The sequence below is a fragment of the Zosterops lateralis genome, assembly GCF_965231275.1.
Source record: "Zosterops lateralis genome assembly, chromosome: 1".
NCBI classification, from domain to species: Eukaryota; Metazoa; Chordata; class Aves; order Passeriformes; family Zosteropidae; genus Zosterops; species Zosterops lateralis.
Genome location: NC_139762.1, coordinates 2579368 through 2651456, shown reverse-complemented (window position 1 = coordinate 2651456; position 72089 = coordinate 2579368).

Below are 72089 nucleotides of genomic sequence, written 5' to 3'. Positions count from 1 at the left end.
GGGATCATCCCTGATCCAGCTCCTGACCATGCACAGGGATCATCCCTGATCCAGCTCCTGACCCTGCACAGGGGTCATCCAGTCCTGATCCTGACCCTGCACAGGGATCATCCAGCCCTGACCCTGCACTGGGATCATCCAGTCCTGACCCTGCACAGGGATCATCCAGTCCTGACCCTGCACAGGGATCATCCCTGATCCAGCTCCTGACCATGCACAGGGATCATCCAGTCCTGACCCTGCACAGGGATCATCCAGTCCTGACCCTGCACAGGGATCATCCCTGATCCAGCTCCTGACCATGCACTGGGATCATCCAGTCCTGACCCTGCACAGGGATCATCCAGTCCTGACCCTGCACAGGGATCATCCCTGATCCAGCTCCTGACCATGCACTGGGATCATCCAGTCCTGACTCTGCACAGGGATCATCCAGTCCTGACCCTGACCCTGCACTGGGATCATCCAGTCCTGACCCTGCACTGGGATCATCCAGTCCAACCCTGACCCTGCACTGGGATCATCCAGTCCTGACCCTGCACAGGGATCATCCAGTCCTGACCCTGCACTGGGATCATCCAGTCCTGACCCTGACCCTGCACAGGGATCATCCAGTCCTGACCCTGACCCTGCACTGGGATCATCCTGACCCTGCACTGGGATCATCCAGTCCTGACCCTGACCCTGCACTGGGATCATCCAGTCCTGACCCTGCACTGGGATCATCCAGTCCTGACCCTGACCCTGCACTGGGATCATCCAGTCCTGACCCTGACCCTGCACTGGGATCATCCAGTCCTGACCCTGCACAGGGATCATCCAGTCCTGACCCTGCACTGGGATCATCCAGTCCTGACCCTGACCCTGCACAGGGACCATCCAGTCCTGACCCTGCACAGGGATCATCCAGTCCTGACCCTGCACAGGGATCATCCAGTCCTGACCCTGCACAGGGATCATCCAGTCCTGATCCTGACCCTGCACCGGGATCATCCAGCCCTGACCCTGCACTGGGATCATCCAGTCCTGACCCTGCACAGGGATCATCGCTGATCCAGCTCCTGACCCTGCACTGGGATCATTCAGTCCAACCCTGACCCTGCACTGGATCATCCAGTCCTGACCCTGCACAGGGATCATCCAGTCCAGCTCCTGACCCTGCACAGGGATCATCCAGTCCTGACCCTGCACTGGATCATCCAGTCCCGACCCTGCACAGGGATCATCCAGTCCCGACCCTGCACTGGGATCATCCAGTCCTGACCCTGCACTGGGATCATCCAGCCCTGACCCTGCACTGGGATCATCCAGTCCTGACCCTGCACTAGAGGATCCCAGAAATCCCATCCTGTTCCTGGCAGCGTTGTCCAAACACTTCTGGAGCTCTGGCAGCTTTGGGAACGCTCCCAAAGCCCCTTCCCTGCAGACCGGGATATTTAGGCTTTATGTTTTGCGTTGAGCATCACCATCCCAAAACGCCACCCCCTCGTGCCAAACCCAAGACACCATAAATGATTTTTTTTTTCCTTTCCCCGATTTACTTCTATTTGGTGACGCGCCGATGGCTGAGCAGCACCACCCCCTCCCTCCTCCCCTCTCGGATGTCCCGGGGCTGAAGGGGCTAATCCTTTACATTAACCAGCCCATTAACCATTGTGCCTGTAAAAACACCCAGCCTGTCACAATGACTCCTGGCTCTGCTCCCTCCTGTCCGTCAACTTGATGGAAGATAATGTGTAAGGGGATAGCTCGGCCCGCTGCGTGCTGTTGACACCGGGAAGAAAGATGCCGGGGCTGAAAGTGCCACTCAGGTTACAGATGAGCTGGAAAATCCTCCCCCCACGGCTCCCGAGAGTGGTGACAGCTTTGTACACAAACTCCTGCTGCAGCCGGGGCTGCGGCTCTGCAGGGCTGGGGCAGGGCTGGGGGATGATGCTGGAGGGCAGCTGGGTCAGCTCCTTATCAACCCTGGTGTGGGAGCTTGAGGTATCAGCTGAGGAGAAAACAAACATGGGGATCTGCTGAAGGGACATCAAACAGGGGGATCTGCTGAAGAGAAATCAAACAGGGGGATCTGCTGAAGAGAAATGAAACACGGAGATCTGCTGAAGAGACATCAAACAGAGGGATCTGCTGAAGGGAAATCAAACAGGGGGATCTGCTGAAGGGACATCAAACATGAGGATCTGCTGAAGGACATCAAATAGGGGGATCTGCTGAAGAGAAATGAAACACGGAGATCTGCTGAAGAGACATCAAACAGAGGGATCTGCTGAAGGGAAATCAAACAGGGGGATCTGCTGAAGGGAAATCAAACAGAGGGATCTGCTGAAGGGACATCAAACATGAGGATCTGCTGAAGGACATCAAACATGGGGATCTGCTGAAGGACATCAAACAGGCGAATCTGCTGAAGGCAAATCAAACAGGGGGATCTGCTGAAGGGAAATCAAACATGGGGATCTGCTGAAGGGAAATCAAACATGGGGATCTGCTGAAGGACATCAAACATGGGGATCTGCTGAAGGACATCAAACAGGGGGATCTGCTGAAGGGACATCAAACAGGGGGATCTGCTGAAGGGAAATCAAACAGGGGGATCTGCTGAAGGGACATCAAACATGAGGATCTGCTGAAGGACATCAAACAGGCGAATCTGCTGAAGGCAAATCAAACAGGGGGATCTGCTGAAGGGAAATCAAACATGGGGATCTGCTGAAGGACATCAAACATGGGGATCTGCTGAAGGACATCAAACATGGGGATCTGCTGAAGGGACATCAAACAGGGGGATCTGCTGAAGGGACATCAAACAGGGGGATCTGCTGACTTTCCTTTCTGGGCTGGGCAGAACAAGGGGCAATGGAGGAGTTGGATGCACAAGGTTGTGGTGGCTGTGAGTTGTCCTTGCAAACACTCTGTGCTGGATAATTCCTAACAGCCATCTCTGGGATGTGTGGCACTCTGCTGCCAGAATTTTGGCATCCAACCCAAGGCATCAGGACCATCATTGTCCTTCCCTGGGACAAGCCCTGCCTTGTGCTCTCACTCTGACACCAACACTCCACACTCCACTGCTTCATCTCACACCAGGAGTTTTATAAATGCTTCAAGGCAAGAGTTCAATATTGACTTTGTTTTCAACATTGCCAGCTGAGTCACCCCTTTTTAAACCTTGATGTTGGAGCTGGAGTGGAACAAGTTATCAGCTGAAGAGAAACCAAACAGGGAGATCTGCTCACTTTCCTTTTTGGGTTGGGCAGCACAAGGAGCAATGCACAACGCTGTGGTGGCCATGAGTGGCTCTTGCAAACTCTCTGTGGTGGATAATCCCTAAAAGTCATCCTAGTCTGCTGCCAGAATTTTGGCATCCCAACCAAAGCATCAGGACCATCATTGTCCCTCCCTGGGACAAGCCCTGCCTTGTCCTCTCACTCTGACACCAACACTCCACAATCCACTGCTTCATCTCACACCAGGAGTTTTATAAATGCTTCAAGGCAAGAGTTCAGTATTGACTTTTATTTTAACTTTGCTATCTATGTCAGCTGGCTCCTCTCCTTTTAAATCTTGATGTTGGAGCTTGAGTGGAACATGTTATCAACTGAAATCAAATGTGAATCTGTTCACTTTCCTTTCTGGGCTGGGCAGCACAAGGGGCAATGCAGGAATTGGATGCACAGGGTTGTGGTGGCTGTGAGTTGCTCTTGCAAACTCTCTGTGGTGGATAATTCTTAAAAGTCATCCCAATCTGCTGCCAGAATTTTGGCATCCCAGCCAAGGCACCAGGACCAGCAGTGTCCCATCCAGGACACCAGCACTCCACAACTTCATCTCACAGCAAGAGTTTTATAAATACTTCAAGACAAGGCTTCAATATTAACTTTTTTTTTTTTTTTTTTTAACTTTGCCAGCTGGGTCATCTCTTTTTAAACCTTGATGTTGGAGCATGGGTGGAATAAATTATCACCTGAAGAGAAATCAAACAGAGGGATATCCTCACCCTCCTTTTTGGGCTGGGCAGACAGAGGAGTTGGATGCACAAGAGCCTCGTGGTGGCCATGGATTGTCCTTGCAAACACTCTGTGCTGGATAATTCCTAAAAGCCATCTCTGGGATGTGTGGCACTCTGCTGCCAGAATTTTGGCATTCAAGGCATCAGGACCAGCATTGTCCCTCCCTGGGACAAGCCCTGCCTTGTCCTCTCACTCTGACACCAACACTCCACTGCTTCTCCTCACACCAGGAGTTCTATAAATGCTTCAAGGCAAGGCTTCGATATTAACTTTTTTTTTTTTTAACTTTGCCCCCCAAAAGTGTGTTTTTCTGATTTTTTTCCCCTTTTTTTTCTCCATGGGAAAAGGTTAAAAAGTCAGCTTCCAACCTGGGGTGGCTCAGCCCGAAGCAGAACATTTCAGTTTTATCAGCTGGCACGAAGGGATCTGTTTCAAATCATTTTTGACAGCATATTAAGCTGCATTTCTATCCCAGCTTGAAACTGGCCCGCCCATTGTCATTCCCTTTCTCTGGAAACAACTCGCTTTTCTCCCTCTGAAACCCAGGTGAAAGAGCTGAGTTGGGGGGAATCATTGGGACATGAACTTGGCTCAGAGGAGAAAAAAAAAAAAAAAAAAAAAAAAGAGGGGTTTGGGTTTTCAGAATGTGGATCCAACAAAGGAGCAGTTTGATTTTTTTTTTTTTTTTTTTTCACTTGATCTGGGAACAGCCCGTGCAGCCAGGTCGGATAAAATTGAAATACAACACTGCAGAAATCCTGCGTGTCCCTCATTCACCAGCAGGCTCGGCCAGACTTCGCTGCTGGCTGTGACATTCCATGAAACAGCAAGAATATGGAATAAAGGACTCTGAGGACTCCAGGGTTTCCTAGGAAGGATGCAATGTGTTGGGATTTGGTGCAGTTTTTAGAATGGAAGCTGATGGAGAAGGATTATCCATCAAAATATTGGAAAAAATATTGTAATGGAAAAAAAATTGACCAAAAATGTCTTTACATATTTTTTTTTAATGCACAGTAATTCACTGCTGATATAACAGCTCCTCTTACAGAGGCAGAGAATGGATTAATAGAAAATTACCACTGGTTTTCCTAGAGAAGCTGTGGCTGCCACAGCCCTGGAAATGCTCAAGGCCAGGTTGGACAGGGCTTGGAGCAACCTGGAGCAATGGAAGCTGTCCCTGCTCTGGGCAGGGGCTGGAACAAGAGTTTTAAGGTCCCTTTCAATCCAAACCACTCCATGATCCCGATTCTAAGACTTAGGGAGTCTGGGGACTGTTGTGGGAGATGGGGGCAGAATTTGAGCTCTAAACTTTCTCCAAGGAAATAGCTCTGTATAACGAATTCTCCCCTCAATAATTATGTTAAATTTTTTTTCCAGTGGTTCAATGTAGAAATAAAAGGGAGTGCTGGTAGATCTCAGATAACCCAAGCCAGGATGTTTCTGTTTAGCTCCTCCTGACTTTATTTCAGGAGCAGGAGGGATGTTTCCCTGCTCCTGCCCCATCACCCACGAGGAGTTAATGGGTTGTGATGTGATGCCAAACACTTCAGCAGCTGGGATGAGAACCAGCAGCCTCAAGTCAAGAGCACTTTAGAAACCAAGCTCAAACTTGCTGGTCCTGTTCTGCCCCCAAAGAAAAGCTGGTTTTAGTGTTTCCTCTGGGTGTTCAGTCTAATAAAACCCTGCCTCTCCCTGCCTGTGTCTGCTGGTTGCAATGAGATTGTCTCTCCCCAAAGGGCAGAGATACTGCAAACCCCATGAGGAAATGTCTGGAAGGTGGTCAGCAACCAGAGCAAGGTGCACTCAGCTGATTTCAGCACCTTGTTCCCCTCTACAATGGGCTCTGATGGGATTTAATTTCCTAGAATGAACTTCCTCAAGCCAGAATTTCCAGTGATCTCTGCCCTTATCAGTGGAAATAATAAAGGAAGGGATGCCAGGGCACCATCAGTGCTCAATTCCTTTACCTGGAGATGCACTTTTGGGGAGTGAAGTGCTGATGAATCTCTTTTCTTGCCCTAGGGAGGAGAACAGGTGCTGGTCAGTCTGTCGATATTTGTTTTATCCTTTTAATAATTCCCTTCATTGAGGACACTGGGCATTCAATGGACAGGCAAAAACAGCAATTCAGCTTTTGAGATCTCAGTGAGAAAGGTCAGGATGAGGCAGATTGAGAGAGAGAGAGAGATTTAGAAGGATAAAACAACACAGAAAGAGGCAGCATTGCATTACAAGCCCTTCACCCTGGAATCTGGAAAAACACGCAGACTTTCGTTTTATAGATGCAGGAATTCGACTTTATTTTTGTTCCCTTCTCTCCCCTTAGCAAGGAATCCTGAGTTGAACTCCTTGCCTGCTCACAGCGCTCTGCCTTTGGCTGGCTCCCCCCAGGCTTTTCCCCTGCAAGCCCTGGAGTGAATTGTTTAATCCCCTGGATGGGATTTTAGGGAAGCTCTGGAGCAGCTCCCTCATTCCCTGGCGGTGCCGGGGCCAGCCCACGCATGTTCCCAACTCCATCAGGATCCATTTCCCCCCCTGGCAGGGTCCAGCCGTGTGCTTCTGCATTCCTTTGGTCACAGGGGCTGTAGGAAACCATCCCCTTGCTCCTCTTACATAAGGAAACACCCCAGGCAGAGCTCAGCCTTGATTTTGTCACTGGGCTTTGATGCCTTCTCTCTCCTCCTCCTCTTTTTCTGCTGCTCCTCGTAAAAGGAGCCACGGGGCCACCACAGGAGTCATTAATCCAGCGAGGTGGGGAGGTCTGTGTATAAATGTTGCTGAGTTGGGCTTTCAGCAGAGGTTTTCAGGGCTTTTCTAGCCCGGGCTGTCCCCTCCAGGCCTTGGGGCTCGGGGCTGGTGGACACGGGAGAGGACTTGGCCCGACGAAATGCAGGAATTGGTGGTTCCAGTAACCACTGGCTCCAAGGGAGGACAGAGAGCCAGGCATCGGGGTGAGGGAGGAATTTCCACCACAGTGTGATGTTGGCTTTGTGATTCAATACAATCAACGTGTGGGGATTTTATTTCTCCTTTTCCTTCTCTTTCTTCTTCCTCTCCTTCTCTTTCTTCTCTTTCTTCTTTTGCTTCTCTTGCTTCTCTTTCTTCTCTTTCTCTTCCTTCTTCACCTTCTTCTCTTTCTCCTTCTCCTTCTCCTTCTCCTTCTCCTTCTTCTCCTTCTTCTCTTTCTTCTCCTTCTCTTTCTTCTCTTTCTTCTCTTTCTTCTCTTTTTCTTCTTTCTTCACCTTCCTCTCTTTCCTTTCCTTCCTCTCCTCCTTCTCCTTCTCTTTCTTCTCTTTCTTCTCGTTCTTCTCTTCCTCCTTCTCCTTCTCCTTCTCCTCCTCCTTCTCCTCCTCCTCCCTCCCCAACTCCTCCTTTTCTTGTCTTGGTTGGAAGCGGGTTTGGTTTCCCTACACCAAGATCCCCCCAAAGATCCAAGGCCAAACCTGCCACAGCAGGGAAAACACCAGGAACATCCATTGTGGTGCTTCTGAGCTCAGGATGGCTCAAAAAACGTATCCAACTTGCACATTAGAGCAAAAAATCATGAGTTTGAGGAACAGGTGGAATAATTTTCCTCCAAAGCCAAGGTGCTGGTGGTGGATGTGTCTAGAAAAGCTGTGGAGAAGCTGCAGCCCCACACATTCCATTAATTTTCCACATTTACTCCGAGTACCTGGAGCTCTGGAGTAATTTACACCATCCAAAATGTTTATAAATAAATTAAATAAATAAAATACTTCATGGTATGGTGCCTTTACAGAACAACCAGGTTTGCTTTTCTACCACTGTCTTTCCTCATGGCTGGCACTTCCTGGAGGTCTGATGAAAATAGAGTTGGTATTTTGAAATACTTTTTTTTTTTTCACTTACAGAAAAAAAAAAAAAAAAGCTGTGTCTGGAGCAGGCTGCATTTTGCAAACATATGTGCGTGTCTGAGCATATGCAAATGTAGCATTTTGTGGGATGGAAACATTCTGGGTTAACCTTTGTCAGAAAACAGAAATACCAATTTTCACGTTGTCGTGACTTTCCGTTTTGAGGACTGTTTTCTATGCTGCAAGAGCTGACATAATGCCTTAAATTATTATGATAGGCCTTATCTGTTTCATACATGTGAGAGCTTTTTATTTCAATCTACATATTTTTGTTGTGTCCTCTTCCCTCAAAAAAAAAAAAAAAAATCGTTTTCAGGTTATTTTTGTATTGCGAACGGTGATTTTCTCCTGGAATATTTTTGACTATTTCAGAAGAGAAAAGTTCACTTTTTTATGCCGAGCTGGAAATGTCTCAGAGGCAGACAAGGAAGAGAAATTACCATGGATGTCAAGATTGTGGAGCTGTGACTGGAAGTGTCTGGTGGGTACAGGGAGGGCGTCAGGAATGTGGTGGGTGTTGGAGTCCAGGGCATCCCTCTGGGCACCCTGAGAAGTCACAGACCTCGGTAGAGAGGCCTGGGACCCGAGAAAGAGGGTCTGGGGTCTGTGCAGGGGGGTTTGCCTGGCACAGAGCCCAGGAGGACACAGGCTTTGATTTTGGTCCATGAGAAAAACATCCAACAGAGAGAAGAATTGCAAGTCACAAATGTATAAAAGTCAGTAGTGCAGTTTATCACTGTGTAGAAGATTTTGTAGTTTTGGGATTTTTAGAATGTAGGTGCAAGGGGACAAGGTGGAGATTTTAGGGCAGTGCCCTGGGTTCTTCTTCTTCTCCCTTGGCATCCAAATTCTGCAGTGACGTGGGCACAAAGTAGTTTCAGTGGATTGGGTCAAAGTAGAAATGACCCTTCTTGTATTGGTGTAGGGCATTGGCACAGAATTATAAATAATAACCATGTAGTTATCTGAATAAAAGCAGAGTGACCTCCCATCACAGGGGGAGTCACATCATGTCCGAGCTGCTGTGAACACCTTGGCCAAGCACAGAGAATTGTAAAATAAGAATTAATAAACAACGCGAGAAACCAAGAAAACCAAGATCTTGAGACTCCTCATCCTTCTCGCGCCGCACTGAGCACAGAGACACAGAATCAGATTCAAATCCTTCAGAGGTCAGGAGGGAAAAACACTCCCTCGGACCCACACGAACCACCAGCCTTGAAATCTTGGGTGAGAGAAAGAACCATAAAACCCAAGAGGTGGGAAGGCAACAAAGGATTCTCAAAGCATGAGGATGCTGGAAGGGAGGTAAAGACCATCTACAATGTAGATGTGCAGGTCCGGGCAGGACGCCCCATTTATAATAAAACATGTTCATGATGGTCAGGGAATGAGTGAGCACAAGAGGGAATATCCAGAGTGAAATTCATCCCCCAAAATAATGGCAATAAAGATGGATGAACTCCAGAAAGAACAGGGAATCTGAGGTTGGAGTCTGTCATGCATTTGGAACCATCTCACGGGGAGGATTCCCTGGGCTCACCTGTCCTTAAGCTTCTCCTTGTAGAAATTCCACATCCCTTATGCTCTCCTGAGACACTGCAGAAAATAAATCCTTTATCCAGCAGCTGCAGGAAAACAGTCCTCAATAACATCACTGATGGTGGAATTCTAGGGCTTGGGTTGGGAGGTGAAGTTAACTAATAAGTCAGTATCTAAAAATGGTTTCTGATGGGCTGTTGTTCCTTCTGAAACAATTCTAAGGTTCTGACAAGGAACTGTTTCCACTTTAGCAAAAAACTTTTCTGTGTTAACCCATAACAGAAGGGACCATAAAACTCAGCTTGTTCCACCCAGGAACACCTTCCACCATCCCAGGTTGCTCCAAATCCCATCCAGCCTGGCCTTGGACACTTTCAGGGATGGGGAATGATGACTGAGGAATCAGTTACTCATTTCACCGACAATTTCTCTCTGAGACATTTTTGCAAGGGCTTTGCCAACAAATAAAATCCCATCCAACGTCTTCTATTACTCCTCACTACTCATGAGAAGACATTTTGACTGTGAAAGCCATAAAAAGTGACATGATGGGCCAGACTGGTGACTGGTGTCAGCTGGAATCTCCAGGGAGATGCTGATTCACGCAAAGCTGGGGACACACACACGACTCTATTTTCCGTTTGGAAAACCAGACGAGCCGCGTACGGGAAGGCTCGGTCTGGAATTTCCCGTCTGGAAACACCATCTGGGAAAGGTGTGGTGGCACCTAATCCACTGGGTAATCCCAGCCACACGGTGATGAGCACAGGGAAAAAAAGATGTCCATTCCCTTTTCCAAGGGACATTCTGACAATTCTCCTCTCGTTCCTGAGGCTGCTGCTGTCTCGAGAAGAAAACGACTGTGGAAGGAAACATTCCCGGATCCATCTGTTTCATCAGGTAAATAAAGTTCTCCCCATTTCTCATCTGCAGCACAGCTCCAAAACCCGTTCCAAGCGGTGCAAACCCTCCTTGTTTTCCTGCCCCCTCTCCCCAGCAGCACTCGCAAATCCCCATTTCCCAAAGTGCCAGGGCCGTGATCCTGGATTGCAGCCCTGCTAAGCCTCCTGTTGGTCTCAGCACCTGACTGGGAGCCTCAACAGCCAGAGAGAGCTTTGCCAGGGTTCTCCAGAGCCCAGCACAGCCCCAGCTGGGGCTCAGCAGTGACAGGGCCCTCCAAGCATCCCCTTCCCTACCCTCTGAGCCCAAGGATTTGCCTCTCTCCCTGCCTGCAGCAATTGTACAGGCTTGCACCGCCCTGCCGTGAGCTACCCCGTAAACAACAACAAAATGAGCTTATAACTTTAAGCCTCCCCGATGAAATAAGAAGCTAATTTGCCCCCATTGCAGTGCTTGCCATCTGTAAGAATTAGTCCCAGGGGGAAATGAATAGAGCCATTATTCCTACCGGGCTCTTGGCCGTGTAATTCCTCCAGTGGTGAAACAGGAGACAGCGAGAGGAAAAACATAATACTTGTGTGACCAGGCTGCCATTGGCTAAAGGAGTTAAAAGTGTGTGTCTTGTTCGTGAAATGAAGAGTCAGGCAGGCGGCTTAAAGGGTGACAGACCTCGCTGTCCCAAATGCTTCTTAGGCACCAAGTAATTAAAGTCCCGTGTGGAGGGGATAACAGGGCTGGGAGGAAAGGTAAAGGTGCATTTATTGATGATGGCTGAGGCTTGGGAGGAAAAGGTTTACGAGGATTTTCCAGCCTTGAGGAAAAGTTACTTTATCTGAGAGGAATGAACAAGGAGCAGGAGAGCAGAGGGAGATCCTTGAGCAGGAATGAATAAGGAGCAGTGGGGGAATCCTGGCCAGGGGATAAAAAGGTGTTGGGAAAAAATGGATACTGTCCCTGAACACAACAAAAATAATTAAAGCACCATGAGGAGGAGATAATAGGGCCAGGAGGAAAGGTAAAGATGCATTTATTGATGATGGCTGAGGCTTGGGAGGAAAAGGTTTACGAGGATTTTCCAGCCTTAAGTAAAAGTTACTTTATCTGAGAGGAATGAATAAGGAGAAGGAGAGAAGAGGGAGACTCCTGGGCAGGAATGAACAAGGAGCAGTGGGGGAATCCTGGCCAGGGGATAAAAAGGTGTTGGGAAAAAAAATGGATGCTGTCCTTGAACACAACCAAATAACTGCTGTTCTCATAGAACAATCAGTTTTACATCCAGGAGAGCATCTGGGGACTCACCTGAGCTCAAATCTTGCTGTCCAAACAGATGGAAATGCCTTTATTTCTGATGTCTGTGTCGAGGAGTGACTCCTGACATGTGCAAGAGACCTGCCCAATGCCACACAAGAATTCCCAGCTCTGGAACTTTCCCCCCAAAACCACTTGGTTTCCCTTTGTCCCATTAATTCTGATGCTTTTTGTGCTTTTGTGCCAGTGAAGAAATAAATGACTCTGCTCATGACAGGACCTCCCTGACTGGGATTTGATGCACCCATTTTTCACCCAAAATGGAGAATCTTGGAGTCTTTAGGGCAGAAAAAAAGCATCATGGGACTGTCACCCCTGCAGCTGAGGGAAAGGCTGCTCTAATAGGAGGGAGGGAGTCAAATTTGAGGACTTAGTAAGTGATTCCACATGATAAGCAGCTTTTCTTGTGCAGCCCAGCACCACTCCGTGCAGGCACTGGCTCCTGCCAACTTTTTGCTGCTGACACGACTTTCATAATTTTTGATTTGTTTTTCTGCCTAGAGGCAGAATAATGGAGGAAATAATGTCTCCATTGATGCTGCTGACCTGCCCTAATACTTTTGTTTGCTCTTTTCCCTGATGTTCCGTGTGGCTTTTTTGTTTATTCAGTGCTACAGCAGAAATTGTCCCTTCCCTTCCCTTCCCTTCCCTTCCCTTCCCTTCCCTTCCCTTCCCTTCCCTTCCCTTCCCTTCCCTTCCCTTCCCTTCCCTTCCCTTCCCTTCCCTTCCCTTCCCTTCCCTTCCCTTCCCTTCCCCATGTCCCAAATTTATGATGGAATTTGAGAATCATTTGAAGACTGACCACCTGAATTAAAGACAAGTGCAGCAGCTGCACTGAGGACATGGAACAGGAACACCAGGAGGGAAATCAGTAACTTTTTCTGTGTTTTCACAGAATCCTGGAATCTCAGCCTGGTCTGGGTTGGGAGGGACCTTAAAGCTCATCCCATCCCACCCCTGCCACAGGCTGAGACACCTCCCACTATCCCAGGGTGCTCCAAGCCCCATCCAACCTGGCCTTGAACACTTCCAGGAATCCAGGGACAGCCACAGCTTCTCTGGGAATTCCATCCCAGGGCTTCACCACCTTCACTAGGAATATCCCACCTCTCTTCCCAAATCTCGTCCATCTCTGTCCTCCGGCAGTGGGAAGCCATTCCCCTTTGTCCTGTCCCTCCATCCCTGATCCAAAGCGATGTCCAAAGTCCCTCTCTAGCTCTCTTGGAGGTCCTTTAAGCTCTGGAAGGGGCTCCAAGATCTCTCTGGAGCCTTCCTTTCTCCAGGCTGAGCAATCCCAGCTCTCCCAGCCTGGTGCTGTCTCAGGGCACCTTGATGGCCTTCAAATTTCTGACTCCCAGCACATTCTGACAATTCCTTTTCCACCTTTGCTTATGAAATTGTTATTTTGAGTCTCGGTGCAAACATCCGCAGACTTAGAGCTTCCAAGAAAAAAGTTTTGTAGGTTTGGATCTAAATGATCAGAGGATCCAAATTTTTTCCTGCTGTAAGGATCAGGAGTAGAAATTTCTTGGGAGCAGAAAAGGCATGGCAGGTTCCAGAGGCTTTTCATGCCCAACAGCTGCCTTGGCTCTCCATGTCCAGGAGGTTGAGGTGGTGGAGTTCTGCATGAACGCTCTGGATTGGGGAAAGAGCAGATTTCACATCTCCTCCAAGACCAGCAACTCCCACAGCTTCAGCTCCTAAAAAAAGAAGCCTTAACCAAACTAATTGCTTATCACATCAGGAGCTGGCAAAGGGCTGTTTGGGGGTGAGGCGAGTTTTTGGTGTGGAGAGAGAGAAAAGTTATTGTGTTACTGACTCAAGAAAAACACGTTGCAGCCAATTTGCACAGTTTGAGCTCGTTTCCATGGAGTTCCTGCAGGAGTGGGAGTAGATAGGAACTTGCTATGGGATTTGCAAGTGCTGGAGCCCTGAGGTCTCTTTCCCCATCCACCCCACCAGCTTGTCCAGCTCCAAATTCACAGGCACAGCTTGGAAGAGCCACTAACAGTGAGCCAAGAGTTTATTGGGAAGGGCCCAGGACAAAGCAGGGATTTCAGGAGGCACCAGACACACAGATAGGAACTTGCCATGGGATTTGCAAGTACTGAAGCCCTGAGGTCTCTTTCTCCATCCACCCCACCAGCTCATCCAGCTCTGAATTTCACAGGCACAGCTCAGCAGAGCCCCTCACAATGAGCCAAGGGTTTATTGGGAAGGGCCCAGGACAAAGTGGGGATTTCAGGCGGGGCAGCACCAGGAACGTAGACAGGAACTCGCCATGAGATTTGCAAGTGCTGAAGCCCCGAGGTCTCTTTCCCCACCCACCCCACAAACTTGTCCAGCTCCAAACTCACAGGCACAGCTTGGAAGAACCACTAACAGTGAGCCAAGGGTTTATTGGGAAAGGCCCAGGACAAAGTGGGGATTTCAGAAGGCACCAGACACACAGATAGGAACTTGCTATGGGATTTGAAGGTGCTGGAGCCCTGAGGTCTCTTTCCCCATCCACCCCACAAACTCATTCAGCTCTGAATTGCACAGGCACAGCTCAGCAGAGCCCCTCACAACGAGCCAAGAGTTTTTACTGGGAAGGGCCCAGGACAAAGTGGGGATTTCAGGAGGCACTGGACACATAGATAAGAACTCGCTATCAGGTTTGCAGGTGCTGGAGCTCTGAGGTCTCTTTCCCCATCCACCCCACGAGCTCATCCAGCTCTGAATTTCACAGGCACAGCTTTGCAGAGCCCCTCACAATGAGCTGAGCCAAGGGTTTTTACTGGGAAGGGCCCAGGGCAAAGCAGGGATTTCAGGAGGCACCAGGCACGTTGATTCCGTGCTCGCAGGCAAAACCCCGCGGACTCACACACACACACACACAGAGTGGAAAACACAGTGGAAAAACGGAGGCTGGATGGCTCCAAGCTGCCATGACGTTCACAAGATGGCTCCCTGCAAACCCCTGACCCCGGCTCAGATGTTCCTGCTGGGAATATCCCGGCACAGAGCATTACATCAGCCCCACGCAGTTCCCCGAGAGCGGCTCTGCCTTTCTGCATGTTCACCGCCTTTCATCTCCTGGAGAGCTCCCAGCACTGCCTGTTCTAGGCATGGAAATCTGCCTCGGGAATCCCAAAGCCAGTTCACACATCCCACAGGACGCTCCTCCTGCTCACAGGGGTGGACAGCATCATAGGTCAAGGGAGTGTGGGCTTGTGTCACCTTCTCTGTGCCAACCTGGTGAGGTGATGGTGACCTTCTCCTGTCCCTGGGCCGGGTCCAAGGGTGTGAGAAGGTCACCAAGGTAATGGGATGAACAGGGGGCTGAGGCAAATGAAAGCTTGGTGTGGAGAAAACTTCCTACAGCAGAAATGTCCCCAGAGATGCGACGCAGGCAGGGGTGTATTGCTGGTTTTATTTAAAATTGGGTTGGTCTCAGTGTGCAGAATCCCAGGGTTGGCGGGGTCAGAGGAAGGGAAGCTTGTTCCAGCCCTTTGGAGGGATGAGGTCCACGCTGGAGAAGGTCTCAGCCTGCTCTGGAGGAGATTCCAGATGGGTGGGTGGGTGCATCCACCCCAAATGTCTGAGGACCAGTGTCCAGGGTTACGTCACTGTGGAGTGACGGCAGATTTGTCTCATCTCAGATCCAAATTTGACAAGCCGCTGCCAAACAATACGACCCTGCAGCCACATTTAGGTTCAAAATGTGGCATAAAATATTTGGCTGAACCAAGACCTGGATCTCTGGATCAACATTCATGTGCTGCTTGTGGTGGCTGTTAGGTCTGGATGCAAACATTGGGAATACCTGTTTACAACTGATGCTCTTGACACCTGCCCTAGCTGGAAGTGTTCAAACCCAGCTTGGAAGGGCTTGGAACAACCTGGTCTAGTGGGAGGTGTCCCTGCCCATGGCACAGTGTTGGAACTGGATAATTTTTAAAGGTTCTTTCCAAGCTGAGCCCTCCTGTGACTCCATAAATCCCTGTGTCTTTCCATGGGAGACGTCTGGATCTCATGCAGGGAGAGTGGATTGTATTTATCTCACCTGTTAAAGTGCACGAAGAGGACGAAGATGCTCCAGATGGGATTTCATGGTGTGACAGGGATGAATCACTCCAACCACCTACTCTGCAGAGCTCCTGGGTGCCATCCCCATGTCTGTGCAATGAAACAGTCACGACAGAAGAACTCGGCTCCATGAGTAGGTGGTCAAGAGAGTCCCATCTCCCTCCATTCCCTGGGAAAGGAGCCAGATTCTGATGGCCCTGACTGATGGATAGTTTGTGTTCTTATCAGACTTTTCATTACCAGAAAATATTGTCTGTAGGAAAAAAAGGAACCACAGCCCCCTTCTCAGACACAGACTCATCATCCTTGCAAGAAACTTCTCCCCCACGTCCAAGTTTCCCTCTTGGATTGATGAGGGAGGTGCAGCTTTTTACCCAGCCCAGATAGAAAACCAGCCACCACCCAGCCCATGATTAGGGCCCCTCTCATTATTTTAATTTTGGGTTTGCAGCGAGACGAGCTGGCAGCCCTGAGCCGCGCTTGGCACTGCAGAAGAGTTTAATAATCACCTAATAAAACTTTTCATCTGGCTTCCCACATCTCTCCCTTTCCCAGCTCCGTGCCCTTCCCTGCACTCCCTATCAGGGATTTAACATAACACACATCACTGCTGTAGCAACCAGCTTCTCTCCCTTGCTGCTGCTGCTGCTGCTGCTGCTGCTGCTGCCACAGGTATTTGCAGGTACCAGAATTTCACTGGTCTCTAATCCAATCCCAGAAATTCCAGCCAAAATTGCCACTGGTGATCTGTCTCTGTGAGTTTGGTCATGCCTATTTCGTGGGGCTCCTCGCTGTCTCTGAGGATAAAGGAAAGTAAGGAAAGTTTGGATCTTTGTTTTATATTTGTTTTTTGACAGCACTTGGGGGTGGTTCAGGACTGAGATGGCTCAAGGAGGTCTTCAGAATCCCAAAGTTTCCAATGAAACTTTGAACTTCCCAGCCTGGATTCTTCCAAGAATTCTGGGCTTGAGGCAAATGATGGATCTGGAGTTTAAAATCCTGATCAGTGTCAGTCTGGGCTGACCCAAGGTGACTGCAATCCTGTCCCTTAGGGGCTACAGGTTCCTTTCTCTCCTTTCCACTGTTAATGTAAATTTTAAGGCAAAAGCCTTAAAATAAATCCATGAAAGGGAACAAGACAGCTGGAAAATGAACTTTTTTATTTAAAAAAAAAAGGAGGGAGAAATGGAACTATAGATGTGCTATAATTGACAGTTCTTCACAAAAAAAATTGCAACTGAGCAGCAGGAGACAACTCTGCTTGTTTGTCTTGTATCGGATGCTCCCCTTTGGGCCAAGGAGAGGAAATGGAAATTACAACCCTCCCAAAAGCAGCAAAGCATTCCTAGGGAAAAAGAAAAAAAAAAAAAAAAAAAAAAAAAAAGCCATTTATGGAGAGCAGGGAGAGAATGAGATACAGACAAAGCCAGAAAGAGCCTGGAGGACGAGCAGGGAGCTGGCTGGGAGCACTGGGGAGCTCTCCCTGGCCCTGCAGGGTCCCAGTGTGACAAAGACAAATCCCCCAGGGGGCCAGAGGGGACTGTGTGGAATAATTTTTAATCCAGGATGCTGCTGACAGTTCCTGGAATGAAAACAAGCCTCTGCAGAGAGGCTCCTCAGGCCACTGGGAACCAGAGGGGGCAGGTGGAGAGTCCTGTTTGCAGCTATTTGTGGTTCTGGTCCTGTGTGGTTTGAGTTTTCCCTGCTAAAACCCCAAATGAGGAGTTAATTCCTTTTCAGGTTCCGAGTTTTCGGTGACTTTGGGGAGAGAATCAATGGCAAAGGACTGAGGAAAATAGGATTGATTCCTTCATGATGGTTTAAAATGTTCATCATCAGCAGCCTGAGGGCTGGAGAACATGCTAAAATTCATTTCAGGGCTCCTAAAAATGCTACAGAGTCCCAAAAATAGATGTAGTGAATTTATTGAGCCATTTTTCTTGACCAGTGGATGGAACAGCACCATTTTCTTCACTTTTAAGTGACTGCACTTTTAAGTGACCCAGGTCTTGTCTTTTACATCCAAAGATCTCTTTTATTGACCCCAAGCAGAGCTGAGTGTCACAAGCTCAGGTAGATTTTCACACCATAAACATCCCTATTTTTGCTACTCAAGTCTCACTCAGCACAGTTTAACTCCTGAAATATCTCTGTGGGCCTTGCCTGGGGCAAATTCTGGGCTGAGTTTGACAGCACTGAAGGAGGGAAAGTGTGCAAGGATTCCCCTGGAAGAGGGAAATCACTAACAGCGGATACCTTGTGCGGCATTTTATTTATCAGGAGTCTTGCAGAGCGTGGAATGCAAGTTAAAAATGACTTTGACTGGAATATTTGCCCTTTTTGGGTGAATATTTCAGTGTTGTGCCAAGTCTTCAACAGAGTCAGGAGGACACATGGCTGTGACCCACCATCCAGAAGAACAACTCCAGCTGTTCCCAGCTCTGGAATAATCCTGGACTGAAGCAAAGCTCACTGCCAAAGGATGGAACAGCAGAATTTCTGATGGACAGTGGGGGTTTCTCTGCGAGGAATCTCACCCAACCCCTGCCCTGGGCTGACCTTGCTGGGTCTGTGAAACCCGAGAGGATCCCGGCCCTCGGTGGCCCAGCGTGTGTCCAAGTGCACTTGAGGAATGCCAGCAGGCAGAGGAGCTGGGTAAATGCCTGAGGAGGCAAAGTTTCCTGCTCTGTTATTGTTCAAAACACTCCTATAGGAGCCTTTCTCCAAGAGGTCGTTTTGATTTGTTTCCCTGTGTGTGTTTTATTTTATTTTATTTTTTTTTAACAAAAAGTCACTTTGGCATCTGATACCTCGTGCAATGTATAATCCCAAAGAGCTTGGGAGAGCCAGGAAAACCCAGAATTTTGGCGTGGCCGTGGGGCCAGCTCTCATAACTCTGGGTTATGCCTGATTTCTCTGTGTTTGTGAGCTCTTTGTGGCACCAGGGTGGGTGGTGAGCTCAGGGATCAGCTGTGGGATCTACCCCAGAGACCCTGGCAGGGAATCCCCCACCCCTCCCACCTGCTGCAACCTGCACAAAGAGAGTTTGTCCTTTCCAAATGAATAAATGAGGGCTGGAAGGAATAAAACACTGAGTCTTACCCTCTTTGAAGGGAGGGGAAGAGGGATGGTGGCCAAAGGGGTGATGGATTGATTGATGAGAGCACTTTGAGTCCTAAAAACATCCCTGCAGTGGGAGAATAAACTGGGGATGGGCAGTCCTGTGCAGGTTGTGGATCCGTGGATAAATTACATTTATTTTTCCATCTCACCTCCATGAGCTCAATAATTCATCTCTGGACTGACAGCACCTCAGACTCTGAGCAGCCTGTGAATTCCTAATTGAAATTATTAAAGTTCCTGTTTTCCCCTATAAAATGGTCTCCCTGTTTTCCTCTCCAGAGGGACCTGAGGCTCAGGATGGGATGCAAATAACAATCCAATAATAATCCAATAATAATAATAATAATAATAATAATAATAATCCATGTGAAAAGGCTGCAGCACTGAGAAGGATTATTTTGCTTCATGGCATACAGACATTTTGATGGTATTAAAATCATTTCAATTGACTGAGTTGAATTTGATATTCAATTGAATTTGATGTATTCAATCCAATACTTAAAATAAAATTATTCAATTTTATTCTTTCTTTGTGGAGAGGATAAAACATTGCAAAGACTCAAAGAAACGTTTTCTCCTGTTTTGAAGCAGTGATGAGGTCAACTGGCAAAATTCAGGGATAAAATCCACTGGCAAAATTCAAAATCCTCTATCAATCTTTAGTGATAAAATCCGCTGTCAATACTCAGTGATAAAATAAACTGTCAGTCTTCAGTGATAAAATCCACTGTCACTATTCAGGGATAAAATCCATTGTCAATATTCAGTGATAAAATCCGCTGTCGATACTCAGGGATAAAATCCACTGTCAATATTCAGTGATAAAATCCACTGTCACTATTCAGGGATAAAATCCACTGTCAATAATCAGTGATAAAATGCTCTGCCAATCTTGCAGTGATCTGGTAGGAGCAGATGATGTAAATTGGGATTTGGAATAGCTGGAAGAACTTCTGGTTCCCATCAGTTGAGGATCTGATCCCTGGGAGTTTCTCCTGAAGGAATCAACCTCAGCTCTGTGTGTACCACTGTGAGTCCACAAATATACCCTTGGTGGACCTAGAACCTCCCCCTTCTTCCTTCAGGAGTCTTACAGAGCTGGAATTCCACGCTTGAGAGACTTCCTTTCCCCAGGCAAATTATAGCAATTAAAAGAAAAATTCAAATTATTAATTGTAGCCATGCATGGAGAACACTCACAGGAGCAATGCAGTTGAAAAAAGCAAAATATTGATGCACATGGAGAAGACTCAGATTGATGGTTCCTAATTAATCAGAAGTTTAGGATGAATTTTTTTATCTCTTTCTCTCTCTATATATAACCAGAATTAGAGAGAAGGAGCTTTTACAGGACAGGCCTGATGTTAAATAAAGCTGAGACTGGCAACTTCCAGTCCTGACTAGAAACTGATAATTGATCAGAAATCAAATCAGCGAATGAGAAATGATTATTCTTCACTAATCAGTTAAAAGTGGCAACTCAGGAAGAAATATAAATCTAAATTCTCTCCAATTCTGGGAGAATCAAGAAGTTATTCCAGCATGATGAAACTCATTTTTCTTCAGCTAGAAAATGGTCAAAAGCAAATATTTCTACAAACGTGCAGCGTGTGACGCTGAAAATGAAACACGTCCTCGATTTCTGTTGGGAAATGGATCCTAAATGTCAAATTCATCTCGTCTGACTTCATTATTCATCCCACCAAGGTTTTTTTGATAGCACATGGAGTGGGAGATGCATCCCCAAAGGTGATTCCTCCTTTCTGGAGAAAAGAGAAAGCCTGGTTTTCTGGGGAAAGCCTGGTTGGTTTGGGTTTTTTCCCCCAGAATAAAAATAAAGCCAAGAGTGACCAGCTGAGACCTAAAAGTCCCATCCAGATTCTGTGGTAAATGGTCAAAGTGACTCTCAACAGAAAGGGCAGGAAAAGAGTCTTTATGCAAAGAAAATGGGAGAATCTGGTGTGTAGGAAAGGCAGGGATTTTCACCAAGAGAAGTGAAATAACCACAATTAATCCCTCTCATTCCAGTTTTGTTGTTTTACCCATTCAGGAGAGCTGAGTCCCCTGTCCCACAGCTCAACACGCTGAGATAAGGAGAGAAAAAAGTGGAATGATCCCATATTTCAGACAGGGATATGAGCTTGGCTTCCAGGCTGTGCATGAGCAGTGAATCCAGGGTGATGCAGGACCATGATTTTATGTCCCTGTGCTGAGAGTTTTAAGTCTGAGCGTAAAACTAATGGGACTTTTAGGTCTCAGCTGGTCACTCTTGGCTTTATTTTATTCTGGGGGAAAAAACAGGTTTTTTTCCAGAAAACCAGACTTTCTCTTTTCTCCAGAAAGGAGGAATCACCCTTTGAGGATGCATCTCCCACTCCATGGGCTATCAAAAAAACCTTGGTGAGATGAATAACAAAGTCAGACGAGATGAATTTGACATTTAGGATCCATTTCCCAACAGAAATCGAGGACGTGTTTCATTTTCAGCATCACATGCTGCATGTTTGTAGAAATATTTGCTTTTGACCATTTTCTAGGTGAAGAAAAATGAGTTTCATCATGCTGGAATAACTTCTTGATTCTCCCAGAACTGGAGAGAATTTAGATTGATATTTCTCCCTCTCCAAGTTTTAGTTTTCTGCTTGATGCAATTCTGAAGAAGACATTTAATGGAAAGTGGGGCTGTCATTACAAAACCGATTTTTTGGGAGATAAGGAGTGGAATGGACAAGACAGGGAGTAAATCTTCTGTAAAACTGCTACAAGGGAGTGAGAGTGGTGGCTTTTGACCCACCTTCATCCCTGGATCCTCTTTCCAAGATACCCATGGGCCTCACTTTGCCTTTCCATCACGAGCCAAGATCACCTGGGGCTTTAAAACACTCCAGGATTCAAATCCCCACATTTCCAGGCGTCCCAAGGGGACCTGCAGCACGGAATTTCTGCCGTGCTGAAGCCTAACAAAGAGAAAAATGGGTCAGCCTTGACCTGCTCATCTCAGGGAAGAGCTGGGAAATCTTTGGAGCTCAATTCCATGATTCATGGGGATATGAATCTCCCCGTGCCTGCGAGCCCCAGGCAGCTCTGTCAGCAGCAGCAGAATTAGGAGGAGTTGCAGGAAGAAGGGATAAATGTGCCTTAGCTCGACCACAAGCCATGGGTTGCATTCCTGCAGGGGGAACACAGGAACCAGCCCGTGGCATCACCGGGAATCTGATCCCCATCATCAGTTTATTAAAGCTGCGCCTTAGAAATGCACGCACATAGTGGGGATAATTCCTCCCATTCCAGGAATCACTGGGTAAAGTTTCGAGGCTGAGTTAAGAAAGGTCAGGGGAGGGGGGGATGATCATAGGGTGTCTGCTGGCTTCCACGTCTCCAAAATCTCTGCAGGGATTTAGAAGGAGCCAACACATTTTCACTTGGAAGTTGGGATTTAAATAGAGATTTGGTAACGTGCTCCCCTCTCTCTTTCTGTCTCTCTTCCCTCTGCCTATCAGCTAATCAGCATCAGCGCAGAAATATTTCTTGTCTTTCCCTTCAGATTGCCCCACTCCTCATTTCTCCTCGCTCTGTCTTTCAGAGCTGTGACAGCAAAAAAAAAAACCCCACAAAACTAAACCCCGGTCCCAGCAGGGAAAGCAATTCAATCCCACACCCCCTCTGCCTCCCTCTCTGCCCCAAATCCGCTCCTGACTCCGACTGCACATGAAATATTCCATTATTCAGCAAAAAAAAAAGCAGACAAGCTGAATATTTATTAGTGTTTCCAAGCTCAGCCTGCACAGCACCACTATCCCAAGGATTAGAGGAGCCATGGAAAAGCTGGGCAAGGCCGGGGAGTGATGCCACCTCTTTTCCTGTTGCCTTCATGAAAGAAGGGCCTTGAAGGTGCTCTGCTGTTTCCCCTCTCTCTGGAAAAATGGCACCTGGCTGTGGAAAATGAGGATAAACTTTCTGTTAACTTCAATTAACGAAGAGCTGAGAGGTTCTCGGGTACCTGCAGGGCTGGGGGAAGGCAAAGCCGTGCAATTTGTGCTGCTCAGCAAAGTCACAAATTTTGGGATATCGTTAAGGCTGGTGGAGTTCTCAGCCATAGGATAAATCCTAAGCTGTCCCTGCTGCAAACCAAGAGCCTGTAAAGGAGTTTTTAAATTTTTTTCCCCCCTGAAATAATCCACATTTGTGGCTCATGCTCACATCGGGGAAAGAACTTTACAGCTCGGGTTTGATGCCAGTGACGGTATTGAGCAACTTGGCAAAGACCCCTGGAAAAAAGCCAAACCCTTTAAAAATAACGGCACCAACAACAAAAATAATGCAAGGTTCCACTCAAACTGCTGGGCCACCACATGGGAGTGATCCATTGGCCCTGGGCTACTGGGAATTTAAGGAGCAACTGGTTGGTGTGCTCTGATTTATTCAGCAGATCAGCTGCAGCCACTCTGGGACTGAACACCAAGTTCTTTGCTTGCCCTCAAGTGAAATTATTATTGAGGTCAGCAGAGGTATAGAGATCCAGGCCAAGTGGGAATCTGGCACAGCAGTTCCCAGTACTACAGCTACATTTTCCATGACTTTTTAATTTTAATTCTTTTTTTTTTTCAAGAGAGAGTGCAAGTTTCAAGGAGAAAACACCGCTTTCTGTGAAAAAAAAAAGGAATGATTCAGCACATCGGAGGCAGACAGATAGAAAAGACAGATAATAATGGGGGAAATCAGGTGTGCCCAGCTTTGGCTGACAGAGATTGGAATGTTTCTCTGCCCTAAATCAGTCAAATTTTTTTATTTGTCAGTTTGAAACAAACACGATGAGCTGACACTGATGAGCTGTTTTTTGTGAAAGCCAAGGACTCTCCTCAGCTCTGGATTTTCAGGTGAATTCTCTCAGCATTCCATTAAAGCTTCTGCCTCTTTTTATTTCCCCTGCCTTTCCTTCTTTTCTTTCCCCAGCTGTATCCCAAAAATAAAGGGACAAAGAATTAATTTGTTCCTGTGCCTTTAGTCCAGGCCTGGTGTAGGACTGCAGCTCCAAATCCTCAAGACTGGGGTGGGAATTGAAGCCAGTTCTGCTTTTTTTTTTGGTGACACATCAAAAAATTATTCCCTGGTGTATCAGGATCATCTCCTCCCTTGAATGCAGCAGTCTCTGCTCTTAAATTCAGTTTATCAGTCAGGAGCAAATTCTCCAAGGGGTTTGTTCAGAAGAACAGCAACACTCCAGCCATCAGATGAGCCAAGATGTGACTCCCAGGTCAGCAGGGAAGATGTTTGTGGAAGTAGGAAACACTGGGAAATAAATTTTAATACTTTAAAGGTGGTTGTGGTGTTTTGTTTGGGTTTTTTTTTTTTTTTTTTTTTTTTTTTTTTTTTTTTTTTTTTTTTTTTTGGAGGGTTGGGTTTTTTTCTTTTTGGGGGGGATTTTTGGGAGGTTTTTTTGTTTTTTTTTTTGTTTTTACATGGGTATTTAAAAACATTTGAACCCAATCAAGGGTAAGTTTTTAATTTAGTTCTTCATGTGCTGGAGCTAAATATGGGGTATAATTCAATTTTGGGCTGTGGTTCCCTAGAGGTAAAACTGAATTTTTTGGGTTGTTGGGGATGGAGGAACAGATGATGCTAAAACACCCAAATTTTGGGGTTCCCCTTCTTTAACTCTCCTATTCTCTCTAAACCTCTACAACCAGTGAAGGTGAATCTCCCAAAATCGAATTTCTGGGAAAATAAAAATGGGGCAGTTGAATCCCAACCCGTATATCCAATATATGTATGGGATTAGCAAATAATGAAATGTGCCATCTGCTTTTTGTCTTTGGCCCCGATGTTTTTTATCCCTGGGTGATTTTGCAACTCGTATTTGGAACTATTGGCAGGAGGAAGGTGGATGAGGGATGGCAGGAAAAATTCATCTCTGTAAAACTTTTATAACCTTGTTAGCAACGCTATTAAAAACCTCCTCCAAGTAGTTATCAAGGTGTTTCGCTTCCTGAAATTTGGATTTATTGAAACTTCGTGACAAAAATAGTTTGGAGAAGTGAAATTAATCACCGCGTTTATTAAAAAGAAAAACAGACCCCCCTCCCAGAAAAAACAAAGAGGAGAATTGTGTGAAAATATAGAAAAGAATTAAAAATAATCTATATTGAGGCCTGGGAAATGTGGGTGTTTCTTCAAGAATCATTTTAAAAACCTCCTTACAACACAAACAAGGTTTTGCTAAATGTTTAACTAAAACACCTTTTGATTTTAGGCTTCTGAAAGCTTTCAGGAGGTTTTTCTGGGGGATCTGGAACCAGGACAATTCCGCGGGAGGGACTGTTTTTATAATATATTTGGGCTTGGGAAATCCAAATCTCCAAATAACGTGAGCTCATGTGGATTTCTCCCGTGGATTCCTGACCCACCTTCCAGCGCAACTCTAAGCCAACTTTTCATCTGGTCTGTATCAATGTCACAGAGGCACCTCCTGCTTCTACCTGAACCAAAATATCCCCCCTCTAAAATGCAGATTAATCACGGGGAGGTGCATTAGTTGGCTACTGGTGCTTCCCAAGGAGTTTTGTGCATTTAAAAGCTCAGCCACGAGGATTTATTGCCTTATTTTCCAAGGCCCTCTTTCTTTTCCATTATCTCAGCGCCTTGCCCAAGTGACCCTCCGATGGGTGATACACGTAAATACAGCCCAGACATGCCCAGCCCGTGATTAAATACCCTGATAATTTTGAGGCCCTCCAAGATATAGGGTTTCACACTATCACAAATCCTGCTGCAGTCAACCAGTAGCCACAATCAATTTACTCGGGGCGGCCGCGCTCGCGTTCCTCCTCCGGAGTTTTCTTGATCGGGTGCCAAACGGCGCTCAAGGCCCGCTGCTTTCCAAAGGCAGGGAAAAAAGAAAACTCCCACAGGGGTGTCCTCAAAAAACAGACAGAACAGAAAGAGACAGAAAGAAAATGTAACCTCTGACCAAGGGTTCCTAATAAAGAGTTAACCCCCAAACTCATCCCGCGTCGCGCAGACAGGGAATGAGGGAACGAACTCGGATAAAGCGCCTCAAGTGACTGGGAGCCACCACCAGTTCCAAGAAGGCTCCGGGACCAGAGAGCTTTGGCTGGGTAGGGTTTCAAGGTCCTGTCCACAAGGATCCACAATTAAAATTTCTCGTGCTAAAGTTTCAGGGTGAAATAAAAACCCCTGAGATTCCAGCGCTTCCCCGCTCTCCCCCTCCCACCCACCCCTTCCAAACACCACTCGGTGGAAGGAAAAGAAAACCTCCAGCATTTTGGCAATTGCCTCTGCCCTCTTTTACATATTTCAGTTCCTTCTTTTGGAAGAGCTGTAAATCTTTCCTCCTGTTTTTTCCCCCCCCCCTTCTCCTTGTTCTGTCCTCAGCCTGCTTGGCCGTGTAATTGCAGCGTTCGTGTTACTCGTGTGCGTAGGAAATGATGTTTAAAGGGAAGGGAACTAAAGGTCTTTCTCCTCCTCTGTCCCCTCGGCTTTAGGGATTCACTGATAAGGGCTGGGAAGTGATAACGGGCTTGTAGCAGCAATAGGGTGGATAACAGGGGGAGGAAAGGGATCATTCCCCCTGTGCTGGGCTCTGCTGAGGTCACACCTCAAATCTTGGGGTCAGTTTGGGACCTCTCATGACCAGAAGGACATTGAGGGGCTGGAGCATGTCCAGGGAAGGGAACAGAGCTGGGAAGGGGCTGGAGAATTCCTGAAGGAGCTGGGAAAAGGGGCTCAGCCTGGAGAAAAGGAGGCTCAGGGAGGACCTTGTGGCTCTGCACAACTCCCTGACAGGAGGGGACAGCCAGGAGGGTCAGGCTCCACTCCCAGGGAACAGGGACAGGAGGAGAGGGAATGACCTCAAGCTGTACCAGGAGAGGTTTAGATTGGAAATTAGGAAAGTTTTTATGTCAAACATTAGAGGAAGCTGCCCATGTCCAGCAGAAAGAAAAAAGGACATGATGGTTGTCATTTATTCACAACACACATCATAATTCCAGAGGCATTGGGAGCACTTTGGGAGCATCATCTGTGGTAGAGCAGCCAGTGCATCGTGGCTCTGCAGGTGGGAAAATCAAATTATGGACCACAAATCAAGGCTGCAAATGGCTCATGGCTGGGAATTCAAAAGGTGAAGGTTTCAGTTCTCCCTACAAGGTGACCTTAATCTTTGTCCCTTATTTGTCAGTTTATTTAAAATATTCCTTTCCCTTCCTTGGAGATGCACAGGTGGACTCTACAGGAAAACCCTGTGCAGGTTGTGAGTATCAAGCAATGTTTTTAAAGTTCTGTGGCTATTCATATTCAGGATCTGTGGGCATAAAAAATCAGGAAAAAACCTCACACAGTGTTTTCAGAATAAAATATTTTTTTCCTTCCCATTTATCAGGTGAACAAATTTGAATCCTCTCAAAACATGGTGGGATTTAAAGCTGATTTTGGTCCTTCCGTGTAGGACATTTAGACAAGAACTACTGATCAAATTTCTTGTTTTGCTTCATTTAAATGTTCAAAAAGGAAGATTTTAATTTTTTTTTCCCCTTCAGAAATGTTCCAGTCTCCATGAAATCTTCAGTGGGAAACTCTTCTGCAGTGGAGAACGAAGTGACCAAAGAGAGAGAATGAGTCACGTCCCCTCTAATGCACAAACCGGGGTCAACACAATCCCATGGGAAGTAGAAAAACCAACTTCAAACCCCTCATTGGCACAGCTTGGATTTGTTCCCCCTAAAAAAATCCCTTTCTGCACCCCCAGAGTAGTGAATTCCTGGCAGTTTCAGTGTAAATATTCCCCAAACCCTCCTCAACCTGCCGCGGTGGCACTGCTGTGCTTTGGGGAAAGGTTCAAACAGGTCCTTTCGTAAGCGGCTGCACTCCCACATTCTCCATCTGTGGGAAGCTCATTCCATGGCCTCATCCCTCTCTGGCAAGTCCGGGGAGGTTTCTGGGCCAGCTCCGTGATGAAGTGGCGGATCCAAGGTGTTTGGATTTGCCCTTGGCCTCGGCTTCCCTGTGACGTCCTCTCCGCTTCCAAATTAATGTGCAATTTGGGAGGGTGAGAGTGCCTCCAGCTGCCAGGGGCTGTGGGGATGGGATAATTATCCTAAAGAAACTCCTGACAAGCCAGAGCTGGAAACTGTGGCCTGGATGGAAAGGAAAATCATTGTAGCCGTGTAAACATGTGCTTGATGCCCTTCAGGACTGGCCCTGTTTTTTAACCTGTTTTTAACCTTGTTTAGCTTTGAGATTTGCTTTGGATTTTTTGGGGGGGGACAGAAGCTCGGGGTGTAGCAGAGGGGGAAACCTGTCTGTGTGTTTTGTTGAATGAAACATCAAATAAATGGAATAATAAGGTAGGAGAAATCAGATAATGATGGGTTGGATCACGGTAAAACAGCACTTTATCTGTGACAATCTGATTAATTGGGGAAATTAATGGGACTTTTTTGATTGCAGCATTGCTGTAACTCCCTGTTAATATATGGAATAAGGAGGGAATGATAAGAGAAATCAGATAATGATGGGTTGGATCACGGTAAAACAACACTTTATGTGTGACAATCTGATTAATTGGGGAAATTAATGGGACTTTTTGATTGTACAAGGTCTGATGAGTTTAAGAGCCAGATCTATTTTGAGTCTGTTTCTGGACAATGGAATTGGAATTCTTGATGTCAGATATGCAAATAAACAATCATCTCTTTCCTCTTGTTCTGAATTAAAAGGTCCATAACACCCAAGATTAATTAAGGGGTGGAAAACACGATGCTATTGAGCACCTAGAAACTGGATGAAATCCAGCAGTTTGGAAGAGGAGGGAATTTTCCTGTTGATCTCTCCACTGAGGCAAAAGCTGCAGTTTGATTTCAACCTTTTATTGAGATCAGAAAATTCAAATGTGGTGGCAAAAGGGCAGGAAGGGTCTTTGTAGTCCCAGATGGAGCAAAAAAAAAAAATCAATTTCAAAAAAAACCAAACCAGCTTCATCCTCAAAATCAACCAACCTGATCCTTGCACACTTTGAAAAACAAGTGGGATTTGTCTGACCTGATGATCCTGGTGGGTCCCTTCCAACCCAGGATATTTCAGGATATAATTCCAGGGCCTGAGATCTTCATTTCAGGCTCTCTTTGAAGTCCCCAAAGGCCTTTAGCACAGAATTAATCTCATCTTTTTGCAGAATCCTGCAACAGATCCACAGATTTATCTTCAAAAAAAAAAAAACCTGGTGGGGATGAAGGGAATGTAAAGGGAGCTGAGGGCAGAAATTACAGGATTTTAACGTGACATGAGATAAATTTCTTCTTGTGCTAAGGATGAACCAGTTTCTCCTTCCATTTCATCTTTCCCATCCTCCAAGAAAGGTTTCCAGAGCTCCAGAGCTAAAGGGAAGAGCTGATGTTAAAAAACCTTGTCCTTTGCATTGGACCGAATTCCACGCCAGTCACAGCAGAGCTTTACCTAATCTGGATTCCTCTCGCATCAGCCACATCTGGTGTTTTCCATCCTGCTTCCCTCTGGGTGGGGTTTATTCCCAGAGGAGGATAGTCAACACTTTCCAGCCTCGTTTTCCAGCTGCATTTTGGCCTTTCAGTTCAGAAGGGCTCAAAATTCTTTCCAGAGTCTTCATTGGAGCTTCCTCTTGTTTACTGCCACGGTCCAAGGTGGCAGGTCTTTCGAGTCACCCTAAATTTTGGATTTGGCTTCCCAAAAATTCCTGCTGCCTTTCCCATAATCCCTCTCTCTTTATTCCTGGTGATCATTTGGGCTGAATTTGATTTTTTTGGCTGATGCCAAGTGCAAGAATCGTTCACCACACACACAAGGGAAAACCATGAATCCTCTGCAGGGTGAAGGTGCAGATCCACTGATGTCCTTCCCTTAAATCTTAATTTTCCTTGATTATTATAACTCCTTAACAAACTGTTGATGAGCCCACTCAACGAAACAAAGAGATTAAATATGGTAAAAAAAAATGTAAGTATTTTCAAAATCCAACCCACACACGCAGGCAGAAATTAGGTTGCAGTGTTTTAGTGGGGGGGAATGTGTCTCTCTGGTGTAAAAATGTGCTTTTTATAAGCATTTTTTGCTCATTTTACTCATTTATTCAGACTCCCAGGACGGGGGGAGGGAGCCCAGAATTTTCAACATTACAATTCTGCCCAAAATCAAATGTCAGGGTGTATCTGTCAACCTTCATTTCGCACGGACTCAAGGAAAGATTTCTGCTCAGGGTTTGTGGCTTGGCTGCTTTTCAGCCCATCAGGAGCGATGAGAAACTCTCAGCACTGGTCTCAAACTGGATTTAAACTCCCTTAGGGACCCCAATTCTGCCACTGTCCCCCCAGGTGACAGAGAAACCCTCCTGTGTGGTCACAGCTGTGAGGTTGAGGGCACTTTCTGGAGGCTGAGGAAAGCCAAGCTGCCTTTTGGGCAGGGTTTGTATTCCCAGCAGAGCTGATTTCTTAATCCCCTTCTCCAGTTATGCCATTCCGGGGCTCCTGAGCTTTACCTGGGGAGGCAGCTACACCTGAGCCAGGTCTAAGTGTGCTGCAAGCCCAGTCCAAGGCAGAAATCACATCTCCCTTCTAAGGTTTCACTCTTTGTATGGCTGGCACGGAGAACCCCTCAGGAACGGAGCCAATTGTCGTATTACATGCGCTGTTTGTCCAGGAGGAATTTTTCTTTGCTTTCTCCTCTTTCTCTAGGAAGTAGCCACAAATGTCCAGTGTTGGGTTACTGGGCCCACGCAAAAAAAAAAAAAAAAATTATCAGATTTTAGCAGCTATTCCTGGAATTACAATATTGTTTTGTCTTTTTTTTTATTATTTTTTTTTTTAACTAAATGACAGTGGCTCAGGTGTCAATTTTCACATCAGGGGCTGGGGGTGTTTTAGGTTTTTGTGGGGGTTTTTTTGGGGGTTTTTTTTGGTTTTTGGTTTGTATTTTTGGGGTTTTTTTGTGGTTTTTTTGTTTTGTTTTTTTGTTTGTTTGTTTTTTGGTTGGTTGGTTGGTTGGTTGGGGTTTTTTTGTTGTTTTTTTTTTTTTTGTTGTTGTTGTTGGTTTGGTTTGGTTTTTTTGTTTTGTTTTGTTTTTGTTTTTTGTTTCTGTTTTTTTGTCCCTAGGAGTTCAAATTTTACAAAGATGACAAAATTACAGGGAGAGGAGGTTTGGATGGTGGGAGGATCCATTTTTGTTTCTTGGGGATAGAGATGAATATTTCTTTCTAAAAATCAAAGTTCAGTAATGATTATGATTCTTTTGGGAAAAAAAAAAAAAAAAAAAAAAAAAAAAAAAAAAAAAAAAAAAAAAAAAAAAAGTAGATTTTCCTACAAGTCTTTGCTGGAGGGAGATGAGGACAGACTGAGGACATTGTCAGTGTCTGAGGTGTTTCACGGAGGGGCTCTCAGCAGAGTGAAGCCTCAGGGCAGATGGGCCATAGTTTTTATCCTCACCACTTCAGGAAAAGGAAAGTTTATAGAGACCCCAAAGACCCCAAAGACCCCTCTCACTGATGTGCCATTTCTTGTCTCTTGAGGCATTTCAAGGGTGGCGTTTCTGGCTGATTCTGGGATTCTACACGACCCCAGAAAACCAAATCAAAGCCTCCTCTGCTTTACCCATCTTTGTAAAGAACGTGAAATATGAGATATTGGACTCATTGTGCCTTGCCCTCACATTTCAGATTGAATGAAGGTGACACGGTTCACTTTTTGGAATGAGTTCAGGGCAGACCACGGGGATGGTCTGAGGGCTGGGAGAGCTGGGAATGTTCTCCTGGAGAGGAAAAGGCTCCAGGGAGAGCTCAGGGCCCCTTGCAGGACCTAAAGGGGCTCCAGGAGAGCTGGAGAGGGACTGGGACAAGGGATGGAGGGACAGGACATAGGGAATGGCTTTAAACTGAAGGAGAGTAGGTTTAGATTAAATATTAGGGATTCTTCCCTGTGAGGGTGGGCAGACCCTGGCACAGGGTGCCCAGAGAAGTTGTGGCTGCCCCTGGATCTCTGGAATTGACCAAGGCCAGGGCTGGGATCACCCTGGGATAGTGGAAGGTGTCTCTTCCCATGGCAGGGATGGAGGAGTGTCCCACTGCTGTGGCACCTCTGATTCTCCCATAGATTTCAATGTCAGTTTGGGAAAGTGCCCTAGTGAGGAGGTGGCTTTATACATGTGGATTAAAACTCCCCTAAGACAACTCAGGAATGTTCCTGAGGTGCAGTTTTTGCTTTTGGCTTGATGCCTCTGCCTCTGGCATTCTCAGTTGGTTTTGTCACACGAGTGTCACTTGAATTCATCCCTTCACCTCCTGTCCCAAAGCTGAGACGTCCCCGTGAGGAGGGCGTTGGCTTTCACTTTGCTGTGTCCTCAGCAAACAAAGCAGGAGAAAAGTGACCACCTCACACAGAGGGGTCACAGGTTGTGACGTGGGTGCAGACCCACACAGGGGACAGCAGGCAGCAGCAGGTCAGACATGGAAAAGCTTCTTCTTCTGACTCCATCAACTTATATTCACTTTTTACTTTATATTTCACTTTGGGCCAGGATTGGCCAAAGAAGGTTACAACCTCATGATCCATTGGTCACTCTGACCATCAATCAAGTTCTCCTCTCAGAGAAGAACTATGCAAAACACAAGATAATTTCTAAAAATACATGTAGTTACATCAAGCAGTGTGAGAATCAGGCTACAAAGATTCAAACACTTGAAAGCAAAAAAAATCAGGGCAACAGAGAAACACCTCCAACACAGGTGAGAGTTGCCTCTGCTGGGGCCTCTCCCTCTCCAAAGGGGTCAGGACAGGAGCTGAGGATGGCAAAGCTCCCAATGGATCACCCCAGGTTAAACCAGGATCAAGCTGGCCCGTTTGGCACAGAGCAGTCCTCACTTTGGGAAATGTGGGTGAGCACGGACACAAACAATGCCCTTTGGTTTAGGGAATAATCTCAGTGCTCTGGGGCTGGCACAGGCTCCAGCTGTGTGAGCTGCCCTGGTTTGTTCATTGCTGGGTTCAGGTTTTTTTCCTCTCTTGAGCTTTTCCCCCTTCTTTCCCTTCCCTCTCCGAGTGAATCTCAGCAGATCTGACAACCCCAGCACACCCCACCCTCACTGCCCCTCCTGATCTGATTTAAATGCCTGCCACTGCTGCTGGTACCAGCACTGAAAAAAGAACTGGCTCCTGTTCAAGCCCTTCTCCTTTCCAAATGTTTGGGGATTTGGAGCCCATACGTACAATTACTGTGTGTTTCTCGGGAAGAGAAAATAGCCAGCAGCTGTTCAGTGTCTGATCAATTATGAGTTGAGGAAGAGGAGTGGAAGAGAGGGGGGCTGTTGGTCAGAAATCTGCACACAATTAGGAAACAATGCTGGGAATGGGTGCTTGGGAGGTGTGGGAAGGGCAAACACCCTGGAAGCGAGTCCTTGGGCTGACAGGTCTGCAGTGGTCTCCTCAACACAGAGAGAAAATTGCCCGTCACGGGGTGTAGGGGAATTTTCTGAGGAATTGGCAAGATGAAGGAGGAAGAGGAGGCAGCCTGAGTCTGGGAACATGGACAATGGAGAGGGAGGTTGGTAAGAGAAATCTTGGAGCAGATCTCCTGCCCCAGCCAGGCATTGTCTCTGATTGCAGCTTAGCTACCCAACCCCATGCTGGAGACACAAATAAATGTTCACATCTTGGTTTGCAGGACAATTCCTGCCTCAGAGCAGATCTCAGAGAAGATCATCCAGCCAAGCACTGTCTTTGATGGCATCTTAACCACCCAACCCTATGTTGGAGACACAAATAAATGTGGATGTCTTGGTCAGCAGGACAATTCCTGCCTCAGAGCAGATCCCAGAGCAGATCATCCAGCCAAGCACTGTCTTTGATGGCATCTTCACCACCCAACTCCACGTTGGAGACACAAATAAATGTGGACATTTGGTTTGCAGGACAATTCCTGCCTCAGAGCAGATCTCCTGCCCCAGCCAGGCACTGTCTCTGATGGCAGCTCAACCACCCAACCCCACACTGGACACACAAATAAATGTGCACATCTTGGTCTTCAAGACAATTTTTGTCTCAGCCAGGCACTGTCTCTGATGGCAGCTTAGCCACCCAACTCCACACTGAAGACACAAATAAATGTGCACATCTTGGTCTGCAAGACAATTCCTGCCTCAGAGGCTCTGTCCAGTTGCCCCCACACAGGTGCTGAGTGTCATATGGGAAGGGAAAGGCACACAGGGCTGTAAAATGTTGTAAAGTACCTTGAAATATGTGCTCCTTAGAAGTTTTGAAAGGGACTTGGAAAGAGAGTTAAATCCAGAGACTGGAAGGTTTTCCAAAGAGCAATGGATTCCCATCTTTGTGCAAAGGAATTCAGCCCAAAATCTCCACTTCGTTTGGGATGAAGAAAATGTTTTGTCTCATATTTTACCTGAGCTGACTTGAGATGATAATGGGGTGATGGATCCTTTGTTTGTTAGCACCACATAATGGAATCAGGAATGGTTTGGGAACTTAAAGATCATCCAGTGCCACCCCCTGCCATGGGCAGGGACACCTTCCACTATCCCAGGGTGATCCAAGCCCTGTCCAGCCTGGCCTTGGACACTTCCAGGGATCCAGAGGCAGCCACAGCTTCCCTGGGACAACCTGTTCCAATATATTCTCTTTAACTCACAAGGAAATGAGCAGCCTCCACTGACTCAGATCACGACTGAATGTGAGTTTGGATGATGCTCACGGTTACCTGAGATCCAGGGGGCACCTCTTCCATGGATAATCCATGTCTGAGAGCCAAAGGATTGTTGAACATTATCTTATATCACAGATATTTGGGATGAAACTGGAAGGATCTGTTTGTTGGTGACTAAATGAACCCGTAAACAAAATTTTTACAGAGAATGTGGGCTCATCTTGAGAATGTCCAAAATTGTGATGTATTCTCGAGTGTATCCTGTCCACTCTTGACTGAATCTCAGCAATGTCAAAGAAACGAAAGCTGTTTCCCCAGAATCCCAATCCCAGAATGGTTGGGATTGGAAGGGACCTTTGGAGAACACCCAGGCCAACCCTCATCCTAAAGCAAATTCACCTGGAGTAGGTTCCACAGGATCCTGTCCAGTTGTATTTTGACTCTCCAGAGGAATCTCCACAGCGTCTCTGTCCCAGTGCTCTGTCACCCTTCCAGTAAAACGTTTTCCCTCATACTCAGATCAGACTTTCCCTCCAAGCCTGTGCAGCAATCAGTGACAAAACGAGCACAGGAGTTTGCACCCAGCCCCAGTGAACGAGCACAAATGGAAACCATCGGTACCTTAGGGCAAAAAACAAAAACTTTTTCGAAATTAGTCATTTCTTTGGGAAAAGGCTGGGTAAAAACCCGACGGTTGAAAATGTGTCAGCGTGTGGTTACGGGGACTGAGATCTTTACAGCTGATGGATTTAATTGCATCCAGCATCCAGAAACGTGATTCCACAGTCGCATGAAGCTGCATGTCCCTCCTTCCCACAGCCGCAGAAGCGTTTGGTGAGTTCTGCTCAGCAGTGTCATCACCATGGATACATTAAATGTTTGTGTTGTGGCACGTGGAATTTTACCTGAAGTCTCCATTCCCTTGCAATTACATAAGATTATTTATCTTCATTAAGATTATTCGTCTTAATTATATATAAAGTGCTTTTGATCAGGAACACCTGAAAACGTGACCAAAAAACACTTTCACCATTTCAGAAAAGAGAGTTTTGTGTTGCCCTAAAATAGATTTATTATCTCACCTAGCTACAGTAATATAAAATCTAGATGTTTAGTCAACAGAGATCTCTGCATCACACATATTCAGTGGAAAAAGCTAAAAAGGATAAATCTCAACCTCAAATCTGTGGGAAGAACCTTCCTGTGGACATTCCAGTCTTACCATGGTCTGGAGACTTGCAGATGGTTGGTTTTGAGCAGACATCCAACCCTTGGATGGATCGGGTTAGGTGAGAATCCATCTTAATTCCAATCTTATTTCTTCCCAGGCTCTTTATGATGGAATTCATCCCCGAGATGAGGGAGGAAATCTGCTGAACCAGATGTCTCCTCGGGCTACGTGAGAGCTCCAACGCATTTTTCCCCGGGAGCCCCAGACTGGTGCTGAGCTCAGGGCAATAAAACGGGTCAGGCACGGGTTTTATAGATTAGGGCTGCAATTGGATTCAAGCTGATTTCCCAGAACACTGATAGCCCTCCTGGCTCTGCCAAGTCAAAGTCAAAGGTCGTGGCTCTTTGGTTGCCACTCAGACTAAACCCACTCAGGATCCCCAAACACTCAGGGAGCTCCAGCCATTTATGGAATTATATCCCGATTCCATTGCGATGATGCAAAGGAGAGTTGAAGATGAAAAACTGCCTTCTCAGAAATCCCAGATTAGATTTTTTATTTTTTCCGTGGTGCTGCTGGAGTTTCCACTCTCCCCAGCTGATTTGACACCACCTCTGCCATTCCTCTTCCCTGTCTCAGCTCCCAGAGTTCTTCATTCCACCTGGAAAGGGACCTGAGTCTCCCTCCACTCCTGGAAAATGACTTTGGCTTCTTCCCTCTGCTGCCCTGAACACCCCACAGACCTTCTGGTTTCCAAATTTTTCCTTCAGGTCTCCAAATTTTTTTTTTTCTGGTCTCCAAACTTTTCCATCTTGTCCTCCAGCTTCTCAACCCAACAAGAGCCATGGGGCTCAGGGAAAGATTGGAACGTTCTCCTCGTCCATCCTCAACTCAAGAATGTGTTTTTCATGACTCATGGACTTTGTCAGCTGGACATGGGAAGTGTGGCTGTTTTCTGACCTCCAGGATTAGCACGGCCTGGAGATCCCCAACCAAGCACTTCTACAGCCAATAAAATTATTGTCAGTTGAGCTACCAAAGATTCCAAGACATCTATGATGGGTTTTTCCTGTAATTTTGTGAGATTTGGGCCTAAATGTGTCTGTCAGAGATTTGTTTCAAAATGCATTTTTTTTTTTTAGCAAACAGAGATCAAAACTTTTTTAAACTAGATTATGAAATGTTTTGGATGAAGATGTGCTGGTAGACTCAGTCAAGTTGACGACTAAAAATCTACTTTATTTCATGTTTCTTGGGAAAATAACGTTGGGTTTTGGGGAAAGGCAAGGGAGTTAATTTCTTAACTTTTGCTATTGAAGTTGCAAATTAATTATTTTAGCAAATTTATTCAGAAACTTTCAGTGACCATTTCTTCTACTCCTTTTTTTTTTTTTCCCATTAATGAATAAAAGATTTCTCTGCCAATGTTTTTGGAGCTGATATCCTCTGATTGTTTCCTTATGAAAATCATTTAAAAAATGCCAAACCTTCTCTGGTTGGTCAGATCCCAGATTTTCATCCTAGGCATCTTCTGCTTAAATTACTTCCTTGGGATATGTGAACCTTGGACAGAGGACATCTTCTCACTGGAACATGGAGATGTTTATCAGCCATGCCAGGTTTTTAGATCAGGCAGGAAACACCCAAAGCTTTCAAATTCAGATCTTTCAAATTTCAGATTCTTTTTATTTTTTTTCCCACAGAAGAGATTTGGATATGTCTGGTTACAGTTGCTCTCCAAAACCCATTTGATTAATAAAAATTAATAAAGTTTCCCCTGTAGCTTAATTTACTTTGTACACTATTTCAGGATTTTTTCCATTTCCTCTTCCTGTCCTGCTCTCCAGCAGATACTTTCAGCAGGTTCTTCTTTGTTCTCCGTTATTTCCATCTTTAAAGAGAAAATTCCTACATCAGACAACAATTCCATAATAAAACTTTGTGTACCAAGGATAACACCTGGGATTGCAAACAAAATTTGCCCAAAACTGTGGATTTTTTTTGTTTCAAACCATAGAAGCTTCACGTTCCTACTTAATTCTTGAGATTTCCTCTCCATCAGTGAATTCCCATCAATGCACCTCCCATGGTTTCTGTCTCCATGGCTCTTCTCCACTGAGTTTTCACAACCAATTTCTGCTTGAAAATGTTTCTAAGGCTTGTTTCCTCTGAAAAATGCCTTTTTCTTCTAAAATAAATTAAAGACGCAGCAACAATGAATTCAGAATATTGTAGGAGGTGCTCAAGAGAGATTAATTTTTGGTTTCATTATTTTTATGTAAAACACATGAGGTAAACTTTCATTTTCTCAGATCACAGGAAATCCTTTGTGTTTTGAAGCAGAAACATTTCTGTCAGAATACGCTGAGATTCAGAAAGCAGCAAACATCGATTCGTCTTCCCTGACAAAGAAATGCAACTTTTTTGGCATCTTTGGCAAAAATTTCAGCCTTTTCTTCCTCTGAACAAATTTTTTGGGCTGAACTTCCCAGTGCCAGTGGAACTCTTGAAGTGCTCCCCATTGAAGAGTTGGTCAGACCTCAGTGGGGATTCACTGGAATCTTTACTAAGGAACACAAGAAAGGAACAGCTTCAAAAACATCCACGCGGAATTGAGAATGTGCTTCTCTGAGATAAACCCTTTATTCCAATAAACCCTTTATTCAAACAAATCCTTTTTTCCAATAAATCTTTTATTCCAATAAAGCCTTTATTCCAATAAATGCTCTGTTTCCAATCTTCCCTTCCTCGATCAGCTGAGGCATTGCAGGGGAAGGCAGAGGAATTGTCACTGCCGGTCCCGCGGAAAAATGGATGAGAGCCTGGATTGCGGTCCTTTGACCTCCTTTGGAAACCATCCTTCATTCCTCCTTCCCACCACACGGCCTGGGCTTCAGGGCTGCTCTACCCTGAGTGACTTCCCAGATGTGAGACCTCAGCACTGATGTCTCCAGGCCAGAGCAGGGAACTCGAGGGGGGAAAAAAATAAAGGCACTGGAAAAAAAAGCAGAACGCGTCCGGAATTCCCCGCGCCACATCCCGGGGCGGCAGCGGTCGGGTCTGGTAGGGAAAGGTTTTCACCTCCCAGCCAAATTCTGACTCAGCCTGTCCCCATCTCTGTGTGCCAGACCTAATCAGATCGACCTGAAAATTGCTCAAATTGGGGAAGCATTGAGGTAATCCTGCCAGGATCACTCTGGATAATTGTAACACCCCCCATTTATTAGGGATTTCCAGTCAAGGTGTGTTGGGATCCAGCAATGGCTTCAGAGTTGATGTGGAGTGGATCAAGGATGGAGAAAATCAGGGCTAGGAAATGGAATAAGGATTGTTCAAATCCTTAAAAATCTGTGCTTTTCTCTTCCCATCTGGATTAAAGCATTAGACTGAGGGTAAGTCTGAAACCTCCCCAAAAACACGACCCTGGGGTTAATTTTAGGCAGGTTTGTAGGGTGTGCTTCCTTAGTAGAAAGTTTTAGTGTGAGCAGAACTCATGGGAAAAGTAAAATCCACCCCCTGGGAGCAATAATCCATTTATATCATAAATGTTAATGAAGCAGGTGATGCCACCTTTTAATTTGAGCCACGCAGGTGTCAATGTCCATATTCTCACCAAAGCAAAGTATTCCAAGGTCTCTATTTAATTTTAGGGATTCTTTATTTCACCCAGAGCTTTGCAGCTTTCTACCCTCCTTACAACCAGAAAAATAATTTTAAAATCTAATTTTTTTCTTTTTTTTCTGTAGCAAAGTACATCTTTTATAAGCTTTTTTTCAATGTGTGGAAGGTCAGTTAGGATGGTTTTTTTAAACTCACTCATATTTTTGGATTATTGATACTGAGGGGACAGTTTTTGCTTGACCTGTTCTGCCTGAGAAAATTCAATTTGTTTTTCCATGCTCAGCCAGAAGAACCAGGTGAAGGCAGAGCCCATGAACACCAGAACCTTTCTAGTCTGTGGTTCAAGATAAACTTGGAATGGCCCTAATGTAAATCCAGGGAATTTCTGCCGGTGGAATTGCAATCTGAAAAGAAAATTGATGTATGGAAATCATATTACGGCTGTCTTTCACAGGCACGTTCTCAACTCTCTTTTATTTCAGAGCTTTTAACTCTTGACCTCATGGCAAATTTATCCCTCATTTAATGCTTAAGATGTTTAGACCATTAGGTAAAAACAGCATTGTTATTTAGGTTACGTGTTGGAAGTCACAGTGCCTGGAAAGAATTCCACTTTGTGGTTTCCAGGCTGACTCCAGAAAATTAGAATTGCAGCAAGGCCGTCCACGGAGTTCAATTTAAAACAAAAATCCCCAACCCCAAATCCAGACTGAAGCAAACCTTAACAGTGCAAAGGTTTCAACTTTTTTTTTTTTGCTTCACTTCATCAACATTTGTTATTTCCTAAAGGAAACCAGACGGGTTAATCATGCAAAAACTGTGTGGATGCACAGATATTTCACACATAAATGTGTGTACAAGTGCATTCCTGTGTATATATTAATTTTTTCCCCTGTTCTTCTTCATATCAGACTTCACTACAGGGCACTGAAGCCATCACTTAATGTGGAATTCTGCAGCTAATGGAATGTGGAGAATGAGCTCTTGCTTTCCTACTGGTCACCAGGCTCCCCTTTAGCTGCTGGGGCAACACCAAACCCATAAACAGGTCTGTGACCATAGAAACCCCCAGATCAACTTTTCAATTTCATCACTTCACTAAAGTAATTGGCTTAATTTTTTTTTTTTTTCCTATACATTAGACAGGGAAAATGCCTGGCATGTGTGTTCAGTTTTATATATTGTCCAAATTTATGTGTTAGGGTTCAAAATTTGGGATGGAACTCACAAATCAGGTCATTTCTCCCAGTGGGAAATTCCAGTTTTTCTCTCCATCCAGGCTTTAGTAGCTCATTGAGATACAAGTAGAATTCAGAGCAAAAAGCTCTTTTATCAGTGAAGTTTCCCACTCATTCCTGTTTCAGGGCTGCATTCACAGATTTATTTCCCACTCTTAGTGAATTTTTCCCATTCACTTTCCAGGCTCTCCAGACACAGATCGTGCCCTTATCTAGCTGAGTTTTGAGGATATTTTTTATTAATTTGTACAACTTGTGACTGTCCATCCTCGTGCTTCATCTCCTCCACCAACCCCATTTCTGTAGTGGAAATTGGACTCAAATAAATCTGAAATTGTTAAACCCAAGCTATTTGTTTTGTCAATATTTGATAGAAATAACTTCCTTTTTCCTCCCCTTGCTTCTGTCACAACTACCAGAGACTTTTTATACCCCTTGCCTTCATATTTGATACATCACAAATGATGCACCAAGATAAAATAGGAATAGGAATTAAAAAAAAAAAAACAAAACCCCCTCAAATCTAATTTTCCATTGCTGTCCCCTAGAATGATTCCTTTTTACCATTCCATTCTCAGTTTCTTAACCCTCACCCAATCCTCCAACTTTCCCAAATTTTATGATGCTCAATCTTCCATGCCTTGCCCACAGGTAGTCTTCTTATTTAATACAAAAATATAACTGATTGTCTTCCACCTCCATCAAGATCTGCATATTTCTGCCTTTTTTTTTTTAATTTTATTTTCATGCCTATTATTCACACAATCATCTCTTTTCTCCCATAATTGAATATTCAGCCTTAACTTTGATGCCTCAAAAAAGACAAAAAAAACCCAGATCTTAATTTTGGTTAAACAAAGTCATTGGGAGTTGGTCTAAATGCCATGGAAAGCTCCACTGAATTCTGCAGGCTGGGAGTTAAAGTTCACATTTAGAACTCCCGTGATAACGTATTGATCAACACTTCTTTAACCTCATTATCACCGCAGAGCTGATCAATTATTTATTATCATTAATGTCTGCTGTTCAGCAGTGCTGCTACGTGACCACAGACGAGATCCAGGCCCTGGGGTGACCTGTGGAAAAGCAAAGTAAAGGGGCAGACTTTGCCCTGGAGAAGTTGTGAATGGAGCACAGGGCTCAGACAATGAAATAATGACTTTTCCCAGTGTTGGCAAAATCAACTTTACAGCCAGGGATCTGCCTGACCCCCTGTGTATCCCAAATATCTCCTGGAATATCAGAGCATGGAGCTGTTGTTCCAACAGAAATCCTCATTTATTTTTTAGATAAATAAAGAGATGCTCAAGGAGAAAAAGAGAAAAGTTTTTTTTCCCAGTTGGAAAACTTGATGCCAGTAGAAATTCCTTACTCGTTTCAGCACATCTCCCACTAACACATTGATTAAAGAGCAGGTCCTTGGATCTTTGACAGCTCATGGAAATTATGGTCAAGCATGACATGATTTGGGTAATATCCACAGATTTGTCCAATTCTCTACTTTGGGATGGGATGAAATGCATTCGCTGCCACCAATATTTTTGGTGGAACTCTGCTGGCCACCAAGGGGGACCAGAATGGCTGATTTCAAGGGAGACATCCAAATTAAATGTCTGATGATCACAACTTCCCTCTCCTTGGGATCTTCTTGGAGTTCCAGCTTTCCATTCCTGCTGGTTCACCATCAAAAAATCCAGATTTGGCCAGAAAAGCAGGACCAACGTGGCCCTCTCAGAGAGGAGCCTTTGCTCTGGAGACAAAATTCCCTCCCTGGTGATCGTGTTGCAAGTTCTGCCTCAGAGACTCGGGGCACAAAGAACAAAAAGGGATTTGAGCAGCCAGGTGGTGGGAGAAGGGAAGTGGAGGGAGGAGGGGGTTGGAATGGGAAAGCGCAGAAACAGTTTTAAATATTTGGAATCTGCAATTGTATTTCCCCCAGTCCCCTCCCAGAGCTTCATTTTTTTTCTTTTTTTTTCTTTCTTTTTTTTTTTTTTTTTTTTTTTTTTTTTGAGCCCAGATTAACTATTCCCCCTACAATGCTTTTTCATAAAGGGATCAAGCCCATTGTTTATAGAATTTGCTAATAACAGCCTCAGTCTCTCTGTCACAGCAGAGTGATTCAATTACAAGACCGGACAATAAAAGCTCAATAAAGAAACCCAAATCCTTATTAAATTCTTTTCTTTAATTATTATTTAAAAAATAAATAAATAAAAAAAGGAACCCAAGCAGGGCTAGGATTGCCAGATCGGGAATTTGCGTGGAGCAGAAGAATGATATGATCTCTCTGAGTAGCACGGTGCAAATTAAAAGAGGTTTAGCGTTAAGTGTTCATGGCACAAAAGCAATTTTAAGTACCTGCAATCAGCTTAGGGGTGGCTAAGCCTAAATATGTACAAATCGTGTAATGGGCAATATCCCTGGCAGTACCACGCGGGGCTCCCACTGGTGAGGGCTCCAGCCTCTCCCCAGGGTCCCTCCTCAGCTCCCCCAGAGTGGGAGTGGGAGTGTGTGGGACAAGCCTGTGTGTGGCTTGTGGGCCACCTAGTGTCCTGCTGGCGACTGCACCAAGGGTTTGCTTCCCCAATTCCTGGTGGGACAGGCTGGAAAGAAAAAAAATACGCAAAAAAACCAAAAAACCCGCATTGGAAGTGTCTAAGATCAGGTTGTGAGCGACTTGGTCTTGCAAAAAAATGTCCTTGTCTATGGCAGAAGGGTTGGGCTTGATGGTGTTTGAAAGTCCCAAATCATTGTGTGGTTCTATAGTTACAAATAACAACAAAAAAACCCCAATTTGATCGCCTCTGTTGGCACAAAATGGGACAAATGGAGCCAGGGTTTGCTGCACCTCTCTCTTGTCTGCTGCTCCACTTGGAGGCTCCTCCATGGAATTTGGTGTCCATTGAAATCCCTCTTCCATTGGGAAATCCATTATTTTCCTTGCTGCTCATCTCTGTTTCTTGTCACCTTTGCTATACAAAAATTACGATTTTGAGAGGGTTTGGGGTTTGTTCTTGTTGTTGTTGCTTCTTCCAGCCTGGCAGATTTAAGCTGTAGAATTATAAATGGCTTGGGTTGGAAGGGACATTAAAATTCATCTTGGGACACTTTCCACCATCCCAGGTTGATTCAAGCCCTGGTGTCCAACTTGGCCTTGGACACTTCCAGGGATCCAGGAGCAGCCACAGCTTCTCTGGGAAATCCATTCCAGGGAGTCCCCACCCTCACAGGGAACAATTATTTCCCAATATCTCACTCTAAATCTCCTCTTTTTCATTTTAAAGCCATTCCCTTTTTCCCGTCCCTCCATCCCTTGTCCCCAGTCCCTCTCCAGCTCTCCTGGAGCCCCTTTAGGCCCTGGAAGATGCCCTAAGTTCTCCTTGGAGCTTCTCTTCTCAAGCCAAACAACATTTTTCAAAGCCTAAAAACCTCTCCAACATGAGAAAATCTGTTTCTGTGAAAGCCCTGAAAGCCAGTGACACAGACCCATCCTAATCTCAACTTTTTGGTAAAACAATGGGAATTTTCTTAGTTTCCCATCACACTGTGGGATTTCCAGACTTTTCTCACTCCTCCTCTGAATTCTTCCAGCCACTCTTGAGTTCATTTCCATCCCATCCTCAGTTCTCAGTTTACCATGGCAGTAAAACCTGATTTTTGACAGAGGACAAGTAAATTACAGTGGACGATTTTGTGCATTTGAGGTGTATGAGGTGTCTCCTGCTTTCAGCTGGTTTTCATCCAGACTCCTTACATTCAGTAAGGAATTGCCCCAACAGGACTATTCCAAGATCCCAAGATTTTTTGTCAAGTTCTGTATTGACAGGACAAGAGTCAGAAGTTACAAACTGGGAGAGGTTGGATTTAAATTAGACACTGAAAAGAAGAATTCTTTTTATGATGAGGATGGTGAGGCACTTTGTCCAGAAAAGTTGTGGGTGCTCCATCATTGGAGGTGTCTAAGATCAGGTTTTGAGCAACTTGCTCTTGCAAAAAATTTCCTTGTTTATGGGCAGAAGGGTTGGGCTTGACGATATTTAAAAGTCTCGAATCATTCTGTGATTTTAGAATTTATAAAAATAAAAACAAACCAAATCAAACCAAACCAAACAAAAAACAACAACAACAACAACAACAACAACAACAAAAAAAAAAAAAAAAAAAAAAAAAAAAAAAAAAAAAAAAAAAAAAAAAAAAAACCACCCAAAACACAACACTGGAAACCAGTCCCAGCTGAATTCACCCCTGGATGAGGAAGCAGAACCAGGCAGAGGACACCAAATCTGCAGAGCCCTCCCTGATAATATAAATAATGAGGAGAACATGACACTGCCGCTGGTCTTCGGGAGGCAGATCATCACCCAAAATTTACTCTGTTGCCACAAACCCCTTGGTGGGATTCATCCATCCTTAGCTAATTGCCCGAAATAGATGGGGTGAGTGCCCTCCCGAGTGACCTTTCCCTGATAAAAGCAGGAAACCTGGCTTCCAGCAGGGGCTTACGTGTGAAATGGCTGCAGCCGAGGGAGATTAATTCTCCCCTCAGCACTGGAGCTGAGTTAATCAGCAGGGCTCTGGCTGGCAGCTCTGTCAGGACATGTGGAGCATTCACCCCATTTTTGGGTGGTGATTTATGGTCGCTGGGATAAACTGTGCTCCCAGGAGGAATAAACGAGATCATCGGGAAGGTGCTTCGGTGAGTTTTTTTTTAAAGAATTGAGCGGTTTTAATTTTTGGAACAGAGGCCCAGAGATTTCTCAAGAGCTGCACTTTTGTCCTGCATTTGTCAGGCTGTGGGATGTTGGGTGTCTCCAATTTTTAGGGGTGTTCATTCCTGAACGCAACAACAGCTATAAGATGCACTTGGTTTGGGGCTCACCATATAAAATTTAAATGTTGAGTCATATCCTGGGTTGAACGTCAAAGACTTAGAGTAGAATAAGCTCTCTGAAAGTACGTAAATCTGCTCGTGGGTCATGGATAAATGGAATCAGGATATCCTGATTTGTAAGAGACCCACAGGGATCATCGAGTCCCTCTCCTGGCCCTGCACAGACACCCCAACAATTCCACCCAACAATTCCGCCTCCTAAGGGAGTGTGTCCAAATGCTCCTGGAATTCTGGCAGCCTTGGAAATGTGAACATTCCCTGAGGGGCCTGTGAAAACACTTTTCCTAATATTCATTCCTCCCCAGCTCGGATTGAACTTCCAATTTTTAGGTGGCCCACCCATAAAAAAGTGAAGTTTTTCCCTTTCAAGATGAGGAATGACCTGAACCTCTTGTTTTCTTTCCCGATTTAAGAAATGTTTAGAGAGGACCGTAATGGTGAGGCAAAGGTGGAATTTTACCGCCATTAAATAAATATAAATTATACAGGCTGATCAAATCCAGCCAAGCACTTTGGACAATATGAATTTTCCCATAGAAACTGCTCCAAGGTGGAATGAATTTCCAGGCTCGCAGACACGCAGTTTTTAATTAAGAGCAAAGCGTTTATTAGAACGGATGAGAGCACTAAATCTGACCAAAATTCCTTTGAAGCTCCCAGCTTCCCCCCCTTTGCTTGATTCCACGGGACTTCCCCTCCCTGCGAGGCCGCCGTGGCTTTATATTTCACAGCATCCATAACACGGATTTATCAAAGGTCACTATGGCAACATCCAGGCAATGCCAGACAAATACTCGGGGCTGAGCCTGGAAACAGCACAAAAACAAACTGAGATCGCCCCGTTCCCACCCAGGCTGCTCCCCAGCCCCGAATTTCGATGGATGCTGTGATTAATTCCCCCCAGTCCGTATTACCTCAGCCGAGGTGGGAAGGCAGGAGAGGGATATCGAGGGTTTGGATAATTGTATTGGCACGGGAGAATTCCGGGAAAGGATTCCGGGAATCGCAGGCTCCTGATGTTTGGGCTGGTGGGGTTTCCATGGAAATAGGGGAACTTAATTCTCTGGTTTGTTATCGAGTCTTGAGTCCTGGGATTTGGGGATGGAGATATGTCCCATGTGGAATTCCAGGACTTCTGTATGTGTTATATTGTCATATATGTACGTATGACTGACACGGGTCACGTCTCGCGGCGTTCAGAGTCATCACTTGGGAACGGGATTATTTCTGGGGACATGAAAGTGTTAGAGTAGTTCCGAGACATTTTATAGAGTGAAAATACCCAAAAAAACCCCCTAAATATCTTTTCCAGATCATTGTACATATATTGTACATATATAATACATATATTATACATATATTGTACATACATTGTACATATATTGTATATATGTTGTCATGTATGTATCATATGTGTCATATTATATGAGCTTGAACTTGCTAACAGTAAATGTAAGTATATAAATATAAAAGTTGCACGTATTTATGAAATACAAATACAAATTTTATAGTATTGTTGATGCTAATATTAATATAATTAATGTTAAATGTTAAGTGTTAAATAGTTAAATGTTAATGTTAAATAGTATTACTTATATTGATTATACAGGATGTATAATCATACATCCATAGATATATTATATACAATACCTATTAATATAATATAATATATATTAACATAATATAATATATATTGATATATTATATATATACACTATATATATAATATAATATAGTATAATATATATTATATATATATACAATATGTATATTATATGCATATAAATATATAAATACATATTGAACATACACATTTATAAAATATGTATGTATCACCCATAGAGTAATGTATATAATATATATGATATCATATCAAATGAGACACTCAGAATCACAAATCTCCACTCTGAGAATGAAAAGCATTTTCAGAACTGATTGAGAACTTTAAAATACCTCAAACCTCCTTTTCTAACAATATTTTAAGTCATTAATATAATTAATTAGTCATTAATGTAATTAATATTAAATAGAATTAACTATTTTGATTATACAACTTACAATATATATATTATATACATATAAATATACAGATACATATTAAATGTACATCTTTATAAAATATGGACATATGACATATAGAATAATGTATATAGCATATATTATTATATATTAATAATATATAATATATATTATATTATATATAATATGTTATATACAATATATTATATAATGTTAATAGACATTATATTTTTACATCTATTGATATATATTATTATATGGATATCAAATGAGACACACAGAATCACAAATCTCCACCCTGACAATGAAAAGCATTTTCAGAAGTGATTGAGAACTATAAAATACCTTAAACCACCTTTACTAACAATATTTAACGTTGTTCTTTTGAAGACTCCCAACCACAGTTGACTTTACTTTTATTTTTGGTTTGTTTTCCTCATTTTTGAAAACAGGGCACTTTTAGGATTCCATTCCTGAGAAAGAAAAAAAAATACCCAGAAGGTGAGGGAATTCAGAACATTTTTTGCTCTCTATTCTTGTCCAATTTATGGTTTTTTTTTTCCCACCTTGCACACAGAGCCCAGCACACGCACACAAATTAAAAAACCCAATGGACTGCCAGGTGCAAAGTGAATTTCTCGGTAATTAAGATAAGCCAGAATAAAACCAGCTGATGAAACCTTACCTTTCTCCCTTTTATTGCGCATTATCTTCCTGCTTAATGATCCAGTAGCCTCCATAATTTAAACAGGAGCCTCCTATGGTGAGAGCCATGCCCAGATAGCAGCAGAATTCCTCATAAAATCGGAGTTTATTGTGCAAAAGTTGCTTCCAGGAGTATTTTCTCCCCATAGTTCAAAGGCTGTTCTAAAGACAGAACAATCCATTTCCTCCTGGGCTTTTTTTTTTTTTTTTTTTTGGCATTCCTGAATGGTTTTCCAGTGTTAATCATCTTTGGAAAAATCCCTCTGAGATGGGAACATTATCCTGATTTTTTACTAATGGGAAGCTGATAAATAGATTGAGATTAATGTGAAAATATTCAATTATTTTGGTGTCCAGGCTGAGCTAGGAGTTCTTGCTTTGGCAAAGGTTTGAACATTTTTACTTTATTAATCTTCTTCCAGCTTTATCTGCCTAGAAAATAATTTCTTTTTCTGACCTACCCATTTGCACTGGGGAGAAAAAAGCACATCCAGAGGTGCCTCATCTCAAATGTCTTGGATGAATATCCTGGGAGGAGATAAATTTCCCTCTAAAACAGATTAATCCTGGATTATTTATTTATTTGAGGAAGTTTCCCTTGATTTGCAGCTGGGAGTGCTCCATACTTCATTGAGACACTGAAAATTAAAGGTTTCAGGGACCTGTGGGAGATGATCTGGGCCATCAGCCCTTCTTTCTGTCTGTCAGAATTCCAAAATTCAACTCCCAACACATGAAAACTTGGATTTCTGATGTTTGCACTGGGGAAAAAATAAAATTAAAAAAAAATAAATTTCAGCCTTCTTTACTGGAAGTTGATTTTGTTTGATTTTATTTTTTTCTTTATGAGAGAATCACCAGCAAATTAGTGTAAAGAAAATAATAATAATAACAATAATAAAATTATTATTGTTGTTATTATTATTATTAATAATAATAAATGATAATACTAAATAAAATAATTAAGTGGTGAGAAAGGTATACAGGGAAAAATCCTACCTCAGTGGAAAAGAGTGAACTGGATTTTAATATTTAATGGGGTTAATATTTAATATTTCTCATCTCCTTGGGTTTATTCCCCTCCTCTTTCACACATCCACACTGAATTAATTAAATAAAAGTTAATTGATTTGCTCATTAGGGTCACGTCTCATGACATTCAGAGCGATCACTTGAGAATGGGATTATTTTTGAGGACATGGAGCTGTTGGATTATTTCAAAGATATTTTAGACTGACACTACCCCCCCCCCAAAAAAAAAAAAACCAACCCTAAATGTCTTTTTCTGACCAAATTAAACACAAAAAAAATTGCTTGTGCAGACAGATATAAATAAATATAATCAAACTACGGAAAATGGGATTATTTTTAAAGACTGTAGAGTTATAGAGATAATCAATAAAACCTCTCAAATCATTTTTTTCCCCCTAATTCCACAACCCCTTTCCTACCAAAAGGAACATTGGCCACCTCAAATTTCCAGGGAACAACCTGTAGGTGTTCAGGCTTAGGGAATATGGGTTGAAAAAGGAGATTTTTAATTCAATTTTTAATTCAAATTCTTAATTTCAGGTTCTCTGGGGAATCGCGTCCATCATGTTCCTGACCTAATAAATGAACAAGATTTATTAATGCACTTATCTTTTTTTTAATATTTTTCTCAATAAATCCGTGCCTCAGACTTCGCTACTGGTTTCTCCCTTGAAAAAAAAAAAATAATAAAATTAATGATGGGAGGAATTTGGCTCTGGGGTTTGGTTGTAAAAGTTTTACTGTATTTTAAATCCAGAGCCCTCCTGACAGCTGGAACGGTGGAATTCACTCTCGGACAAGGGTATTGCTTTCCTGGCATGTTGAAAGCTGATTAAATTATTTTCATATTATTCTAAATGAGTCCTGGAGAGTCTGGGGAGGGGGTTTGGATGTTTCTGTGATGCCATAAACTCAGACACCTGCTAAGCAGCTGGGAAATTTGGGGAATTCTGGAGCAGCTTTTTGATCAGTACAAGGTGAGAAAAACGACTGGGGCAAAGCGGCGTGTTGAGAATTCCTCAATAATTCACTTTTTATTATGAATTCGGTTCATGACCTGGGAATAAGCGCCGTGTCAACACCAGGGGGGAATTTTCACCTGATGGATGGAAAAGGGGACCCTGGAGGGGAGTCACTCATGAGGGTCACCAAGGGAGAGTCTGGAAGAATTGGGATTGTTCAGCCTGGAGAGGAGAATCCTTGGAGTGACTTCACTGTGACCTTCCAAGACCTGGAGGAGCTGCAGGAAAGATAAAGAGAGACAATTTCCAGAGGATGGAGGGACAGGACACAGGGAACGGCTTCCCACTGCCAGAGGGAAGGGATGGATGGGAGATTGGGAAGCAATTCTTCCCTGGGATGGAATTCCCAGAGAAGCTGTGGCTGCCCCTGGATCCCTGGAAGTGTCCAAGGCCAGGTTGGACACTGGAGCTTGGATCACTCTGGGATAGAGGAAGAAATCACTGCCCATGGCAGGAAGTTTGAAATGAGATGATCTTTCAGGTCTCTTCCAATCCAAACCATTCTGGGACTCCATGACATTTTTTTTCCATCAATAAATCCTGGATAAAACCCCTGAGGTGTGAGGTGTGTCTACGGCCAAAGGAATCATTTTCCACCAGCCCACAAGAAGCTGCATCATTGGTTTGTTTTCCCACTCCTTCCCCCCTTTCTCTCCCAAACCCATCCCATTTCCTGCCTTAATTAAAGATTTGAGACTCCTAATCAGCAAAGACACGGCAGTGAGAAATGAGTTTGGCTTTTCAGAGCCAAATTTGGCTTTCAGGAGCCACAAGAATGGCCACAACACGAATCCAGCCAGGGAAAACAAACTCACTGTGAGCTGTGGCCACGTGTGGGATATTTCTCAGGAGATGTCATGGGTTATCACAGCTTGGGTTTTAGTTAAAGAGGAAACAGCTCCCTGTGAGGACCTTGGAATTGTTTTGGAAAAGACAGAGATCTGTTAGAAGTCTCTAACAGGAAAAAAAGGTGTTTTGAAGGTTTCATTTTAATTCCTATTCTTTTCTTTTGGTGTGTGTTAATAAATCTATCTTTTTATCCATCAAGTTTGAGCCTGCTTCACTTTTCTACTAATCATATCTCACAGTATGAAAAAAAGAATAAAGGATTAGACACTCAAACCACCACATAAAATACCGTGTTAGGCAAGAAACAAAAAATTAGCAATTGTAAAAAACCACTCCAGGAGATCTTCCAGAGATGCTGCTGATTTTTGTGCTCTTTTCCTTTGGCTGAGCAGATCATTGGTCTGAGGGGTGTTGTTTTCCAGCCCTGGCAAGGAGGATCCAGGCAGTGGGAGAAAGGAAAGGGAAAGGGAAAGGGAAAGGGAAAGGGAAAGGGAAAGGGAAAGGGAAAGGGAAAGGGAAAGAAAAAAAGATGAAAGAAAAAAGATGAAAGAAAGAGAGAAAGAGAGAGAAAAAGAGAGAGAGAGAGAAAGAGAGAAACAGAGAAAACAGAGAAAGAAAGAGAGAGACAGAAAGAAAGAGAAGAAAAGAAAAAAAGAAAAGAAAAAAAAAAGAAAAAAGAAAAAAAGAAAAGAAAAGAAAAGAAAAGAAAAGAAAAGAAAAGAAAAGAAAAGAAAAGAAAAGAAAAGAAAAGAAAAGAAAAGAAAAGAAAAGAAAAGAAAAGAAAAGAAAAGAAAAGAAAAGAAAAGAAAAGAAAAGAAAAGAAAAGAAAAAGAAAGAAACTCCAAGCCACAGCCTCTCCTTTTCCTGCCTGCTGGATTTTAACTGCAGCCAGCAGAGAGATGGGGGTGAAATGAGAGATCAGGAGGATGTGGATGCTGTGCCCAGAGATACGGGGAAAGGGACACTGATGTGGGAGAGCTCTGCCCAGCAAAGAGGCCCAGAGCAGCATGGAGAGGCAGGAAAAGAAGGGGGAAAAAAAAGAGAATTTTTTTAGCTTATTTCTTAATGGACATCACCTGGTGGTCTCAGGGCCACCCAGCTGGGTGAGTGACACTGGTGAAGGGCTCTGTGACACTGGTGAAGGGCTCTGTGACACTCCTGGGGAGGTGGAGGCAGGAACAGGAGCCTCTGTCAAAGGAGGATTCATGGAAAAGCAGAGCTGTGAGGGGAGGGAGGGGTGGTGCAGACACAGCAGGACCAGGAGATCCCCCAGGCTGAGGTGGTCACTGCTCCCTCACCCATTGGGGGGCTTGTTCTCCCATCCCGTGGGGTGTTCCAGCTCTCAGGAATGACTCAGGCTCCAGCTCCAATTCCTGGGATATAAAACCCAGCATGAGGCACGGGGAGAGCTGGAGGCCTCCTGGAAAAGGCAGAGCTGTTCTCAGTGAGGTGAGTTACCTCATCCCAAGGCAGGAGGTGGGAAAATCCCAGGATCTCACCCATCCCCAGCCCTCGGCAGCTCAAATCAGTCCAGAAGAGACACAGAAAAACCTTGGAAAACTCTCCAAGCTGAAGGAGCCCCATGAGCCTTTCTGAAAATGATAAAACTACTTCTTCCTAATCCCTGTGTGTTAATAAATCTACCTTTATGCCCTTCAAATTTGAGCCTGCTTTACTTTTATTCTAAACAAAAATATCTCATAAAATCCTTGTTTTTCTTCCTTCTTTTTTTTTTTTTCTTTTTTTTCCTTTTATTTTAAGGCTAAGAAGTGATAGGTTCAGGTTCAGGTTGCATTCAGTGATTGTCTGTTGGTTTTTTGGATTCCAAAAGAAATGGGAAACTCGGTGCGATCACAGTGTTTGTTTTATCAGGAAGGATTTTTCCAGTGTAATTCCAATGAGGGATTTCCTTGATTTTTCTGCTGATTTTTCAGATTCCAAAAGAAATGGGAAACTCAGTACGATCACAGTGTTTGTTTTATCAGGAAGGATTTTTCCAGTCTAATTCCAATGATTGATTTCCTTGATTTTCCGGTGATTTTTCAGATTCCAAAAGAAACAGGAAATTCGGTGTGATCACAGTGTTTGTTTTATCAGAAAGGATTTTTCCAGTCTAATTCCAATGATTGATTTCCTTGATTTTCCAGTGATTTTTCAGATTCCAAAAGAAATGGGAAACTCAGTGCGATCACAGTGTTTGTTTTATCAGGAAGGATTTTTCCAGTGTAATTCCAATGAGGGATTTCCTTGATTTTTCTGCTGATTTTTCAGATTCCAAAAGAAATGGGAAGCTCAGTGTGATCACAGTGTTGGCTTTATCAGAAAGGATTTTTCCAGTCTAATTCCAATGATTGATTTCCTTGATTTTATGGTGATTTTTTTTCAGATTCTAAAAGAAATGGGAAGCTCAGTGTGATCACAGTGTTGGCTTTATCAGAAAGGATTTTTCCAGTCTAATTCCAATTATTGATTTCCTTGATTTTCTGCTGATTTTTCAGATTCCAAAAGAAATGGGAAATTTGGTGTGGTCATAATATTGGTTTTATCAGGAAGGATTTTTCCAGTCTAATTCCAATGATTGATTTCCCTTTTCAGGCAGCTCAGAATTCCATCAAATTTTTCTCAGTCTTCCCAAAGGAAGAGGTGACCTGGGTAAAGGAATTTTCACCAAATTAAAATGTGGCTGAATTTGACAATGAAAATGCAGCAAAATTCAAGTTGCTTTTGGGTCACAGTGTAAATTTCCTTATTTAGCATTAAAACAGTGACCTTTCAGTGCCATGGCTGAGAAATGCAGATTTCTCACCGTTCAACTCAAAATAAGAGTTAATACTTAAAGCTTGTAATTCTTTTCCATTAAAATAATTGAGGAAGAATAATCATCCCCCATTCTGCGGGAGCAGAACACGAAGGTGTTTGCCCAGGAATCACTGGCACACCTGGAAAGTCTCTGACCTCTGGGAATGAAGGTTCCTTCCCCTAAAAACCATATCAGTGGCTTGGGAAGTGCAACTCAAAGCAAATAAAACCTTTTCTTTATTTTGGGGAGCTCCCCAAAGGCAGAAGCTGGGAGAAAACCCAGACATTCAAACAAAAAAATTTATTTTTCAGTTTTTCCTCTTATTCTTTGTTCTGTTTTGCACGACCTCTGGAGATTTGGATCAGCCAAGTCTCACACAGCTCTGCTTAATTTTTTTTGCTCAAGGAAAGAATCTTCTGACTGGGAGTCAGATCCTGAAATTCTTCCTTGGGAAAGGCTTCCCTCTTCCAGGGGCCGGCAGTGCAGCTCCATTGGCTGATGGGATTTGATTAATCCCCCTCTAATGAGGAAGTGGAGCAGCTGAGATGAAAGGCTGAGCCCTCCCTGGGACAAGGTATGAACTAATAAGCCAAGCTCGGCTCACATGGAGATCCCTCCGGGGATTGGAACCAACCTGACTTTGGTGTTTTGATCAAAACGATGCCAAAACACACACAACAAAAAAAAATATATATAAAAAATCCCTGCAGGGTCCAAAGCCTAAAGCAAAAAGTCAACAATGCTACCACCTGTCTGCTCACTGCTGGTACTATTGGATGTTCTGTGGCAAAAAAACTGCTAAATTTACTCCAAATTTCACTGATTGGCAGAATTCAAGTAATTTACCAATTTGCAGTGGACAGAAAATATCTTGGAATGAGCTCCTGATGCTGAAGAAATCCATCCAGGGTTTAAAAATGCACAGAGGGATGGGAATGTGACAGGGAGGAATGTGATCAGAGGAGTATGGGCTGAGTGGGTTTGGGATAAACCCTCTAAATAATGAGATTTGTTGGGCTGCAGAACTGAATTTCAAGAAAAATCGATCCATTAAAAGGAGAAATTTAAAACTCTCCCCAAAACCACACAGCAGAGAACACACTGTACATCCTTGGATAATGGATATAAATCCTTTGGAGTGGCGTTTTCCAAGATCTGGAAGAATGGAAGAAAAATATTTTTTGCTGTCGGTGTTATGTGAGGCTACAGATTCTGTAAGAGCAGTGGTGCCCTCACGGGATAAAACATTCACCCCGAGGAATTTCCTTCCTCAGACATCAATTAAATACGATTTTTCAGCATGACTTTTCCTTGATGTAACATTCCCAAACCTATCCCTCATTAACGAAGCACGCGGGAGGACTCGGATTGAGGGATCAGAGCTTCAAGCAGGGCTGCTCTTAAATTAGATGGGATGGGAGAGTGGGAAACCACGGCGCAGAATCCTGAGATTCCAGGGATGACACAAGAGGGGCACAAACAGAATTTGCTCCCCGAGCCAATTCCACAAGTGATTGACAGGCCAAAAAAAAAAAAATTATTTTTTGAACCACATTTGAACAAGCTGCTGCCAATTAGCTGGAAAGCCTCGACGTGCCATTTTGTGATGTTGATGGTATTTTTTTTCTGAACAGAGAGAGATGGATCCATGGAAAATTCTGTTGGTTAAAATGCTCATTTTCCTCTCAGGGTGAATTACTGGTTGCAGATCGCTGTTCCTGTGACAGCAAGCTGCTCTGCCAGGAGTTTCTCCCAGGAATGTAAATTAAAGTGCTGAACTGCTTTGCACTGGGTGTGGGGATGGCATCCAAATGAACTGTCTGGGACAGGTATCAGATCTCATCTAAAATCACAGAACCAGGGAACCACAGAGTGGCTGGAAAGGACCTTCAGGATCATCTCATTCCACCCCCTGCCACGGGCAGGGAAAACTTCCACTGTCCCAGGGTGATCCAAGGGTCCAACTTGGCCTTGAGCACTTCCAGGGATCCAGGGGCAGCCTCAGCTTCTCTGGGAATTCCATTCCAGGGCCTCACCACCTTCCCAGGGAAGAATTCCTTCCCAATATCCCGTCCATTCTGGTAGTGGGAAGCCATTCTCCCTTGTCTTGTCACTCCATCCCTTGGAAATTTTCTCTCCGTGTTTCCTGCAGCTCCTTCAGGTCCTGGAAGGTCACACTGAGCTCACCCCAAAGCTTGTTCCCTCCAGCTGAACATTCCCAGCTGTGCCAGCCTTGAGCTGCTCCATCCCTGGGATCATCCTGGAGCCTCCTCTGGGCTCCCTCCAGCAGCTCCAGATCCTTCCTGGGCTGGGCCCTGCTTTGACTCAAATCAAACAAATCTCCTGAAAAAGTCCTCATTAATTACATCTTCAGACTTTCACAGCCTCAATTAAGGTGTACAAGCTTTGATGGAGTCGTTCCTGTTCCAAATGTCCCCAAAATTCACACCTGTGCCAAGGATTTCCAGAATTCTCTGTTGGTGAGAGTTTGTCAGTCATCTGTGCCTGGGTGTTTGGAGTCAGTGCAAGGGAAGCAGACATGGCTCTGGAAAGAACAAATTTATTTATTAATTTTATTTATTTTATTTATTTTATTTATTATTTTTAATTTTTTTTATTTTATTTTATTTTATTTTATTTTATTTTATTTTATTTATTGGGAAGTGCATTCCCAAAGCCTCCCCGAAGTCCTTTCCTGCTGGTGGAAGCCCACAGAGCCAGGCTCCATCAGTGCACCCGGGGTGAGCCCATCTCCATCTTCTCTCATAGATAAACAGCCAGGAAAAGTCCTGTTCATTTTTCTCAAGGTGATTTCCCCAGGGAATGCACAGAAGGGTTTGAAAAAAAACCTTCAGGTGTAGCTGGAGGGAATGGGGTGCTTGTCATGGGGAAGATCATGAAAAGGAATCATGGAATGGTTTGGGTTGGGATCAAGATCATCCTGTTCCACTCCCTGCAATAGGCAGGGACACCTTCCACCATCCCAGGGTGATCCAAGTGTCCAACCTGGCCTTGGACACTTCCAGGGATCCAGGGACAGCCACAGCTGCTCTGGGCACCCTGTACCAGAGCATCACCACCATCCCAGGGAACAAACAGTTCCTTCCCAACATCCCACCTAAATTCACTCTAAATCCACTCTCTCTCCCTTTGAGATTATTCCCCATCCTCCTCTCTACGAGTTTGTTCAGCTCATTAATCCTACTGCAGACAAACTCCAGAGGAACTGAGCTCTCAATCCTCATTTTCCAGTGAAATCCCAAGGGTTGAAGGACTTAACTTGAATTCTCAAAGCCCACAAACCAAGAGTAACGGGGATGGATTTTATCCCAATATGTCAGAGATTACCCCCTCCTCCTCCTCCTCCTCCTCCTCCTCCTCCTCCTCCTCCTCCTCCTCCTCCTCCTCCTCCTCCTCCTCCTCCTCCTCCTCCTCCTCCTCCTCCTCCTCCTCCTCCTCCTCCTCCTCCTCCTCCTCCTCCTCCTCCTCCTCCCAGGGCAACTCTGCTTTTGTTTCTGACCTCAGAGTGGAGTGAGCCAAGGAGTGACTCAGATCTCCCACTTGCAGCCAACACAGGGGTTCAGGGTGAGGTTTATCCTGGATAAAAATGGAAATGCCCACGTCGAACCTGCACTAAAACAGATGGATTGTCTGAAAATGCGCTGATGGTTGTAGGTGTCAGGCACCAGCCTAGGATTCCTTCTGGAATGATGTCTAGCACTGGGTTGCCCAAAAAAGAGTCTTTTACATCACAGTGTTGATATATTTTCACCATCTAAAGGCGAGATAAAGAAGTTTCCTCAATCCCTATATCCAGTATGGTCCTGTATTCCTTGAAATCCATGAGGAACCCTCAGACTTCCATTAAAAAATGACCAATTGGTTTTTATATTTGGTCAATTTTATATTTGGTCAAAGAAAAGGTTAAAAATGAGCCATGAGGAAATTATGACATTGTCTGTATTGCCAAACCTGGGAATTTTATTGCAAGTCTTGAACTTCTCAGTGTGTTGCTGCCATACTGTTGATGCTGCTTTGCCTTCCTGAGATGTCACCTCTGTTTGTGGAGGGGAATGTCCCCCTCTGCTCCTCCCTGTCAGAGTCCAGGGCATCTCTCTGGGCACCCTGGAAAGTCACAGACCTCGGTAGAGAGTCCTGGGACCCGAAAAAGAGGGTCTGGGGTCTGTGCAGGGGGGTTTGCCTGGCACAGAGCCCAGGAAGACACAGGCTTTGATTTTGGTCCATGAGAAAAACTTCCAACACAGAGAGGAATTACAAGTCACAAATGTGTAACAGACAGTGGTGTAGTTTATCATTGTGTAGAAGATTTTGTAGTTTTGGGATTTTTAGAATGTAGGTGCAAGGGGACAAGATGGAGGAATTAGGGTAGAACCCTGGGTTCTTCTCCTCCCTTGGCATCCATTTTCTGCAGTGACATGGGGCACAAGGTAGTTTGAGGGGATTGGGTCAGAGTAGAAATGACCCTTCTAGTACAGGCACTGGGCATTGGTATGAAATGGTAAATATTAAGTACATAGTTATCTGAATAAAAGCAGAGTGACCTCCCATCACAGGGGGAGTCACATCCTGTCCGAGCTGCTGTGAACACCTTGGCCAGACACAGAGAATTGTAAGATAATTATTAATAAGCAATGCAAGAAACCAAGAAAACCAAGGCCTTGAGACTCCCATTCATTCTCACACTGAGCACAGACTCAGACTCAAAACTAAATCCTTCAGAGGTGGGAGAGGGAAAAACACTCCCACGAACCCATTTGAACCACCAGCCTTGAAATCTCGGGTGAGAGAAACATAAAAACCCGAGACCTCCCTTGGGAGATCCCACCTGGGGCGATTTGTTCAGACCTGGAGTCCAACATCAAAAGGACCTGGAACTCTTGGGGTGAGTCCAGAGGAGGCCATGGAGATGTTCCAAGGGCTGGACCCCCTCTGGAGGCTGGGAGAGCTGGGAATGTTCCCCTGGAGAGGAGAAGCTCCAGGGAGAGCTCAGAGCCCCTGAAGGGGCTCCAGGAGAGCTGGAGAGGGACTGGGGACAAGGGATGGAGGGACAGGACACAGGGAATGGCTTCCCACTGCCAGAGGACTATAGCCCTGGTTTTGTGCCTGAGATGTTTTGGTTTTCTGAAATTCTTTTCCCAGGGAATTTTCTCTAAACAAAAGACATGTTTTTGTAAACTGTACCTATGTTTTCATTCCTTTCCCCAGGAGGGACTTCTTGCTGTCCCTCTGCTCTGACCAATGTGAGTGAAGAGGTTTGTCTTTGTGTCACCAATGGAATTGGTCTGTGTAGAATAGTATAAAAGGGAAACACATCCCAAAAATAAAGGAGTCATTTTCAGCCACCTGAAGTTCGGAGTCTTTGTGTCGTTGTGGTGTAAAACAGCATCAGAGGACAGGGATGGATGGGAGATTAGGAAGGAATTCCTAGCTGGGATGGAATTCCCAGAGAAGCTGTGGCTGCCCCTGGATCCCTGGAGGTTTCCAAATCCAGACTGGACAGGCTTGGATCACCCTGGGACAGTGGAAGGTGCCCCTGCCCATGGCAGGAGGTGGAACAAGATGGGCTTTAAGGTCCCTCCCAACCCAAACCATTCTGGAATTCTGCAATTCCACGACAAGGGAGATGTTTTCCCTTTTATCTGTTGGAGCAGGGCCACCCACCAGGCTCAGAGCTGTGGGACTGCAGCTCTGGTGGCACCACCCACCCCACACATTCCCTCTTGGCATTTTGGGAGACACTCAGGACTATTTCATGGAAAAATTAGGAGAATTAAGGAAACCAACACCTAAAGGGAATATCTCCTACAAGAGCAGCTCCGAGCTGCTGTTTCTAATGAGGTTTAAGTCCTACCTATGTATAAAATTGCCTGAAAATCAAACATTTTCTACTTCTGAAAGACAGTTTTTACCACCAAGACTTCATGTCCTGTGAGAGATCTCCAGATTTTGGCATTATTTCAACATGAAAACCCATTTTGAAATACCAGAATTTCCTCCTGGATGGTCACATTTGTTTAGAAACATTATTACTATTTTTTTTTCTTTTTTTCTTCCTTTTTTTTTTTTTTTTTTTTTTTTTTTTTTTTTGGGTCATCACTTTTGTGAAATGTTGGCCTTTGCTTTTTATTTTTTTACATAAAATTATGCAGGAAGGATCACAAGTTCCATAGAATCACCAAGATATAAAGCTTTAAAATCCAGATACTGCAAAGTTCAGGACTCGCAATAAAATTTCCAGGTTTGGCAATACAGACACAATGTCATCATTTCCTCGTGGCTCATTTTTAACCTTTTCTTTGAGTCACAATAAATGTTCCTGCAATTTTATTTTTTTTTTAACGTCTGGTTTTATGTTATAGGAATAATCTGAGCATTCCTGTCTCTGTAGAATTCCATTGATTAATCTGGCTGAATCCTTTCACCTCGGGGGTTGACTCATCCCGGTTTTTCCTGACTTCCATAATCCCTGATTCCTGACATTTAGATTAGCCTGAATTTCATATATTTGGGCCCTTTTTGCTCTGTCCACGTTTGTTGTGGCACCCTTGGGCACAGCAAATCTCAAACTCAGAGTAAGTGTGGAAAAAACCACTCACGGTCCCCGTGATGTTCATTAAATTAAGTCAGGATTTTAATTCTTAAGGCTCTGGGCTACACCTGACACTTTGTGGCACTAAAAAACACCAAAAGATAAACCATAAACACACACTGGATTCGTCTCACTTAATTTGTGCCTCAAAAGCTTAAAGAATGTCTTTAGTTCATAATTAATCTAAGTGGAGGAGTTCTGGGTAAAGACAGAGAGCTTTGAAAGAGAAATCCATGTGTTTTGAGATTATTTAAGGGAGATGAGACTTTCACCCCTAATTTTTGCCTTCCAGTAGTTGAAGGGAACCTGCAGCAAAGATGGACAGAGATAATTTACAGAAACCTGGAGGGACAGGACAGGGCAATGGCTTTAAGGAAGAGAGTAGATTTAGATTTTGGGAAGGAAATGATGCCTAAAGTTTTATTTCCATGTATTTGATGTTCTGTGTTGTCCAGGGGTGCAGCTCTGAGCTCCCAGTCAGTGTCACTGAGCTCTCTGCACACAGCAGGGACACAAAACAAACCCTTGTCCTGCTGCACACCAAGGACAACTGGCACAAGTGTTCAGGCCCAAAAGCACAAACAACGGTGGCTGAAGGGAGAAAACAAGAAGGATGGGACTGCATCACCTGCAGCTGGGATTGGACAATTCAACCCCAAGGTGCAAATGGACCCAAACTTATCAAAGTGTGAGACCTCGGGACCGTTTGTCCATTTTGTGACCATTTTGTGACCATTTTGTGTTCATTTTGTGACCATTTTGGGACCATTTTGTGTCCACCTTGGGTGTAGCCCTGGCCAAGCTCTTGTCCTGCCCAAGGTGGATCCTTAAAGGCCTTTTAATAAATATCTCCTTTATTCTCCAGCTCTGTCCAGTCTCTGTCCCAGCTCAGCCTTCCCAAGGCTGTGAGGGTGGTCAGACCCTGGCACAGGTTTCCAGAGAAGCTGTGGCTGCCCCTGGATCCCTGGAAGTTTCCAAGGCCAGGCTGGAGCACCCTGGGATAGTGGAAGATGCCCCTGCTCATGGAACGAGATGATTTTTTTACCCTATGATCACTTCTAAAATATGATTTTCTTTTGAATAAACCCATTTACATCTGTATTTATAATTGTCAGAGCTCTTCAGCGAGGTGGGATCCATTCTGTTCTGTCCTTGTCTGTGCTGTAAATCCAGTATATTCTGCTGAAATAAAAATTCTGCACCCAGACACCAATTTTTCAAGAGAAAATCATTGTCTTTTAGTCAATTTTAGATTCTTTTTGTTTCCTGCCTCCTCTTTTTCATTTTTTTTCCCTCTTAGATTTCTATTTTAAACCAATCAAATATATCCAAAAATGGTGTTTTAATATTCCTGGCCATCTTTCCATGTCCAGATTGCTTCTATAACGGATTTGACTGTGTAAGGCACAACAGATTCACTACAAAATGGATCCTTGAGATAACAAAAAAAATTTAAAATTTTTATTTTAAACCCTCCCTGCCTTTTTTTCTGCTGAATTATTTTCCAATGCTTCCTCGCCTTTTTTTCCCATGCCTTCCAGGAGCCTATCTCTGTCTAGTGATTACAGGTGAATTACAGGCCAATATCCTACGGAATAAAATAAAATTTTGATAAAGTTTGGCAAGATAAAGCTCCCTCTCTGCATCTTTAGACCTCCATGTCTGAACTTTCAGTCCTAATGCCAGACTGGGGAGGATGATTGTGGTTTTTGCTTTGTGAACGTGATAAGCACAATTATTAATCAAGGCAGTATCTCTGTTATTAATTATCCGTATCCTCCTTTCATCTGGGAATTATTCTTACTCAATTATTTTTCATCTCCTCTGGATCCACCAGACCGGTTTGGCATGAGGCAAATATTTATTTTATTTTATTTTATTTTTTTAAACCTGATTTATCTTATCACTTCCCAGGGAATTTCATCCAAACCTGCTGAGCCTGCAGCGGGAGGAATTCAGATGCCAACTCACCTGTAAGTTTTGCCTCCAAAGTGGCTTTAATCCCAGGAATTATCTTTCCCTGGGAGGCAATCCCTTTGGCATCCCTAGAAATAACTCAGGGTCGGGTATCCGAACTAAAATTGTGTCAACAAAGGCAAGTTCAGCTGGAAAATTACGATCCACTTGAGCAACTCTCAGCACTGATTAGGGCAGATTTACGAGCGAGGTTTGCAGGAATTATTGCTGGACAAAAAGCTCCCTTTGCCTGGATGGAAAAGGCCCTGGAATATCCCAGGCAGATGCATCATTTTTATGGCTTTGTGGGGGACCTTTTTTTATTTTATTTTATTTTTTAACAGAGCTTTGCAGTAATTTAGACCATTTATTCCAAGGCCTCCATTTCACCTTGTAAATCTGGTTGTAAATATGGAAGTGGCCACACGCAGCAAAAAAATCTAAAAGTAGCAAAGGAACAGCTGAAGTTCAGTGTTTGAGGGTTTGCAGAAGATGGATTGCCTTTATATTCCAAAGGAAAAATGAGCTGTTGTCTGGTTTTTCTGGGATTTTGAAAGAATTTATAATTTAAGTACTGGACTGAGGCACTACTGCAGAAAAAAAAAAAAAATCCAAACTGGAGATGCTTAAAAATTACTTCTAAATTTAGATTGTAGTTATGACCTGAAGAAAGATCAGATTTAAGCTAAAAAACTCCAGAATTTTCAACGAAACTTTGCAAAAACATCTAAAGAGAAAAGACAAAATTACAATAAATTTAAAAGTGCTTTTTTGGGGGTAACAACAGAATTGATTTTGAATTTTGAAATTATTTATGAGTAAATAGGGAGACAAAAAGTGGGCTTTAATTAGAAGTAATTAGCACAGCATCTGTGTTGTTAGTGAAAGATTTTTGGCATATTCCATAGGGATTAAGGAAAACCTCAATCCGTGGTTATTTTGGAATTCCCTGGGAGAGAAACCTGTGGAAGGGAGTGGAAGCTGAATCTCAATCTGATGCTCCCCAGGCACATTAATGGGCTTGGAAAGCAAAATCCCTGGAGTTTTTATCCTCACCAACAATTTTTCGTGATCCTTTTCATTGATCCCAAGCATCATCATCTAAAAATTGGATTCTGTTCTCAGCTGCATTAAAAATTAAATATTTAATTGAAAATAAAGCCACCGAGCTGCTCTTTTAAAGAATATTAATATAAGATGGAGATGCCAAATCACTCACAAATGGGGTTACGTTTTCTATATTTTGGCAGAATTAAAGTGGCCAATTTATATTTTATTTATTTTGATTTTTGGCAGCTTATTTGACTGTTTTCTACACCAAAATCCTTCGCGTTATCCAGTGGCTGAATAGCAATTTGAGAGGTGTTCAAAAATCTTGGAGCGTTTATCCCTTGACTCCTTTTTTCCAAAAGGACTTTATCCTCTTACCAGTCACCTTGGACAGAAGTTGGACATTTCAGAGGGATGGGATCATTTCGCTGCAATTCCCAATTTCTTCCATGTCTGGTTTTCTCCGTGACTTTGTCATCGAATTCTTCGGCCTCGCGAAGCCAAGAGGTGAACAAGGGGTAGGAAGGAAAAAAAAATTGACTCACAGAAAGAAAATGTCAACCACACCGCTCAAGAATGTCCCAAATGAAAGGCATTAGTGAGATTCAGACCTTTTATTAGTTTGGGTTTGGGGGGATTTTTTAGACGTTTCGTTGGTTTTTTTTTAAAAAAACCCTTTTTTGTTCAAACCCGTTTTATCGTCATTAATTATAAATTAATATAAATTATCGATGTTAATTATAAATTAATATAAATTATATTTATTCCATGGAGTAAAAATGCTCTTGAGAGTCTCCTCCTTGCTGCAAACCATGCAATTGCCACCCTCTGTTTTCAATATGAGTCCAAGTTTTCCTGAATTTCAATAGAAACAAGGGGCCAAAACTTGGTTTATGGTCACAGAGACCTCCAGGAACTGAAAGGTGCAAACCCTGATCGCTCCTATTTTCCATGTATTTCCTAATTTCCCGTGTTTAAGGTAGGAATTTTGAGGGGTTAAGTAGGAATCAGCTTTTACAAATCCAGGTGGAGAGGCCTAAACCCTGAGTTAGCCAAGCCAGCCTCTCCTTAGAATTAACAAGGAAAAAACAGATAAAAATTCACTGAGCTACTTTTAAAATAAATTATTTTAAAAGGGAATAGAAAGGGGAATGGGAATCAAAAAGAGAAAGGGAATAAAAAAGGGAAATGGAATAAAAAAGGGAAAGGGAATTTAAAAAAAAACACATGTGAGAGCATCTTAAAATTAGAATTTAGAATTCTGATTTAGAATTCTAATTTAAAATTCTAGGATTAGAATTCTAGAATTAAGTCATCTTAGAATTAGAATTTTTTTTTTTTCCAGGCTAGGAGGAGGAATGTGCAAAAGGATTCCTCTCTGTTTTCTAAGGGAAAACTGGGAATGCCAGGTGATTCACTGGCTTTAAAATAGGTGGTCAAAGTACCACAGCTCCTTTTAACATGCCCTGACTTGGCTGATCCAAGTGCCCAACTTTCCTCATGAGAAGCCACAAAGAAAAGCCATAAAATTACCTGGAGTGGAGATAATGCTCGGGAAAAAAAATAAATAAATAAAAATAAAAGAATTATGGCCTGTTGTAAAATGTTGCACATTTTATGGCCTTCCCAAACAGCTTCACGGCTCCTGGAGTTTGTTTTCCATCCTTCTCTTCCGTGGATGGAATCCAGGAGGAAAAGGTCGAAGCAGAGGCAGGAAAAGTCTTCCCTGGAAAAATCCCAAAACGTGGTTCTCCCTCAGCTCTCCCAACTTTGGATTTCTCTTCCTGAGGGTGAAACACTCAAACCAGCAAAACTCCTGGGTGAGCTTTGTTCTGCTTATCGTTTGTACTGCGCCTTTTGTCACAATTAATCATTTTCTTGATAAGGGAGAAGAGGGAACTTTTACCTCGCCGCGAATTTCGGGCCAAAAAGGGCTTTGATGTTGTTTTTTTTCCCATCTTTTACAAAAGCTTTGGAAAGGAAAAAAGGCTCTGAAATGCCAAAGAACCCCCAAAAACTCCACTCTGATGATAAATCCAAAGAGAAAGGTGTGACTTTTTCCTTTCCTGAGGAGGTTTTCGGGACAGGGATGAGTCGTTGAAGTGAAGAATGTTCTGGATAATTCATGGATCTGTCTCTTCAGGATTCCTGCAGATTTAGGCAGATTTCTGCTTGGAGCCTGAGGTTCCAACAAAATAATTTAGAGCTCCTTTTTCGCACTCTTGAGGGCTGGGGGTTTGGGAAGTGGGTGTAATCTCGTAAATATAGATTATTTGCTATCGATTTAAAGAGATTAGGTTTAAATTAGATAAATTGAAGGAATTTTTGTCTGTGAGGGTGGGGAGGCCCTGGAATAGATTCCCAGAGAAGCTGTGGCTCTCCTTGAATCCCTGGAAGTGCTCAAGACCAAGCTGGATGGGGTTTGGAGCAGCCTGGGATGGTGGAAGGGGATGGAATGAGATGACCTTGAAGGTTCCTTCCAATCCAAACCATTCCACGATTCTCTGACTCCATGAACAGACACAGGCAAATATTTCCTATGGTATCAATTGTTGCAACATCACATTTAACAGACTTTTTTTCCTACTTCCATGACCTTTGTCACAGATCTTGAGACATGAATGACAATTTCTCCAATTCACCCATCACAAACGCTTTTCCACGAGTGTCCCGGCACCACCAGCCCTCACTCAGTTTTCCCTTCATCTGCTCTGTTACTGGCCTGATTTTACAATCACAGGGGTCAAACCTGGGAAGAAAAAAGGAGAATTCAAAGTCTTCTGTGGGGATTTTGGGGGGATCTCTGAGAATAGAATGGAGAACTTCCTCCCACTCTGGACCATGAGGATGAACGGGGCATCAATCCCTTCTGCTGAGTACATGGTATTCTGGATTCTGACCTTGAAGATCATCTCATTCCACTCCCTGCCATGGGCAGAGACACCTTCCACTATCCCAGGGTGATCCCAGCCCTGTCCAGCCTGGCCTTGGACACTTCCAGGGATGCAGGGGGAGCCACAGCTGCTCTGGGAATTCCTTCCCAGCTCCTCGGCACCCTCAGAGGGAACAATTCCTTCCCAATCTCCCATCCAGCCCTGCCCTCTGGCAGTGGGAAGCCATTCCCTGTGTCCTGTCCCTCCATCCCTTGTCCCCAGTCCCTCTCCAGCTCTTCTGGAGCCTCTTCAGGCTCTGCCAGGGGCTCTGAGCTCTCCCTGAAGCTTCTCCTCTCCAGGGGAACATTCCCAGCCCTTGGAACATCTCCATGGCCTGCTCTGGACTGGCTCCAGCAGCTCCACCACCCTGATTTTGGAATCCACGGATGCAGCTCTGCCGGTGGAAGAACAGAGCCCAGCAGAGAATTCCATCCTTCATCTGGTTTGGATCCATCCTGTGGCTCCTGAGCGACACCTAAAATTTCTGGGATGGTTTTGTTGACCACAGCTCAGTCCTGGGGCTTGTGGAGAATTCCAAACTCCTCTGGGTTTTAAAGCATCCCTGGAACGTGGAAGCCACTGGACATTGGCTCCACAAGTTTCTTTGGCCAGGCTGTCTGCAGCACTTTATGGAAACAATCCCTTGACTTTTGCCAAGGGATCATAAATCCCAATTGCTTTATGGCACTCTGTTGAAAGGGAATTACGCTGCTAAAGCTGGGTGAGGTGAAGCTGGAACCGAACGCTAAATCAGTTTGATGTTTGTGGCCTTCTGAACTTCCTTATCTCAAACGTCTTTTGAGTCACTCTTATCTCTCTCACCCTCATTAACCTCCCCTCAATAATCAAAACACAGCAGGAGTGGAAAGGGCACTGGAATAAAGCTGGTTTAAAGTAAAACTTGGTTTTCGCCCAGGCAGGAGCTCAGATTAGGCTTAGTCTCTGCAAAACTTAGTCTTGAGCCTTGGGAGGCTTCATTCCTACACTTTGACCTGGGTGGTTAACCCTGGAGAACCATCTGAGCTCTAAAAAATGGGATTTAAATTCAGCTGGAGTCTTTGGTGGAATGGATCCATCCATGAATGGTGAAAAACTTCCCCTGGGCGTCCAGACAGAAATAGATAATCCTGGAATTACAGTCTGGTGTCCCACTCCACTAACACAAGACTTATATAAGGCAGGACTAAAATATTAAAATAAGTCAGACAACCACTGGGACATAAACCAGGCCTGGATTTGGGAGGTGCTCAGAATTAAATCCAGATTAAGCCTGGATTTAAGGAATGAGCCATTTCCGATGGTGGTTTTGGAGGAACAAAACAACCTGGTGGCTGAAACCTGGGAGAGTGAATTTTGGGCCATCTCGAGTGGGAATTCTACATGGGAGATTGGGAATCTGCCATGAAAATATCCCCACCAGGGTGATGTTATTTGGCTGGAGTGTGAGGGATTTGGGATCCTAAATGGCTGATATTGGTCAATAGTCATGGAAATCCCCACTAACACAAGACCTGTATAAGTCAGGACTAAAATATTAAAATAAGTCAGACAACCACTGGGACATAAACCAGGCCTGGATTTGGGAGGTGCTCAGAATTAAATCCAGATTAAGCCTGGATTTAAGGAATGAGCCTCTTTCGATGGTGGTTTTGGAAAAATAAAATGACCTAGTGGCTGAAACTTGGAAGAGTGAATGTTGGGCCATCTCGAGTGGGAATTCTACATGGGAGATTGGAAATCTGCCATGAAAATATCCCCACCAGGGTGATGTTATTTGTTGGAGTGTGGGGGATTTGAGATCCTAAGGGGCTAATATTGGCCAATAGTCATGGAAATCCCTATTAACGCACTAAAATAAATACTTATTTTAGTCAGGACTAAAATAATAAAATAAGTCAGACAACCACTGGGACAAAAACCAGGCCTGGATTTGGGATGTGCTCAGAGTTAAGTCTGGATTAAGCCTGGATTTAAGGAATGAGCCTCTTTCTAATGGTGTTTTTGGAGAAATAAAATCACCTGGTGGCTGAAACTTGGAAGAGTGAATTTTGGGCCATCTCTAGTGGGAATTCTACATGGGAGACTGGGAATCTGCCATAAAAATATCCCCGCCAGGGTGATGTTATTTGGGGTGGTTATTGGGGTGTGAGGGATTTGGGATCCTAAATGGCTGATATTGGCCAATAGTCATGGAAATCCCCACTAACACAAGACCTGTACAAGTCAGGACTAAAATATTAAAATAAGTCAGACAACCTCTGCTGGGACATAAACCAGGATTGGATGTGGGATGTGCTCAGAATTAAATCCAGATTAAGTCTGGATTTAAGGAATGAGTCTCTTCCAATGGTGGTTTTGGAGGAACAAAACAACCTGGTGGCTGAAACCTGGGAGAGTGAATGTTGGGCCATCTCGAGTGGGAATTCTACATGGGAGATTGGGAATCTGCCATGAAAATATCCCCACCAGGGTGATGTTATTTGGGTGGAGTGTGAGGGATTTGGGATCCTAAATGGCTGATATTGGTCAATAGTCATGGAAATCCCCACTAATACAAGACCTGTACAAGTCAGGACTAAAATATTAAAATAAGTCAGACAACCACTGGGACATAAACCAGGCCTGGATTTGCGATGTGCTCAGAGTTAAATCCAGATTAAGCCTGGGTTTAAGGAATGAGCCTCTTCTGATGGTGGTTTTGGAGGAATAAAACAACCTGGTGACTGAAACCTGGGGGAGTGATGTTGGGCCATCTCGAGTGGGAATTCTACATGGGAGATTGGGAATCTGCCATAAAAACATCCCCACCAGGCTGATATTATTTAGGAATATAAAGAATTTGGGAGCCTAAATGGCTGATATTGGTCAATAGTCATGGAAATCCCTTGGGTTTGGATGAGTCTGTCTCAGAGTGGTGATGATATTTTATATCAGGGGCAGAAATATGGACAATTTCTCTCTGAGCTGCCGTAGACACAAGGCTCAAATAACAATATTTTGTGCCACAGGAGCTTAAAAATTGGATCTGAGGGAAAAATAATGGGATCAAACCTGAATGATGGTGGGAACAAGCCATTTGAAAGCCAGACCATTCACAGATAACTTTTATTGCCAAGTGTTGGCTGATCATTGCCCTTCTCTTACCTAAGGACAATTAAATTATGATTTTTTTTTTCTTCAATAAACAAGCAAACCAAGCTTCATTTCCATGTAAAAGTGTTAGCGACTTTGAAAGAAAGGAAAAAAAGTACAAAAACTTGAACCCTCCAGCCTAAAAGAGTCAATTTTCATCTCAGGATTCCTGGAAAGTTCAGTTAATATTTTTTTTAATTTATTCAGGTCAAGAGCCTTGAGTCCTTTAGCAGGACTGGACTTCCAAAATCCATGCGTTCACTCTCCTTATTCCTCAGTTTCTGGGAAAAAAAATTGATTTTCCCCACTCAGCTGCAGCTGATGTGAAACCCTTCCACATTTTTGCTACCTTCAGTGAGAATAAAACAGATTTTTCCTCCTTATTCTCCTTATACTACGACATCTGGCCACAATTAGCCCCGGCATCTCACATTTTTGGAGGAGACGTCAGCAATAATTTGGATTTTCTCCCTTCTCCTCCTTTTCCTGGGCAATCTGTGGGCCACACTTGCAGGGGGACAGGAGGCAGAGCGTGAGGTGGTCGTTCCTGTCTGCGTCAGTCCTTCCCAAAACGGATTGCTCCCGGCACAACCTGATGGCTCACGTAGCAAAAAAAACCATTTTTTTCCTCCCATGTCATTGCCTGCATTTGTCACCACCTCATCCTTTAAGCTCGAAGCACCGTCCAGGGAGTTGCATAACTCCTGTGCAAAAATTCAAATACAAATCAATGCAGAGCTGCAGGGCCTGAAGGAGAAGCCAAATTATCCTCTCTGCTAAATCATTCTTTATTTTCTTTTTTTTTTTTTTGTTTCAATTTTACTTCTTTTTTTTTTTTTTTCATGCGAAGACAACGCTAATTTTTCATTTTTATGGCCTTTTAACATGAACTCCTTGTAAGCACATAACCTGCTGCATGATGGAATATACAGAGAAATAAAAAAAAACCCCAAACAGGCTTGATATGAAAAACAGGGCTAAATTTTAGCTTTGCGATGGAGGGAAAAAATTAAAAAATGAAACTGCTACCAGAAGGCTTTTTATTTTAGTGCCTCTCTCTGCTCCATATTTGCATTTTAGGTGTATTTTAGTGCCTCTCCCAGCTCTGTATTCACATTTTTAATGAGCAGCCCATGGTTTTTTTGGTGCAGGAGCAAACCCTTCTCCAAATGGTGCCAGGCTGGTGAAGGAGGCTGTGGCGTGAGGGGTGAAATTTCCAGAAAAGCCCCCAAAATTTGATATTCTCCCATGCTGGGTGTGGTGTGAGTGCCGTGAATCACCAGCAGCAGCCGGAGCCCGGACTGGAGTGTCCAGGCTGCTCTGGCTTGGATGGGAAAGGGGGAGTAACACACGGAATGGGAAAAATGTGAAACTTCACCAGGATGGGCTTAAAAAGCCATCTCATGGAGTGGCCCTGCTGTTCCAAGGAGTTTTCTCACCATCCCATGGAGTTTTCCCACCATTCCAAAGACTGATCCCCCCATTCTATGGAGTGATCCGCCCATTCCAAGGACTTTTCCCACCATTCCATGGAGTTTTCCCACCATTCCAAGGAGTGACTTGGTCTTCCCAAGGAGTGATGCCCTCATTCCATGGAGTGACTCTGCATCCCAAGGAGTTTTGCCACCATTCCAAGGAGTGATCCCCCCTATTCCAAGAACTTTTCCTGCTATCCCAAGGACTTTTCCCACCATCCCATGGAGTCTTCCCACCATCTCAAGGAGTGATCCCCTCATTCCAAAGATTTTCCTGCCATTCCAAGGAGTTTTCCTGCCATTCCATGGAGTTTTCCTACCATCCCAAGGAGTGACCCCCCCATTCCAAGGACTTTTCCTGCCATCCCATGGAGTTTTCCCGCCTTTCCAAGGAGCGATCCCCCCATCCCAAGGAGTGACCCTGCAATCCCATGGAGTTTTCCTGCCATCCCAAGGGATGACCCTGCCATCCCAAAGAGTCCTCCCGCCTTTCCAAGGAGTTTTCCCACCATCCCAAGGGATTTTCCCACCATTACATGGAGTTTTCCCACCATTCCAAGGACTTTTCCCGTCATCCCAAGGAGTGACCCTGCCATCCCATGGACTTTTCCTGCCATTCCATGGAGTGACCCTTCCCATTCCCTGGAGTGACCCTTCCCATTCTCTGGAGTGACCCTGCCATCCCAAGGAGTGATCCCACCATTCCAAGGGTGTCCCATCCTCCCAGCATTCCCGGGATGCCCGTGATGACATCGGCCAGCCTGTGCTCCATCCCACCAGCCCCAGGACGATGAGCAGAATTCCCAACCAGTGGCTCCACTCCAGCTTCCAGCCCGGGAACACCATGGACAGGAGCCCAGTGAAGATGATGAGGGAGTCCTGGAGCATCTGGAAGCTGGAGGTGCTGGTCGTGTCCAACACTACGGGAGAACAGTGGGAAAAATGCTTGGGGACTGCTGGACACTTCCCAAAATCCTGTCGTTTATGGAATACAGGGAAATCCTGTATTTCCCTAAATGAAAAAGGGGATAAAATGAAAAAGGGGATCAGCATC